Source organism: Zingiber officinale, chromosome 4B, assembly GCF_018446385.1.
Source record: "Zingiber officinale cultivar Zhangliang chromosome 4B, Zo_v1.1, whole genome shotgun sequence".
NCBI classification, from domain to species: Eukaryota; Viridiplantae; Streptophyta; class Magnoliopsida; order Zingiberales; family Zingiberaceae; genus Zingiber; species Zingiber officinale.
Window position 1 is genome coordinate 19,907,275 of NC_055993.1, and position 72,089 is coordinate 19,979,363.

The 72,089-nt window shown below is 40.4% G+C and overlaps 1 protein-coding gene across 4 annotated transcripts; it reads left to right on the forward strand.

The window, feature by feature from the left end:
• The first annotated feature begins 8,421 nt into the window (after window positions 1-8,421).
• Window positions 8,422-49,970, forward strand: LOC121974829 (nicotinate-nucleotide pyrophosphorylase [carboxylating], chloroplastic-like). 4 transcript variants are annotated; one of them, XR_006110107.1, is made up of 5 exons: window positions 45,800-47,391; window positions 47,482-47,782; window positions 48,145-48,321; window positions 49,321-49,634; window positions 49,731-49,970. XR_006110107.1 is itself a non-coding variant. In XM_042526088.1 (4 exons), the coding sequence occupies exons 1-3, from the start codon at window positions 8,705-8,707 to the stop codon at window positions 49,345-49,347; spliced, it is 402 nt and encodes a 133-aa protein (XP_042382022.1). In that variant the 5' UTR covers window positions 8,422-8,704; the 3' UTR covers window positions 49,348-49,619; window positions 49,731-49,965. The 4 variants fall into 4 exon arrangements, 3 of the variants coding, with proteins under 3 accessions (XP_042382022.1, XP_042382021.1, XP_042382020.1); XM_042526088.1 differs by lacking the exons at window positions 45,800-47,391; window positions 47,482-47,782 and adding an exon at window positions 8,422-8,902 and having other exon boundaries at window positions 49,321-49,619; window positions 49,731-49,965; XM_042526087.1 differs by lacking the exons at window positions 45,800-47,391; window positions 47,482-47,782 and adding an exon at window positions 8,422-8,902 and having other exon boundaries at window positions 49,731-49,964.
• The last annotated feature ends 22,119 nt before the right edge of the window (window positions 49,971-72,089 follow it).

Here is a 72,089-nt window from a genome sequence, read left to right on the forward strand (position 1 = left end):
AGGAAGAAGAGCAATCCAAGGAAGAGGAGATCTTGGAAGCTCAACCCTCCACCTTAACTACCAAGAAGAGCACAAAGGACCACATCAAATGCTTTGAGTGTGGTAAGATGGGGCACTACAAGAGTAAGTGTCCTTCACTCAAGAAGGTAAAGGAGGTAAACCCTAAACTCACTAAAGTTAATTTAGAAACTAATGTGAGTTGTAGGAAGAAGAAGAAGGAGGAGAAGAATCACATTAGGTGCTTTACATGTGGTGAGTGGGGTCACTAACACACAAAGTGCCCAAGGAGAGGAGAGCTCAAGAAATTGGTGCACTTGAAGAAGTGGGAGAAGAAGAGAGCTTCAAGGGTAAGGGAGGTAAACCCTAACTTGAATGCTAGTTCAAATTTAAATCGTTATAATGCTATTTATCATGAAAATAGAATGCATGATAAATCTAAGGATAAATATATCCCTCCTCATGCTAGATTTATCACACCTAAGGCTAGGAAGGTAAATAATAATTTAGGCAATAACTCTAAGGATTATAGATATATGCCTAGATATAGAAATGCTCATAGGGGTCAAGAAAAATCCAAGTCTATGGATTCAATGACGGAAAACCAAGTCTTGAGGTCAAGACTTGATAATTTAGAAAGAACCCTAGCAAGAATGGAAAATATTCTTAGGGGTCAAAATGAGCATAACCTAGGAAAAGCTAGACGAGAGCCATCCAATGGCTATATAGGTTTGGGATATAAACCTAAAGCCAAGAAGGATGTGACTTCCTTTCATAGGGTTCCATATAGTTATGGGACCAACCCTAGGTTTAGTGGTCAAGCTAAAAGTACAAGGGAAGTTGTCCCTAAGAGTACTTTTGCAAAGACCAATGTGACTAAGACTTCTAAGAAGTCTAATAATGTCACAAAGAAGGTCACAAGGGAGGTCATCCCTAGAGTTGACTTAGTAAAGGTGACTAAGGCTCCAAAAAGGCCAAACAAAGTCACAAATAATGTTACAAGGGGAGTTAGCCCTAGAAGTGACCTAGTGGAAGTGACCAAGGCTTCTAAGAAGCCTAGAAAGGTCCTTAGGAAGGTATCTATAGAAGTCATCCCTAGTGAGTATCTAGAGCATCTAAGGAGCATCAATAGGTTTTGGGTTCCTAGGAGCATATTCTCTACACCCTAGATAGGTTAGAGAGTGTCAACTCCAATTGGAAAGGTAGTTAACCCAACCTTTGTAAAGTTGACACTTGAGAGCATTTTCAAGGTTATTATTAACCTTTAAAAAAGAAAAAGGTTATTGGGTTACTCTTTGAGAGAGTAATATATGTGTCAAAATTTGAAGAGTTGAACTTAATCTAACTTGACACACTTAAGAAAAGTATAAGAAAAATCAAGTTAGAATTTTGATACTTTCTTAAGGAATTAAGAGAAAACCCATGCTTTAATCAAATATGCTTAAAGCCTTAAAGAGCAAAAATGTGTCAAAATTTGAGGAGTTAAATCTAATTTAAATTGACACATTTGGAAAAGGATAAGAAATGCCAAGTTGGGGGTTTTGGCATTTTCTTAGAAGGTTAAAGGTGAATCTAAGCCTTAATTTGATTTCATATACTCTTTGAAAGAATAAAATGTGCCATACTTTGAGGAATTTGTTTAATTTAAAAATGGCACAAATTTAGAAAAGGAAAAAGAAATGTCAGAATTGGGTTTGGCACTTTCTTGATGAAATTGGGCAATCTAGGATTTAATTTTAAGGTATAGCTAAGAATTAAGGATACTTAGATAGATTATCTAGGTACATTTTATTTATACTAACTTGTTATGATTGTTTGCCCATCATATGCCGTGACATCATATTTAGCATTCACATTTTATTATGAAAAATACAAAAATACCATGTCATGTCATGCATATATCATGTAGCTATAACATGCTTTGCTTTTGAAAATTGCTTATTTTGATGTATGTTATTAATCATCATGCAGTATGTCAATTTCCTTGTGATTAAGGACAAAAGACATTTATTATGTATGGAAGTGTTCCAACAAGAGCGATCATATCAAGTGACATCCTAGATGGATGATCATGATTTTTACAATGCCTAGATAGAGATGCATGATCCCTTAGTTTAGGGCAAGACCAAATATACATCTCACAAAAAAACTATAAGGTGACTTGTATGTGTTTTAATACACGTTAGATACAAGTGAGATGTTAAGATGGTGAACAAAACTCAAGATGTTGATCTAGTGCATCTTGTTGAGTTTTAGGTTCATCAAAACACATAGTTATGTGTCTTCCAATCATTGGGAAAACTAATGTACAAGTCATGTGCATTGAGCCTAAAGAACGTGGTTGGATATTGGTTTTAAAAATGATTTCAAAATACTTTTGAAAAACCTTGGTGAAGACTATCTTTTGATAGTAATCATCATTGAAAAGTTAGACACAAATTAGGAGAAAACATTGAAGTTTTCAAGAGTTTTCAAATTTGTGTCAATCTTTGAAAATAGGAAGTATTTTCATAGAAAACTATTTTTCCCTGATAAAGTATACCCTAAATAATGTTTACATGAGTTTTCATGATGAAAACAAGTATGGATTGGTTAAGAAAAACGAAAGTGAAGTTTCGGTTGAGGTTTAGTTTCATTATTGAATTTTGAACCTCAAAACTTTGAGTTTTGGTTTTCCTAATTATTTAGGAACCCCAAGTCATTGTTGGTGCAATGATGGAAGTTTGACCATATTTTTAGGGGGAGTTACGCTTTGGAAACATAAAAATCTTTTCCAAGACCAAAAGGAGGTCAAGTGTTAAGGTAGCACATGACATTGGTATGAGAGGTGTTACCAAGGACAAGGGAGAGTCATCCAAGGCCAATAAGAAGGAATATGCTAGGGTAGCATATAATTATAGCAAGGATGAGGTGTCCAAGATTAAGGACAAGACAAATTAATCAAAGACAAGGTGTCTAAGGTTAAGAATGTGAGTTTAGTAGGCCAAGTGTCACCCAAGGTGCATCGAAGTGACCTAGCCATAGTGGATGAGTCACCAAGAGAGGTGACTAAGGTTAAGATTCCTAAGGATAGGAAGAGCTTTTGGGACCCATGATAGATGGATTATCAAATGTGCCAAGTGGTTAAGAGACAGACTTAAGTCTCTAACCTAGTGGGTTGGCACAATTGGGATGTGTTTCATACATGAAAATATGACATTGGGGGTCATATTGCATAAAAATTAGTTTTTGATGTATAGATGTCATATAAACCCATGCTAGGGAAGTATTGTGATTTAGTATGGGCAGATACATCAAGAGGAAGTCAAAACTAGAACTTTAAGTAAATGTTCAATTGAACCATTTAGATAGTTTTTATGTCAATCTTGGGATCCATGATAAATATATTTTTAAATATATTTTTCCCAAATAGACAATGGTAAAATAGATCTTACAAAATTTGAGAATTTTTAGAGGTCTGTGGAATTTCTAGTGCACTTCTGAAATTGGATTCAGAAATTCAGAATGTATTTAGGCTGAAATAGGGTGCCAGTTGACTGGTAACAATATTCATCAAGTACAGAATGGTTCAATGAGATTATTTTGATAAGATCAGTTAACTGGGTTCTATGGCAGTCGTCTGATACGGGTTGAAATGTCGAAGGGGGCAGTCGACTGGTACCTAGTTCAGTCGACTGATACCAGCCTAAAAAAATATTTTTTTAACGTTGTTCTTGACCGTGTCAACTCGTTTAAATGTATGAGATCCATGAGGGATAAATACATGAGTTTAGGGTCAATTTGGATGACATATTTTCAACAATTGGGATATTGTTGGAGCTCTTTTTGATGTATGGCAAAGGGGGAGAAGTTTAGATTTAAGTGGGAAACCTATACACCTTTGCAAGAAATCCTAACTCGAGGGAGAGCTTAGGTGAAGGGGGAGTGATTGTTTAGGCAAAGGGGGAGAAGTTTACCTTTGCGGGAAATCCTAGCTCAAGGGGGAGCTTAGGTGAAGGGGGAACCTAGAGATTTAGGTTCCATTATTTATGCATGAGTTGATTTGCATATTTATTTGCATATGTATTGCATTTATGTTTCCCTAACTTAAACAGGTTGCCAAACATCAAAAAGGGGGAGATTGTTGGAGCAATCTAGGTGCCCTAAGTTTGATGTTTGGGCAAAAGTTTAAGTTAGGTTTATTGTTGTATTTGATATGCATTGTGAGTGTGCAGGATACAGGTACAACAAGGAAAGTCCAAGGGTGAGTCTTGGCGGTGTAAGTCCAAGCATGTAGTCTTGACAACATAAGTCCAAGTGTGATCTTGGCAAAGGAGGAAAGTCCAAGGATGAGTCTTGGCGGTGTAAGTCCAAGCATGTAGTCTTGGCAATGTAAGTCCAAGTGTGACTTGGCAATGGATGAAGTCTCGGAGGTGCGACCTCTTGGCAAAGGAAGACTCGACAACAATGACAAGGCCAATGGAAGCTCCAGAAAGCAAGACGTGAAGGATGGGGAGGCATCTGAGGGACGCAAGGCTGATGGAGGAGGCTAGAAGGCTAGGTCTAGGTTGGTCGGGCGAGAACGAGTGTTGAGTGAATGTACTCGAGGTAAAATCCTAGAATTATGGTTTACTGTAGCAGTACTGTAGCGTTACTGTAGCAGTACTGTAGCAGTCGACTGGTGCACTGTAGAGAGCCGTTGAGAGAGCCATTGGGCTGACACCAGTCGACTGGTGCAAGGACCAGTTGACTGGTAACGGGCAAATCAGCTTACTGATTTGTTCCAAGCTCTATAAGAAGGAGCTTGGGATGACCGGCCAAGGTGATGAAATTAGACTTGGTTAAAGCCTAATTAGTAGTCACCAAAGTGCTCAAGGATCTCTTGTGTCCAAGTGTTCTTGGTTGAAGTTGTGGTGAGGTTTCTTCACCCACAAGGAGCGGTTTGAGCTAGCCGGAGTTTCCGGGGACTAATCCACCGACGGATTGAGGGATCGTCCACCTTACGGACAGCCGTGGAGTAGGAGCATCATCTCCGAACCACGTTGCATCAACGTGCATTGGTTTGCTTGTTCTTTTCTTTATCTTTAGCTTTCGTATTCGTAATTTGTATTGTATTATTCCGCTTGCGCACTAACGAATACGTAGGAAGCCATCTGTTTGGGTGAGACGCTATTTACCCCCCCCTCTAGCGGCCACCAATCCTCCAACATTCATATGTTGAATTCAGGATTAAACATTAGGTATGTCAAAATTGAAATCTGTACGATGTTAAATTTTGGAAAAAATATGCGCTCTTTTTAGTAAAGAGAATAACATCGTAGCATGTGATTCATATCATATGTGTTATAGCAACAAGAAGGATTGTAGGAGAATGGATCCCTGCTTCTCTACTATTTGAGACTCTTGAGATTATAAGTTAATCTTATTTTTACCCTAAGTGACTATTTAGCTGTCTACTTGAAGTTCTGATCAGTGTCTACTACTTTAGCATGTTTCCTATTGGTTATGAATGATTCAGTCTATGGAGCATAACTAAGAAAGCGACTGATTTGAATGAATAGATTTTAGCTACAAAGAAAGATTAAGATTGATTTACATATGTGACATTTATTCACTGGTACCAGTTACATTTTTAGTTCAGTACATAAAATGTAATTGTGAATAATATGTTTGATTGGAGATGATGAACATGCTCTTGACATAATAGTTAATATGAGGGATTAGAGATGTTCATATTGATGTAAATAATTTAATTTGGGATAAAGGCAAATTTTGATGTCTCCGATTCATTCCATGGAGCAGTTAAGTAAGGTGTGACAATCTTCTTATCAATTGAATGCTCAGTATGTTTGTTGTCGCACGAACCATTTTCCCTAATGTAGGGAATGGATGTTCCTATATGGTCTTTGTGACTAATTAATTTATGCTCTTGTCTTCGTGACTTGATCATCATAAAGTCTATGTGACTTATTTGATCTTTGTGACTAATTAATTTTGATCTAGTCTTCGTGACTTGATCGTCAAATAGTCTATATGACTTAATCGATTTTTGAAACCAACTAATGTTTGGCTTTGGTATTGTGACATGATCACCTTGTAGTCTATGTGACTGACATGATTTATGTGACCAGATAACCTTTTTTGATTGATTTGGATGAGTGGGAGATGTAGGACGTTGCATCAGTTGCAACATTAGGAAGATGAAGGGTGCCCATTCACCTTCATCTTCCTCCAATGAATGTCATCAAAGCATTGGTTTATAACCGATGCTTGCTTCTTATAATATAATGAAGCGTCCAAGAGCAATCCAGCAGGGTGAGGCGACAGTGATCAGAGTGCACGCAGCGGAAGCGACGGTGGGCAAAGGAGAACATCCGAGAGGAAAGGGATTTGACTCGTGAAACTCGAAGAGCTTTCCGGTTCATCCATGATTGCGCTTCCAACGACAGCGACATCCAACGACTTCTTCGATTTCTTCTCGGGAGATCACTTTAAGTTGTTACCGCTTTTATCTTGTGTTTGATTTCATGCTGTAAAAAAGACAACAAGATTCGCTTGAAATCTCAAGTGGATCTTTAGGTAAACCACAGATAAGTTTTTTTTTTTTTTGGTTGAAAATTGTTAATCCTACTTGATAAAAAAATGTGGAACGGATTGTACATAATCTATTTAAGGATGACAATAATCATTCACATTCATGATCTACAAACAAATAATTTATTTTTTGAATTCGAAAAATGGCTTTGCTCAACTAAACAACACCTAGTAACTCAACTTAAGATTTCCAAAATATTTTGGCATAATTTTCTAACAAAATTGATATGATTTAGGTTAATAAGTACTTTTGACAATTTTTGTATAATTGGATCCCAAAGAAATGTTATCCATTAGTTAAACATTGTGTTATATCTACTTCAAGGCTAAATTTGCAAAACTAATGTCAAACTCATCTAGAAGTGTGGCACCAATGTATTTTATCATATTATATTTACTACTGTGAGCCTCTTTAGTTGAAAAAGAGAAGGATAGATATATTTTTTAAAATGCTAAAATTAAAATGCATGCTTTGAAAATCAAACACCTAAAATGAAAAAGAGATAAATGCTATTAAAGGTCAATATTTAAATGAAAATAGAAAATAACGTGCATAAAAACAAAAAGTAAATTACAAAATTGTTCTACAAAACACAAATCAAAATACCATGTCACAACTAGGATTAATTTGAGATTGTCTAAAAATATCTAATATTTAAATTAATTAGGGTATAATAAAAAAGATGCTTCTTTTATTGAAATCGTGAAAAAGCGTCTCTTCTCATTAATGCATCCCGTCCTAATATCCAACTTATTCTTCTTATCCTTTATTTGGCCGAGTTAGAAAGGTGAATGAGAAAGGTGGAAAGAAAGGAGGGGATTCTTTTGTATATGAGTCTAGTCAAGCACTGCTTGGAAGTTTTAAGATATTATAGTTAGTTTATATTATTACATATATATTGATGATGCAAGTAAATGTATGGGGGAAAATTCTCTTTCATACGTGGATGTATAGGGGGTGCAAATATAATGTCCGGATTTGTATTGAATCAACTTGACTTGTATACGACTTGTGCATATCGAATGTCAGATCAGTTGGGACAAAATTTATTCAAGTTAGTCTCAACACTCAACACTTGGCAACTCGAGACTCGGTACTCGACGGTCGGTTGAATCATCACCCTGAGTCGGACTCGCTAATCAAACTCAGTTGACTCGGACTCTACACTCAGACTTAGCAGTCAATCATACAAGATAATCCGGTCTTCCATACAATTTAATCATCTCAAGCAGCTCATCCCTTGTTAGACAATCTGAGATCTAATATCTCCGATAGATTATCAGGTCATAAAAAATAAATCACCTATACACATATTGCAACATTTGTGATACATAATTGCTACGACATTACATTACAGTGTTATTGATCAATACCTAAGCACGTGCTGTAGCGTTATAAATTATAATGCTATAAGAAAGGATAATTCATATTAAAAAAAAAAAAAAAAGAGGGGATGTTGTTGTGATGATTAATAAAAAAGACCTCTTTTTGATTAATTCAACAAAAAAAAGAGTACTCTTGAATTTTGCCTAATTAATTAACCCTTATATCTACATGATAGATATTAATGGATTGCATTTGCATAGAAGTTTTGGCCATTTTTTCTTCTTCTTTGGTTTTATTTCTGCACAACCAAACCTGTTCAATGCCTGAGCACCTCATCCATCACCTCTGCTGTTATCATTCAACCTCTCCAAATCCCATGCAGATCTTCTATTTCAAGCTTCCTGAGAATGTTTCTGCATCTGAAATAATTGTCTTCATATATATATATATATATATATAATTAATTACCTATCAAACAAGGAGTCTGGATTGGGTAGGTAGAATTGACTTATGATTCCTTCGTCAACAGGATATCCCCAAAAACCAATCTCCAATGGCATCTCTAATCTTCAAACTATCCAACACCCTCAAACAGATCAATCAAACATTCATTTCGAATCCTAAGCAATCTGAGAGTCTTCGAACAGAGCTTTCACTGATTACCAGGAACAAAATTGTCTTTCCTTTTCGTTGACTTTGAAAAAATTGAACCCCCTCGAGCTTTATTATGGACGAGCAAGTCCGGGAAAGCAATTCCCTGCCTTCTCTTCTGCGTTCTTCTTGTGGTTCCCCTGCTCGAGGAGTATTATGAAGTCGGAGAAGCGCAGTAACAGACGCTCCTGCTCGGGGCTCTTCTGCTTCGGCGGCCCTCGGGTCAACGACTCCGACGTGCAGCCGCCCGCCGCCGGCGGTCGCGAGAAGAAGAAGGTCCTGGCTCATTCTCCGGCCAGATCGAGGCCGGTCCGGGACGGCGATGAGAGCCGGCCCAAGAAGTCTTCGGCCGAGGTAACCTCCATTTCTCTCTCTCTTCTTCCATCCGTCCGTTCTCGCACTAGCACGAATCGTGAAGCCGTCTACGCGGTTATTGTTATTGTAGTAACTGTCTGATTTACAATGACGGAATATTCCTTCCACGTCGGATAGAAGCGCCTGTGGTCCCCACGCAGAAAATCGAGTAGGTTTGCCCCACACGTCGCGTCGCTAACCTATGCATGCAGGAATTTTGTTATTTTTTTAAAAGTATTATTATTAATATAATATTTTACTGAACGTGTAGGTAGGTTTTATATTACTCATTTCGGATATTAAAATTTTAAATTTTTGAAAATGCATAGTACATTCTCTTTACGCTCCCTTTTTTTATCATCACTTAACTACTAATTCACCATCAACCAACTGCTTTAGATAGTCAAATATAACCGTCGATTTCTAAATTTATTATACAAACCACTAGGTTTGTGATAAGTAATTGATGGTCACCAATTCAAGTCGATTACTAATCCTTTTGTACTTTGATATGACCATTACCCTTTTGTACTTTGATATGACCATTACACAGCTTGTTTTGTCAATTTAAAATACTCATGTCTCTCTATTTAGACTATAAAATTTATGAGTATGGTTAATAGGAGTGTAATGAATTTAATTTGAAGTGTTTTTGTTAATAATTTTAGAAATCTTAGAATCAATTCAAACCATGACTATTTTTATGCTCTTGTGAGCTTCTTAAGTATAACCATGCCCTTAAACATAAATTCCACAACCTAAATTGAGGTGTGTGGATTTTTAAAAGACTCACAACCTTAAGACAATTTGGAATAAACTGATTAAAAAGATACATACTTGTTATACTTACTCATCAACATCATTAAAGGATTCCAAAGGCTTCCATGATTCAACTATATTAAAATCTTGAAATTTCTGACACATAGTCATTAACAAGTTTTAGCCAAAACTTATTAGCGGCTTTAGAAACCTCAAAATTATTTTAAATCAAGATTATTACTCATAGAAGTCTCTAGAGCGTAATCATGTCATCGTACCTAGATTCCACATCTTAAATTGAGAGTTATGGATTTTTAAAATCTTCACTACCTTAAGAATTTTTGGCACAACCTCATTAAAGAATCTAGGTTTATCATACTTACCAACACCATCAAAAAATTTCTAAGACTCTATTTGTTCATACCATATTAAGACTTTAAAATTTTAGACATTATAAGGTCATCAATAAATTTTAGTCAAAATTTATTAACTATCTTAGGAATTTCATAATCACTTTAAATTAAAATCATTATACTCCTAAGTGTTTCCTCAGTATAACCATGCTCTCAGACATAAATTTCATAACCTAAATTGATAGATGCGAGTTTTTGAAATCTTCACAATTTTAAGACAATTTGGCACAAACTTATTAAAATATTTAGATTTGTCATACGTACTCACCAACACCACCAAAAGGTTCTTAAGACTCGTATAGTTCAGACCATGTTAAGATTTTAAAATTCCGGATATTGTAGGGTCATCAAATAAGTTTTATCTAAAATTCATTGATAACCTTGGGAACTTCACAATTACTTCAAATTATAAGGATCATTACACTCTTGGGAGCCTCCTAAGTGCAATTATGTCCTAATACCAAGATTTCATAGCATAAATTAAGATATGTGAGTTTTTAAAACCTTCATGGTTTTGATAAAATTATCAATGAGTTTTGCTGACTATATATGTTTAAAATTTTAAAATCTTAACATAATCTAAATCAGGGGAGTGGAAGTCCTTGGAACCCTTTTATAGTGTTGGTAATTAAGTATGATAGGAATAAACCCTTTAATGAGATTGTATCAAATTGTTTTAAGATTGTGAATATTTTAAAATATTATATATTTCAATGGATAGAATGTGGAATCAAAGTTTGAGGATATTATTACACTTAGGAGGCTCCCAAGAGTATAATGGTTTTAATTTGAAGTGATTTTGAAGTTCTTAAGACTATTAATGAATTTTGGTCAAAATTCGAAGATGACCCTACAATGTTCAAATTTTCAAAATCTTTATATGGTATGGACCAAAGGAATCTTATGAACCCTTAGATGGTTTTAGTGAGTAAATATGACAACTTTATACGCTTTAATAAGCTTGTATTAAATTATCTTAAGGTTGTGAAGGTTTCAAAATTTTATATCTCTAGATTCTGGAATCTATCTCTAAAGGCATAGTTATATTCAGTAGCCTTCTAGGAGTGTAATAGTCCTAGTTTGAAATAATTTTGAGGTTCCTAAAGTTATTAATGAGTTTTGGCCAAAACTCTTTGATAGCCTTAGGCACCTCAAAATACCTCAAATAACTCTTTATATCATTCTGAGTGTAACCATGAAACTAAGTAGTCAATTGATGAGTTATAGACAGTAAATTGCTAATCACAAATCTAGCACAATAAATTTATAAATCGACTGATGCACTCAATTACTTATAACAGTCAACTGATGGCAAATTAGCAATCGACTGATGATTAAAAAGGAGGCATAATGAGAATGTACTACGTATTTTTAAAATTCTGAAATCTTGATATGTGAAATGAGTAATATAGAAATCTACACAGCGGTTCAGTAAAATATTCTTATTGATATTATACCTAACTAATAGTCTGCTAATGACATTGCTAATATACACCTATGGTAGATGGCTATAAGTTGGTTCATGACTGAGCTGATTAAAGGTTTTTATAAGACTTATCATTAGAATACCTTGTCAAAGCTATCTTTTCCTAAAAATGAATCAATATTAATTTGCTTCAATTATTTAAATACCTTTTGTTTACTACAAATTTATATAAGAGATTGGGGCTAAAAGTTGATTTGCATGTGTAGTCCATTATGATAAATTTGAAGGCATCACATATAATAGTATCATATAGAATACAATTTAAATAATAAAATTTGATAGCAATATCATTTTTATCAGTAAATATAAATTTAATAATTAAATGCACATTCATATTCTATGAGATTTAATTTTTAATAGTATCTTAGATGTAACTAAACCTATCCATTTTTATACTAAAATATGAATTCAATGAATATAGCTATGTTTTATTGTGTTGCAATAGGATCGAGATGACAACAATAATGGAAACAAGAATGGTGACAAGAATGAACATCTAAATCTCTTTCAAACTCAAATAAAAGATGACATCAGCATAACACAAGCTTTGCCTACTCAAAACTCTCTTCCAATTCAAAAAAGGCCTCACAACAATGAGCCAAAGCCACACAAGATTGTGAGTCTACCGGGGAAGCTTGATCCATCTATTGGAGTTGGGATCATGACAATCACTTTGGCTATGGTGACGTTTCTAGGTCGCGGCATTGCTATAATTTGGTTATGCTCATGCTTCTGCGTATTGCAACTAGCGAGAGCTACAACACCTTGTGATGATGGAGAAAAAAATTCATCAAAAATGATCGATATGGACTCAGCTGAATATAAAAAAAGAATAGTTTTAGAAGGTTTTCTTGAGAGAAATGGGCGAAAACCATCGAATGTTGCTTAATTTGAAAAGACTAGATTTTTTTTATTTTTCTTTTTAGTATTTTTTAAATACTGTAATATTAAGAAAATAAACTTGTAAATAAACTTAACTTATTTGTCTATACTAACTTTAGCATTTCATTATCTTGTAGTTGTCATTCGACTGTTAAAGGTGTAGATAAGGGTTTATAGTCGCCACTCGATTGTTGAAGGTGTAGATGAAGATTTATAGTCGTCGCTCGACTGTTGAAGGTGTAAACAAGGATTTATAGTTGTCGCTCGACGATTGAAGGCGTAGACAAGAGTTTATAGTCGCCGCTCAACTGTTGATCCCGACTATGATTTATAGTCACCGCTCGATTGTTGACGCAGACTAGGATTTATAGTCGCTGCTCGACTGTTGGCGTAGACTAGGATTAAAGTTGCTATTCAACTGTTGAGGAAGACAGAGGTTTAAAATCGCCACTCGACTATTGAGGGAGATAGGAGTTTAACGTCACCGTTCGACTGTTGACATAGATAGGGGATTAAAGTCGCCGCTCGATTGTTGACGTAGACAGAGGTTTAAAGTTGCCACTCAACTTTTAACTTGGTCGAACATCATAAGAGTATGGAACACTTAGGATTTTTATTTATTGTCTTCCTTCATCCACAAGACATACACTTACACAAGTACATTCGGATTTAACGACGCACTTTTCACCCGACCCTATATGGCTGGAGATGGTTCACGCTCCAAGGATGCTCGAGCTTTCTCCCATCCTCGTCCTGCATGTAATAGGCTCCCAAGAGGAGCTTCTGAATGAATTTAAAAGGTCCTCCCTATGGAGCCTCCAATTTGGTGACGTTGCCGACTGACTTCACTCTTTTCTAAACCAGGTCGCCGACCTAAAATGACCTTGGAATCACCCTTCAATTGTAGTTTTTCTTCATGCGTTGTCTGTACGCCATCAGCCGGAAGGCGGCCTTATCCCATTCTTCATCCACTAGGTCGAGCTCTATGAGCCTCCGCTCGGCGTTTCCATCGTCGTAGAGCTGCACCTAATCACACTCTACTCTGACTTCCACTGGAACCACCGCCTCACCGCCATACACCAGGTGGAATGGTGTGATGCAAGTCACCTCTCTTGATGTGGTACGATGAGACCACAAGATGCTTGGGAGCTCATCGACCTAGTTGCCTCTAGCATGGTCGAGTTGAGCTCGTAAACCCCTAAGGATTCCTGGTTGGTGACTTCCACCTGGTCGTTGCTCTAAGAATAGGCCACTGAGGTGAAAGTCTGCGTAATGCCATAGTCATCATACCACTCCTTGAGTCTCCTTCCAGCGAACTGCCTCCCATTATTCAAGACGAGCCAGCAAGGATGCCAAACCGACATAGGATATTCTTCCATATGAACTTGATGACCATGTGTTCAGTTATCTTAGCTTGCGGCTTGGCCTCCATCCACTTTGAGAAATAATCTACCGTGATAAGTAGAAATTTGTGCTAACTGGTCACCATTGGAAATGGATCAACGATATCCATGCCCCATTGGTCGAATGGACAAGATACCGTGGATACCTTTGTTGGTGCAGCGGGGCCGACAAGAGGGGAGGGGTGAATTGCCTGCAAATGAAAAGTACCCTCCTCAAACTTTCAACTCTAAAATAATAGGAACAATAATAATAAGAAAATAAAATAAAGGAGAATAATGGAAAAGAAAGAAGACTCAGCGATTTTGACTTGGTTACAACCAAGAAGGTTATTAATCCAAGGCGGTTGGAAAGTGCACTAGAAAAGTCTCCTTCACTATAGACGAAGAAGCCTTTTTACATACTAAGAAAGTACAGAAGTTGCTAGGAATTGAATACTAAGTTGATTGAATAATTTCCTAACTCCAGGGGCCTTTATATAGCTCTTGGAAAACTTATCTCGAGCCTTGAGGGCACCTCCAAAGGGGTTGAGGGCGCCTCCAGCCGAGTCAGCGGATAGAACTTTATCTGAACTTGAAACAGTCATCTAGACTGGGTCGAAGGTGCCTTCAATGGCCTTGAAGGCGCCTCCAAGACTGCAAGCAGTGCAGGCGCCTTCAGCACTTCGTTGAAAGCGCCTCTAGCTAGCTTTTCCAGCTCTTTTTGACTTGTTTTCTTCTTCCGAGGTTCTGATTGCTTGGGTGATTGCGGCCAACCAAAATAGGGCTCACCCGAACTCAATTTCTGGCATTCTCCTCCAGCAGGCTTCCAACCCAGCTTCTCGTCCCTTGAACGTCGTGCACGTTCTTCTCGTCCACCGGTGTACTTTTTCACAGCTCTCTCATCCTTCGGACGCACCGAGCCCGTCGGCTTCCTTCTCGTGTAGTCCTTCTCGCTAGCTGCGTCTTCCGCTCGATTTGTTACGCTCCTAAGCTCCTGCACACTTAGACACAGGGATCAAATAACAAGCAGGACCTAACCTAATTTTGTTGATCACATCAAAACAACCACGGGGTCCAACACTTATTGCTATAATGTCATGTCGTTCGGATTGAAGAATCTCGACGCCACCTACCAGAGACTGATGAACAAGGTATTTTGCCAGCAGATCGGCCGCAACATGGAGGTATATGTCGATGATATATTAATAAAATCCCTCCAAGGCGCTGACCTTTGTGCAAACATCGAAGAAACTTGCCGAAACCTAAGGGCGTATAGGATAAAGCTAAACCCGAACAAGTGCTTGTTTGGAGCAAGAAGTGGTCGCTTCCTTGGATACATCATCACCGAATGGGGAATCGAGGTGAATCCTAGCAAGGTGAAGGCGTTACAAGACATGCCCCCACCCCGTGCTCAATGGCTGACTGGGCAGATTACTGCACTATCCAGATTCATCTTCAAATCGCTCGACCGGAGTCGACCCTCAACATTGAAGGCGCCCTCAATAGTGTTGAAAGCGCCTTTAACTGGGTCAACTCGACCGTTTGCGCACGGATAAAGTTTTATCCACTCACCTCGACTGGAGGCGCCCTCAAGGCTCGAGATAAGTTTTCCAGGAGCTATATAAAGGCCCCTGGAGCTAGGAAACTAATCAATCAACTTAGTATTCAATTCCTAGCAACTTCTATACTATCTTAGTATGTAAAAAAGCTTCTCCGCCTACAGTGAAGGAGACTTTTCTAGTGCACTTTCCAACCGCCTTATATGAACAACCTTCTTGGTTGTAACCAAGTCAAAATCGTTGAGTCTTCTTTCTTTTATGTTATTCTCCTTTATTTTATTATTATTATTGTTGTTGTTGCTATTATTTTGGAGTTGAAAGTTTGAGAAGGGTACTTTTCATTTGCAGACAATTCACCCCTCCCCTCTTCCCCGCCCCGCTGCACTAATAATTGGTATCAGAGCAAGACTGCCTTAGGAGGACTAACCGCCGACTGAAGCACAAAGATCAAGACGATGGCCGGAACAAGCATTCAACCCCCAAAATTCGACAGAGACTTCGCTACATGCAAGCGAAGAATGGAAGTATTGTTTTAAAACAGATTTTGATATTTTACTGACAATGAAATATGGTTTTTCAGTCCCAAAAGATAAAGAAGAGTACCAATGGATGAAAAAGGAGCAAGCCGATTTCGTGGCCAACGAAAAGGTAGAATTTCACCTTCTCAACGTCCTGCCGCCCCAGGAGGTAAGTCAAATCGGAAGCTACGACTCCGCCAGAGACCTCTGGAAAAAATTCCTGGAGCTCCATGAAGGTACCTCAAAAGCGAAACTAGCAAGGCGCGACATCCTCCGGACTCAGCTGACAAATCTCCGGATGAACAACGACGAAAAGGTAGAGCAACTCCAAGCAAGGATAAAGGAGCAGATAACTCAACTGACCAATCTCGGAGAATCGGTAACGAACCCAGATTCTATTCGGTATGCACTCAACGTCTTCCCAAGAACTCCAGAGTGGGCGTCCTTAGTAGATGCTTATTACATTTCTAAGGACTTTGAGGTAAGTACTGTTGGAGCAATCCCAATGGTCCGCGGGACCATGTGTTTTGGTGTTTGGGCAAAGGGTTTAAGTTAGGTTCACCCTTGTATTTGATATGTGTATTTGAGTTGTGCAGGTTTGCAGGATACACATATGACTCAGGTTGATGGCTTCGGGTCCGGTGAAGGATGGAGCATCCGAGGGACCGTGGACAAGGCAGCGAGGACAAGGGCCGAGGGAAGCGACTTCGAGGCATACGCGAAGGATGGCATTGGGTACGAGCCGCGGGCTTGAATGCATCCGAGGGACGAGAGCCAAAGGAAGTAGGCTTGAAGGCAAAAGGTCAAAGCTGCAAAGGAAGAATCAAGTGAGTCATAAGGGTGAGGTGTAGTCGACTGTGCAGTCGACTGGGAGTAAACAGAATGCTTCTGTTCGCTCGACCAGTGTGGAGCAGTCGATCGGTACTGTGACCAGTCGACTGGAATCGAGCCGTTGGGATGTAACGGTCGAATTTCACAGAGGCGATCGACTGCATGTTTTAGCAGTCGACTGGTAGGCGGGGTTTTCTAACCCGTGGCCTATAAAACCAAAGCTTGGGAGCTTGGTTTGAGTTGACGAAATAGAGGTGGTTAATCTCTATTAGTAGTCTACTTGTGCCCTAGCGTCAAAAGAGTTCTTGAGAGGGTTGTGGTGAGGTTTCTCCACCCACAAGGAGCTACGTGAGCTAGCCGGAGTTTGCCGGGGAGTAATCCACCGAAGGATCGGGATCGTCCACCTTACGGACAGCCGTGGAGTAGGAGCCCTAATCTCCGAACCACGTTAAACGATCGTGTCAATTGGTTTGCTTGTCTTTCTCATTCTTAGTCTTTAGCTTTCGTATTTGTATTTGTATTGTTTGTATTCCGCTGTGCTAACAAATACGTAGGAAGCGCTTATTTGGGGGTGCCGTCTATCCAACCCCCCTTCAAGCCGGCCGTCCGATCCCCAACAAGTGGTATCAGAGCGAGGACGCTCTCCGTTGGACTAACCGCCAAGGAAGCACAAGATGACCGGCTTGATAGAACCGCCAAAGTTTGAAGGAGGAAGCCTTGGGGACATCACATTTTGGATGATGAAGATGGAAGTCTTCTTCGACACGGATTGGGATACAATGATGGTGATCAAGTACCCGTTCGAAGTCCCAAGAGACAAGAAGGGAAAGAAGCTCCGAACACGACATTGGACGGAGGAGCAAACCTCACGGTCGGAGGCAAACTCAAAGGTAATAGCAATTTTAATTGATTTATTGCCTCCTAATGTGATAAGTGGTGTAGGTAAATATGAGAATGCCCATGAATTGTGGAGTAAAGTGAAGAAATTTCCATGGGAGGAATTTTTGCCTACACAAGAAGAAGAAGAAAAATCCGAAGAAAGTGATGAAGTGGTCCAAGAGGAGAAGAAGGACCAATCGGATGTGGAGCCCAAGGAGTTGGGTTTAGTAACTCAAGAAGAGGAGGTGGAGCAAACGGAAGTTGAGTCACACTCAATATCCGAGGAGGAGAAGGAAGATGAGGTATCATCTACATCCTCAAGAATTGAAGAAAATTCCAAGACAAGTGAAGAAGATGAAGTCTTGGAAGTAAACATAGCAAGCACCTCCATCGAAGTGAAGTCAAAGAACAACATAATTTGCTTCGGATGTAATGAGAAGGGACACTACAAGAGTAGGTGTCCAATGAGTAAGAAGAAGGTATCTCCTAAACTCAATTCAATTCCTTTAGAATCTAATTTGAGTTGTAGGAAGAAGAAGGAGAAGAAGCACATTAGATGCTTCACGTGTGGAGAACTTGGACACTACCACACAAGATGCTCAAGGAAGGGAGAGTTCAAGAAGTTGGAGCATCTAAAGAAGTGGGAGAAGAAGAAGAGGAGCTCAAGTCAAGGGGGAGCTTCAAGGGTAAGGGAGGTATACCCTAATTTGAAGTGTAATTCAAATTCAAATTCTTATCTTCCCATGCATGCTAGGAGAAATAATGATTATCATTATGTAGCAATGAAAAATTTTGGATTTAGATATCATGATAGGAGTAGGGTAATTGTAGATCAAAACCCTAGAAGACCAATGCATGATAAACAAAGAAATAGTAGACCTAAGGAGACCCAAGGCATTAATCCTAAGAAGGGGAGACATATGCCTAGAAAGGGTAGGTCTAGGAATGTCCAATTTGGACAAATTAACTCTAGGGTTAGAAACCTAGAGAAGGAGAATCAAGCTTTAAGGGGAAAGCTTGATAAGTTAGAACAATTCCTTAAGAGATTCAATGTTGGATCTAAGGAATTAAGGATGATGTTGGGTAGCCAAAGACCCAACAATGATAGATCGGGTTTGGGATACCGATCTAATCCCTCCAAGGTTAAAAGGAGACCATGTGCTAGGGTGGCACATGATAAGGGCAAGGGAGAGTCATCCAAGGCCAATAAAAAGAAATATGCTAGGGTTGCATATGATTATGGCAAGGATGATATGTCCAAGGTCAAGAAGATAAGGAGATCTTCTAAGGGACATCATTGTGGTTTGGTCATAATAGATGAGTCACCAAGGGAGGTGGCTAAGGTTAAGAGCTCTAGGGGGAGCTCAAAGAGTCAATTTGGGACCCATGGCCAATGGATCTCAGGTGGGTTCTACTTGGGGGTCTAGAGGAGCCATGGAGTGTGCCAAGTGGTTTAGAGACGGACTTGAGTCTCAAACCTGGGGAATTGGCACACATGGTTTGTATTTCATGCAAGAAATATGACAATTGGGGTCATATAGCATGATAATTGGTTTTGGATGTATAGATGCCATATAAATCAATGCTAGGGATGCATTATGGGTTAGTATGGGCAAATACATCAAGAGGAAGCCAAAACTAGGACTTTAGGTCAAGGTTCAATTGAACTTTTTAGCTAGTTTTGTGTTTTGTGTCAATCTTGGGATTGGTGATAGATATATTTTTATATATATTTTTCCCAAGTAGATATTGATATAATAGACCTCTCCACAAAATTTGGGGATTTTTGGAGGTCTGTGGAATTTCTGGCGCATTTCTGAAGTTGGCCAGAAAAGGCTGATTTTTTCATGAATAGTGTACCAGTCGACTGGTACAGTTACCAGTCGACTGGTAACACTGTTCAGGGGGCAGTCGACTGGTACTTCTTGCAGTCGACTGATACCAGTCTGAAAGTGTTTTCAGCACTAGATTTTGACCGGGTCAGCTCATATAGATGTATGGGATCCATGGGTGATACATACATGAGTTTAGGGTCATTTGGATGACAAGTTTTCAATAATTGGGATATTGTTGGAGAACTTTTTGGATGTTAGGCAAAGGGGGAGAAGTAAGGTTTAGTTAGGAAAACCTGAAAGTACCTTTGTGTAGGGGGAGCCTTGGGATAGGTTCTTAAAAAGCCCGTTGTAAAAATCCTAGCTCAATGGAGAGCTTAGGTGTAGGGGGAGCCTTGGGATAGGTTCTTAAAAAGCCCTGTGCATTGTTTCGGCGTTGTAAGTCCAAGTGTGTAGCCTTGGCATCGTAAGTCCATTCGGCAGTGTAAGTCCAAGTGTGTAGCCTTGGCAACGTAAGTCCATTCGGCGGTGTAAGTCCAAGTGTGTAGCCTTGGCAACGTAAGTCCATTTGTTTTAGCATGTTTATTTGCTATATGTTTTCCCTAACTTAAACGTATTGCCAAACACCAAAAAGGGGGAGATTGTTGGAGCAATCCCAATGGTCCGCGGGACCATGTGTTTTGGTGTTTGGGCAAAGGGTTTAAGTTAGGTTCACTTGTATTTGATATGTGTATTTGAGTTGTGCGGGTTTGCGGGATACACATATGACTCAGTTGATGGCCGGGTCCGGTGAAGGATGGAGCATCAGAGGGACAAGGCAGCGAGGACAAGGGCCGAGGAAGCGACTTCGAGGCATATGAGGATGACATTGGGTGCAAGCCGCGGGCTTGAATGCATCCAGGGACGAGAGCCAAAGGAAGTAGGCTTGAGGCAAAAGGTCAAAGCTGCAAGGAAGAATCAAGTGAGTCATAAGGGTGAGGTACGAGTGCACGAGATTGTACTCGGAGTAAAATCCTAGGTTTTTAGGGTTTCTTGTGCGATCTTGTAGCGTGATCTTGTAGCGCCCGTAGCGCGCTCATATGCGCATGCGATCGCATGTTTTGGCGATCGCGCGGTGCGATCATCGCGGCGAAATGTGTGGAATCGAGCCGTTGGGATGTAACGGTCGAATTTCCACAGAGGGCAGTCGACTGCATGTTTTAGCAGTTAACCCGTGGCCTATAAAACCAAAGCTTGGGAGCTTGGTTTGAGTTGACGAAATAGAGGTGGTTAATCTCTATTAGTAGTCTACTTGTGCCCTAGCGTCAAAAGAGTTCTTGTGAGGGTTGTGGTGAGGTTTCTCCACCCACAAGGAGCTACGTGAGCTAGCCGGAGTTTGCCGGGGAGTAATCCACCGAAGGATCGGGATCGTCCACCTTACGGACAGCCGTGGAGTAGGAGCCCTAATCTCCGAACCACGTTAAACGATCGTGTCAATTGGTTTGCTTGTCTTTCTCATTCTTAGTCTTTAGCTTTCGTATTTGTATTTGTATTGTTTGTATTCCGCTGTGCTAACAAATACGTAGGAAGCGCTTATTTGGGGGTGCCGTCTATCCAACCCCCCTTCAAGCCGGCCGTCCGATCCCCAACAAGTACCTTAGAAAACTTATTTTCTACTTTCAAACTTCACGAGTCTCAAATTATAGAGCCGAAACAAATAGAGAAGACAAACTTCAACGTTGCCCTACAAGCCAAGATGGACGATCCTGACTCCGAAGCGTCGATCGATTAAACTAAAGCAACACTATTGGTAAGGAAGTTAAATAAATTTATTAAAATTAATAAATTTAGATTACAGTCGAGGAAACATCAACACAACAAAAGGACGGTTCGATGCTACAACTGCAATGAGGAAGGACACATCAAGGATGACTGCTCGAAGATGAAGAAAAAGCACAACGAAAAGGAAAAGTAGAAAAGACTGACGTCCTCGAAGCGCAAGAGTCTGAAGGCTACATGGGATGAATCGTCATCCTAGGAATAAGAAGTCGAAGCATTCTCAGGAGTAGCACTAATGGCCAACCATCAAATCTTTGAAGAAACCAGCTCAGAGATGAGCATAGATGAAGGGGGAGAATCATTAGAAGAAGAAAGCTGCGATGAAGGGGGAGCATCAGAAATAGAGGTAAGTCAGGTACGTAAACTAACTCCCAAGCAATCTTTTCAATTCATTAAAGTACTTACTAAAGATTTAGTTAAATTAGAAAAGAAAAATAGTGAATTAAAGTTAAATTTAGAAAAAGCATGTCCTTTAGAAATGTACGATAATTTAAAGTTAGAAAATGAAAAATTGAAAATTGAAAATTAAAATTTTAAAAATGATCATGCATGCTTAAATAAATTTCTAAAATCAAAATTTAGAATATATGGAAAAGTGAATTGGTATATTAGAAAACATCAGGGACAACTTAGAAAAGTTCTCAAAGGTTATGTACCCCCTAAGTACTTTATTAATCCAGTAGGAAGGAACCTATATTGGATTCTAAAATCTATTCTAGTTTAATTTTAAAGTTAAACGCTTTCAGCAAGAAAAATTAAACAATTAATTTCTTTTGAAGATTTGTCTAAGAAAGTGGTTGTTGCTCCAATAACCAAGAAGGTCTAGTGCCTCACCATTGCTTGGAAGCCAATATATTGAAATAAAATGTTTAATTAACTTACTGATAAATCATTGAAAGTAAATAATGCTTTAAAATATTTTTCAAAATTGCCTTAGTTAGAAATGTTTTTAATTAATTAGAAAACTTTTTCTTACTTAACTTTTTTCTAATTCTCAAAAATACTTTTGGCCTAAGTTAGCAACTTTACTTAGAACATTTCTTTTTAAATTTTTTTTTGCAAAAACCTTTTCCTTTTAACTTAGAATTTATTTTGAAAATGATTTATTTTAAAACTTGAGTATTTACTTAAGAAAATTATTTTTAAACTTGAAAATTTTTGCTTGATAATTATTACCATATGTTTTTTGATGTGATTAAAGGGGGAGAGATAGGACAAGTTTAGGGGAAGTTTTAGGTTTTAACAGAATTAATATTTTTTAAATTTTCTTATTATTGCAAACTTTTTTCTTAAAATGCTAGTTTAGTAATTTTGTTAAATTACTTGTTTGTTTTTTTCCTAACTTGAACTTGGGTTGATGCACATCAAAAAGGAGGAGATTATTGGACCCTGTGGTTGTTTTGATGTGATCAACCAAGTTAGGTTAGGTCCTACTTGTTATTTAATCCCTGTGTCTATGTGTGCAGGAGCTTAGGAGCGCAGGAAGTCGAGCAGAAGACACAGCTAGCGAGAAGGATGACACGGGAAGGGAGCTGACGGGCTCGGTGCGTCTGAAGGACGAGAGAACTGTGGAAGAGTACACCGGTGGATGAGAAGAATGTACACGACGTTCGAGGGACAAGAAGTCGGGTCGGAAGCCTACTCGAGGAGAAGGTCAGAAATTGGGTTCGGGTGAGCTCTATTTCGGTTGGCCGCAATCACCCAAGCGATCAGAACTTTGGAAGCCTTCGTGGAGATGAAGAAAAGCTGAAGAAGCCATTGGAGGCGCCCTCAACAGTGTTAAAGGAACCCTAAACATTGAAGGCACCCTCAACACTGCTGGAGGTGCCCTCAACATTGAAGGTGCCCTCAATAGTGTTGGAGGCGCCTTCAACTGGGTCAACTTGATTGTTTGCGCACGGATAAAGTTTTATCCGCTCACCTCGGCTGGAGGCGCCCTCAAGGCTCGAGATAAGTTTTCCAGGAGCTATATAAAGGCCCCTGGAGCTAGGAAATTAATCAATCAACTCAGTATTCAATTCCTAGCAACTTCTGTACTTTCTTAGTGTGTAAAAAGGCTTCTCCGCCTATAGTGAAGGAGACTTTTCTAGTGCACTTTCCAACCGCCTTGGATTAACAACCTTCTTGGTTGTAACCAAGTCAAAATTGCTGAGTCATCTTTCTTTTCTATTATTCTCCTTTATTTTATTTTATTATTATTATTGTTGCTATTATTTTAGAGTTGAAAGTTTGAGGAGGGTATTTTTCATTTGTAGGCAATTCACCCCTCCCCTCTTGTCGGACCCACTGCACCAACAATAAGTTCCATCGGCAGTAATGAAACTGACCTTCTCTTGATTCTCCTGGGTGAGCAGCACTTGGTGGTAACCTTGATATGCATCGAGCATGCAAATCAGCAAACAACCTGCCGTGGAGTCCACCATTTGGTCTATCCTAGGCAGGGGAGAGAAGTCCTTCGAGCAAGCCTTATTCAGATCATGAAAGTCAATGTTGTAGGACCCTCGGCGGTCGACTAGAGGGGGTGAATAGCCCTGCAAAGAAAAACAACCTTCCTCGAACTTTATAGCTTAATAATTATCAACACTTGCATAAAATAATTAAAAGACTAAAAGAAATGAGGCACAAAGAAATTATTTGGTTACAACCCGGGAGGTTGTTAATCCAAAGAAGATGTAAAACTCACTAAAATTTTCCTCTGAGCAAAGAAGCCTCTTACAACAGTTAACTCTCACAACTAGAAAACTAAATTAAAACTGAATCAATTATAAATGTTGTTTCTCTCTTTTTCTTGTTATTTTGAACCATTGAGACTAGGATTGTATTTATAGTCCTGGTCGGGGCACTTGGAAGGATTTCAGGTGCCTAGGAGGGGATAAACTTTTATCCCCATCGTATTGGAAGGAACCACATCACATTATAGATAATTTTTTTGCTCTAGGTGCCCGGAAGGGTTTCGGGCGCATGGAGTCCAGACGCCCGAACCAGAAAGTCAACTTCCAGTTGACATTTTGGTGTGGGTCTTCCGCTTCGATCCCACTCGCATTGGTCCAGATCTTCCGCTCTGGCTCTGCTCACTTGGTGATCTCGACCATCCAGAATCAGGTTCATCCGAACCCAACTTCCGACCTTCAAGCAATCTTCCGCTCCAGCTTTTCGTCCCTCGGAAACGCTGCGCACCTCCTTCTCATCTGCACACATACTCTTCCGTAGCTTCTCTTCCCTTAGACCCCGTTGACTCTCTTCCGTGCAGTTCTTCTCACTAGTTGCGTCTTTTGCTCGATTTCTTGTGCTCCTAAGTTCCTGCACACTTAGACACAGGGGTTAAAAACCAATAGGACATAACCTGACTTGATTGATCACATTAAAACTACCTTGGGGTACTAATAGATGCAAACTTTCTATTTGTTGCCTGGTTTAGAGACTAGCACAACGTTGGTGAGCTAGTTAGGAAACTAAACCTTGCGGATGCGGCCGACTTCAAGCAATTTTTCTATCTCTGCTCGGATGATCTGGTTCTGCTCTACACTGAAGTCTCTCTTCTTCTATTTCATAGGCCAGGTCTCCGGTCAAACGTGAAGCTCATGATGAGCTACACTTGGTGAGATGCCCGGGAGCTTGTGGGTCAACCAGGCGAACATGTCGTAGTTTCGCCTAAGATAGGTGACTAACTCTTCCTTCTTCTCCTTTGTTAGGTCGACAGCGATGAAAGTGATGGCCTCCGATTGACTGGGATGAATTTAGAATTCCTCCTTTTCCTCATAGACCAGTGCGGAAGGTTCTTCCCTGATAGCGTTCACTTCCAAGCGAGGGGCGTTTTGCGCGAGTCTTGCTTCGGACTTGACTATCTCAACGTAGTATCGCCGAGCAGCCAGCTAATCGCCTTTAACTTAGCCCACTTTGTTGTCCACCAAAAACTTGAGCAATATAGCCAGCCGTGTCTGGCCGATTGGTCATACGTCATTACTGGTGAACCCATAGAGCAGGGTCATCATTGGCTACAACTCGCTTCAGTCAATTTGTAGCTAGTCGAACGCCTTCTTGAATATGATATTCACTGAGCTTCCTGTGTCAACAAACATTTGGTGAATAGTATAATTAGCTATTACCGCTCGAATAATCAGGGCTTCATCATGAGGAATCTCCACTCCTAAGTCTCGGGGGCTGAAGCTGATCTCGAGTCCTTTAGCCTTCTCCTTGCTATATCCAACACCGTGTATCTCCAGTCGCTGAGCGTGGGACTTCCTTGCTCGGTTAAAATCACTGTCGGTTAGCCCATCGGCGATTATTCCAATTTCTCCTTGAGTGGCGTTGCTTCTGTTTTCTTCCTCTCTAGCCGAGGGTCTGTTCCACTCATTAGAAGCTCTGGCAGGACTTGTGTTGTTCCTCCGCTGGGCTTGATGATGGCTTGGTTCGGCAGTCGTTCTTTCTTCATCCCTTCGCCCGACTGATCGGCCCCTGTGATGTCTATCGGGAGATGGTGATCGACGGAGATATCCTAGTGGGGCCGGTCTGCTAGCTATCGGTGTCAGGTCGTAGTAGTCGCACGTGTTGTGTGTCATCGACTAGTGGAAGGAGTAGAATAGCGGCATCCATGCCTTGCCTTTTACAGCTTTTGGACGACTGGCTGATACATGCTGTACAGCCTGTGTTCGAGGCTCTTGGTGTTGTTGCGCTCTTCCTGATCGGGACCCCTTGGGTGGTTGATGGCTGCTTAGTGGTTGCCGCTCAGGCGCTCCTGCAAATTCAGCTGGCACCTCCTTTCTTCTTGCTACTTGGGCATCTTCCATGTTTATGTACTCTGTGGCCCTCCTGAGCAAGTGGCCGAAGTCCTTCGGCATCCTCTGGATGAGTGAGCAGAAGAACTCTCCTTTGGTAAGCCCTTGGGTGAAGGCGTTCGTCAATATTTCCGAGGAGACCGATGAAATATCCATGACCACCTAGTTGAAGCACTTAATGTAGGTCCTAAGTGCCTCCTTGGGCCCTTATTTCAAGAAAAATAGGTTAATGCTCGTCTTCTAGTAGCGGCGGTTGCTAGCGAAGTGGTGTAAGAATGGCGCTCGGAAGTCTTTGAAGCTATAAATTGAGCTGATCGACATTCTTCTGAACCAACGCTGCGCTGCCCCAGAAAGTGTAGTGAGGAAGACCCAACACTTCACTCCGTCAGTGTACTGATGAAGTGTGGCTGTGTTATCAAACTGGGCCAGGTGGTCATCTGGATCGGTCGTTCCGTTATACTCACCAATTGTCAACAAGGTGTAGTGCTTCGGCAGAGGGTCGTCCAAGATTCCTTGAGAAAACTATTGATTAATTCGCTCGAGTGAATCATCATTCCTTAGTGCTTTCCATTTACGTGCATCCCGAATGGGGGCATCGTCTGAGGAGGATCCTCGTTCCTTATCCGCTCGGCCTAACTCCTCTGCCAAAGTGTGGAACAGTGCTTGATGGAAGGGCATCGGCATGGGGGGGGGGGGTGTCTCCGTATGTGCCAACCAGCTTCTTACTATGTCCCCGAATGAATACATGATCTGCTCGGTCTCTATATCTGGCTGGATGACCCGTTGCTGAGGCCTCGGGCTCTGTACATGGCAATCAACCAATGTCTGTTGTTGTTGTTGCTCCATTATTTTTGCCTCTCAGGCTTGTATCATCATATCCAACTCCCCCTTTGTTAAAGCAACGTTGGCGAGTCATCCAATGTCCTCTATCTTCATGTTTCAAATTAAGGCTATGTTTCCACAGACGGTGCTAATATGATCCTGTCCGAAAATCATAGAGATGGAAAGTTGGAGATGTGGCTGCTGCATTGACTAGATGTAGACCATGCTCCAATCTGCAAGCACAAGAAATGTCAGAGTCGAGCTAGGGAAGGGGTCCCCAGCATTAGCCCTCTAACGCTCAAGTCAGTCACCGGAAAGAGGAAAAAAGTGAAGCAATAGTAGATACAGGCGTGAATCATGAATAACACGTACCTCCGTCTGTGTACGAACCTCCTTTATATAATGCCCTGATGGGCGACATACATGCTTTTCGATGTGTGGGAACATTCTCCCATTGGTCACGAACACATTCTCCAATTGGTCTTGGACACGTGGTCATGGACACGTTCTTCCATTAATCACGAATACGTTCTCCAATAGGTCCTGGACACGTGGTCATGGACACATTCTCCAATCAATCCTGGACATGTGGTCATGGACACGTTCTCCAATTGGTTGTGGGCACGTCCTCCGATTTGTCATCGTACCATCTGCCTGCTGACCATGCCCATGTCGGCAACACTATCTTACAAAAGGACATTGAGAGATATGATGATGATCCCGCTACTAGGCCGAGCGAGGTAGCTGCTCGACTGGGGACTCCTCTGCTCGGTCGGCCTCGGCTGGTCTTCTTTGCAGAGCTTGGGTATAGGAGACTGCTGCCTCCCAATCGGACAAGCACTCCGATCTCTTGGTGTTCTGCTACTCCATACTGAGCGTTTGGTGATCTTACCATATTGTTCCGAGCTAGACAGGCAGTCAGCTCAGCCAAGCTTGTTGCCAATTGGACATTGTTTACCCGACCGCTGGCCGACCAGCCCTTGAAGTCGACCTCCACTCGACCACTGTAGGTGAGCCCTTTGACACCCGGGCATTGACCACCTTGACTTTGACCTCCACCTTAACAGTTGACTCGTACCTAGCAGACCCCCCCCTTTATCACCACATCAATTATAGTTATAGCATCTTATCTTCCTTGCTCTTCTTTTCTTTGCCTGTACTTGATTAAAATTATTAGTTCTAAAAATTTTCTTAAATTTTCTTACCATATATGTTGTTTCATCATCATCGAAGGAGGTGTCAATGTCTAATTCATCCTTCTTGGCTTTTAGAGCAATATTGTTTGATTTTCCTGAGAATCTATACAGCAAGATTCGTGAAGTTCAAAGTTAAAAATAAGTTCAAGAGTACATTCCTCGAGGTCCTTAGATATGTAGTAAGCATCTACTAAGGCTGACCATTCTTGAGTTCTCAAAAAAGAGTTAAGTGCGTACCTTAAGGAGTCACAGTTTGTTACCTTTTCTCCAGGTTATTGAGCTGGGTGATCAGGTCTTTGATTCTTGCATGGAGTTTGGATACCTTCTCTCCCTTGTTCATCCGGAGGTTTGTCAGTTGACTTTGGAGGATGTTCCGCTTTTCCAGTTTAGCTTCTAAAGTACCTTCGTGAAGCTCTAGGAATTTCTCCCAGATAACTTTGGCAGAGTTGAAGCTTCCGAACCGGTTGACCTCTTGGGGGCAGAAGAACGCTAAGCAGATGGAACTCTACTTTTCCATTAACCACATAGTTGGTTTACTCCTTCATCCATGTGTACTCTTCTTTCTCAACTCCGTGTTGATCGATAGGTACTACAAAATCATATTTTATAATTAATAGAATTTTGAAGTCGGTTTTGAAAAATACCTCCATGCACTTCTTCCACATTGTGAAATGTTCCTCAAATTTTGGCGGGTAGATACTAGATCCGATCATTTCTTTTACTTTGAATGGAGGTTAATCCTTCTGAAGTGAGTTTGGCTTTGATATCACTTGTTAGGTCCCGTGCGGCTGACAAGAGGGAATGAATTGCCCTTCAAAAAGAAAATGAAACCTTTCTCGATCTTTAAAAATATTAATGCACTTGTATAAAAAGAATTGATAAACTAATTAAAAGACATAGGCTACCAATTTTACTTGGTTACAACCGGGAAGGTTGTTAATATAAGACTTTGAAGCACTAATCAAATTCTCCTTTCGTCATAGGCAGAGAAACCACTTACAAGCATTGGAAGCACACAATCAAAGTAGTAGAATAGTAAAGAAACTCGTGTATAAGTGATCTGAACTACTAGAATCAGGGTTGTATTTATAACCCTGATCCAGGCGCCTGGAAGGGTTCCAGGCACTTTGGTATAGATAAACTTTTATCTATGACATAACGAATCATGATAGCATGGAAAGTGATAAGTTTTGTGGTCTGGGCGCCTGGATTAGGTCTAGGAACTCAGATTGGGCTGAACTAGATCGTGACCAGGGCTCGCACCCGGGGTGCCCTAGTTTCCCTAGGTGATCAGGCGCCCAGACCTGGTCCGGGCGCCTGGAGTCCAGGCTCTTGGAATAGCTCCGAGCGCCCGAACCAGAGTCAACTCCCAGTTGGCTTTTTGTCCGGGTCTTCTGATCTGGTTCCGCTCTCTTGGGTGATTTCAGCCATCTGAAATAGGGCTCGCTCAAACTCATTTTTCGACCTTCTAGAGTAGTCTTCCGCTCCAGCTTTTCATCCCTAAAAAACACCACACACCTCCTTCTCATCCACGAACATACTTTTTCGCAACATCTCGTCCCTCGGACACACCAAGTCCATCGACTCTCTCCTGTGTCATCCTACTCGCTAGCTGCATCTTTCGCTCGACTTCCTGTGCTTCTAAGTTCCTGCACACTTAGACACAAGACATCAAATAAACATAGGACCTAACTTAACTTGATTGACCATATCAAAACTATCTCAAGGTACTAATAGTTACTCCACAACTTCTTGTGGTATAACAAATTCATAATCCACAACACTTTATGGTGCATGTTCAATTTCCACCAAGGCCTCAGTTCTAGTTTGTGTATCTTGAAGTTCTTCAGGATCAACTTTACTCTCATTAGCTCTTCTAGAAATAAAATTTCTTTCAAGAAAAATGCTATTTTTGGCAACAAACACTTTGCTTTGTGTGGGATTATAAAAGTAATATCCCTTCGTTTCCTTGGGATATCCTACAAAATAACACTTATCAGATTTGGGTCATAGTTTATGTGAAACTTGATGTCAAACGTAAGTCTCACAACCTCAAATATTTATTAAAGATATCTTGGGACTCTTCCTAGTCTATATCATATATAGTGTCTTTATGACTGCCTTAAATGGAACACAGTTAAGTGTAAAATCAGCTGTCACTAGCGTATATCCATAAAAGGAAGTAGTAAGATCTATATGACTCATCATTGATCATACCATATCTAATAAAGTATGATTTCTCTTTTCTGATATACCATTCCACTGTGGTGTTCCAGGTGGAATGAGTTGAGATATGATCCTAACTCAACGAGATGGTCACAAAACTCTTAGCTATGGTGTTCTCCATCTTGATCTGATCGAAGCATTTTAATACACTTACCAAGTTGGTTTTATATTTCATTCTTAAATTCTTTAAACTTTTCAAAGAATTCAGACTTGTGTTTTATGAGATACACATAGTCATATCTACTGAAATCATTAGTAAATGTAATGAAGTATTGATAGCCTCCTTTAGATTCTATATTAAAAGGGCCTAAAACATCAGTATGAGTCCTAACAAATCATTATCTCTTTCGCTATGTCCACTAAAAGGAGTCTTAGTCATCTTGCCTTGAAGACAAGATTCACATGCCTTATATAATTTAAAATCAAATAAGCCCAAGAGTTCATCCTTATGGAGTTGTGATATGTGACTCTCATTTATGTGACCCAAGCGACAATGCCAGAGATATGTTTGGTTCAAATCATTAGACTTGAACTACTTGGTATTTATGTTATAAATTGGATTTTTAAAGTATAGAACATAGAGTTCATTCATAAGAGGTGCACTATAATAGAACATATCACTTAAATAAACTGAACAATATTTGCCTTTTATTATAACTGAAAAGCCTTTCTTGTCCAATCAAGAAGTAGAGATAATGTTCTTAGTTAAAGCAAGCACAAAGAAACACTCTTTAAGTTATAAAATAAGCTCAGTGGGCAAAGATAAGGAATATGTTCCTACAGCGATAGCAGCAACCCTTGTGCCATTGCCTACTCATAGGTCCACTTCACCCTTCGTCAATGATCTACTATTTCGTAGCCCCTGCACATTCATATAAATGTGAGATACCCATGAAGAAGAAATAGATAGATTAACTTCTATAACACATATACCTGAGGCAGAAGTCTCACTTCTCTTCTCTTTTACTTCCTTGAGGTACAACTTGCAGTTCCTCTACTAGTGTTCGGTCTCACCATAATAGAAGTAGGTTCCTTTCCTAGCCACCTCACCTTTCAGTTTCAATACATGAGACTTGCCCTTGCCTTTGGCTTGGGTCTTACACTTACCTTTGGGCTTCCATTTGCCTTTTCCCTTTTGCATCATCAAAATGTTACTAGGTTTTGCCTTCTTAAGGTTAAGTTCAGTAGTTCTCAACATACTTAACATCTTAAGCAATGGTTTGTCAATTTCTTTCATGTTATAGTTCATAACAAATTGACTGTAGCCTTTTGGCAATGATTGCAGAACAAGCTCAGTAGCCAATTCTTGGCCCAATGAAATCCAAGTCTTTTAAGGTTCTCAACATACTCAATCATTTTGAGTACATGAGCTCCTATGGGGCTTCCTTCTTTCATCTTGCATTAAAACAAGGCTTTGAATACCTCAAACCTCTCGCGCCTTGCATGTACTTGATATAGTTGTTTAAGATATGTAACCATATCATAAGCATCCAGTTGGTGTAGGAAGCACCAGACGATTAAACCTGTGTTTTGATAATGGCAAAGAATTCAAAAGTTAAGATGTCTTGTTGTCTGATAAGGTTGATTGAGCATGCAGGAAAGTCCTAAGTTGTCTTAGGCAAAAGTCCTAGTGGATTCTAGGTAGGTGGAAAATCCTAGGGGGTGGTGACCCTAGGTGATGAAAAGTCCCAGCTGCGGTTAGATAGGTGGAAAATCCTAGGGGGTAGTAACCCTAGGTCCTAGGGGGTGGTAACCCTAGGCGGAAAGTATTGGTGGGTCGAGCGCTTCAGGTAAAATCCTAGAGTCAGGGACTCTAGGTTGAAATCCTAGTGGTCACGAACCGGGTGGAACTCTGGACGGGTCATGGAGCAAACGTCCAGCATGAAGACTGGAAGCCTCGGGCACTAAGCAAAAGTCCAGTCGATCTGGAGGACTGGTCTGGCAACAAGTAACTTCTCCTGAGAGGAGTATGTAAGGACGCGCTCCTCGAAGAGGGAATAGTAGGCGTCGGTTCGACCTAGAGTTTCAACGAAAATCAAAGTCAGAATCGGACAGTCAGAGGCTGTCAAATCTCATATTATATATATTATTTTATGCCTAGATTAAATTTATTTTGGGAAAATAAAAGGGTTGGAAAAAGTTGGTCCAACTGCTCGGAGCTGGTCTAGACACCTGGAGTTGGTCCAAGCACCCGAAACTCAAAAGTTATCTACAAGCTGATGTAGCACGCGTTGATTGGTTGAACCACCTATTCCAAGCGCCCGAAATAGCCTATAAAAGCATGTTTCAACCAGGAGCATCTTAGGAGCTTCACAACAAGATCACAAACAACTTTTGCTTCTTTGAGCTACTCAGAAAACGCTTCTATGATGCCCAAAAGATCTGACGACGATTCTGCTAAAGGTTTCCTTATACAAAGTTGTCGGTATTCTTTAATTTTTAAATTGCTTGTAAAACTATATTTGTACTCTTTTTGACTGATTAGTGATTGCCCATCGAAAGCACTCTCACGTGCGAGCCTTGGAGTAGGAGTCGCCACTGGCTCCGAACCAAGTAAATTCTTGTTGTTTGTATTGTTTATCTTTATTTTTCGCTATGTATTTACTCAAAACGAATGAATTAGCCATGAGCAATATTCAACCCCCTCTTAGCACTTTACGATCCTACAATTGGTATCAAAGTTAGGCCGCTCTGATTTGGTGAAACCACCAATCGAGCAGGGGGATTCTTTTTTCAAAACACAAAATTACATATCATTTTCTTTTAAATTAGTGAATTGCTATTTTTATTTCTTTTCCACACTACTAATCTAAGACCAAGTCTTGGAACATTTGTTATTAGTTTTTTTTTTGTGCAAGATTCCTCTTTAATGGCCCATCAAGAAGGGTATAGCACTGCACGCCCTCCCCTCTTCTCCGGCGAAGACTTCGACTACTGGAAGAGATGAATGGAGTACCACCTCAAGATGCAAGTCGAGATATGGATAATCATCTAAACTGGTCTCGAACTCCCACTCGACGGCATTGGAAAGCCAGTATCATGCCAGAACTGGGACACAACCTAGATGAAAAAAAATTGAGGTTGATGCCAAAGCAACATGCACTCTCCAATGCGGCCTAACCAAAGAAGAATTGAACCGGGTCGACCCCTTTAAAAGCGTGAAAGAACTATAGGAGAAGCTGATCGAGTTGCACGAGGGAACTTCAAACACCAAGGTAAGCAAACGTGATTTGATATTAAATAAACTTTACAATATAAAAATGCAGGAGGATGATCTGTAAGCCAACTTCATGCGCTGATAATCAACAAGCCAACTTCATGCGCGGATTCAAGACCTCCTTAATGTCCTTCACGTAATTGGACAGAAGGTGGAGAATCGTGACATCATCAGGTATGCACTCAATGCATTTCCGAGGAATACCTTGTTGGCATCAATGGTAGATGCTTACAAAGTATTCAAGGACCTTTCTTTAATTAGACTAGATGAGCTTTTTCTGAATTTGAACTTCCTGAACAAACTAATACTACTCGGATCGAGAAAGGTATTACTTTGATTGTAGGAACAAGTAGAATGCGGGAATCAAAAGCAAAGTGCAGAACCAAATTAAATCTGAGTCTGAAGATGAATCAGACTCAGAAGATGATGATGACAAAATTACAGATGAGCTTATAAAACTGGTATGAAAAATGTGCAAAAAGAAGAAGGTGATTCAATTGAACATAAAGGCCAAGTCTGGAGTTACTTGCTACGGCTACAACCAAAAGAGACACTATAAGCCAGAGTGTCCGAACCAGAAGCAATGAAAAAGGAAGTCCTTGAAAGCAATGTGGTCCGAGTCCTCTAAAGATTCCGATGAAGAACATGAGCAAGCAAGCTTCCTTGCTCTACTAGTATAAGCATACGTTGGCGAAACTGAGTCTGAATAAAAAATCAGAGCCGAATCAGAAATCGAGTCCAAAAGAAGCCACGGATCCATATCCATTTTCAAAGGGACAAACAATAGTGTATGTTCCCTAATTTCTGGTACTCAAATTGATGAATTACAAAATTTAGTTTCATATTTGTTAAGAAAGTTGGCAAAATCCAACCTCTGAGTCAAGTCACTCCAAAAGGAGGTAGCAATCCTTAAGTAGGAGACTAACCTAAGTCCTTTGATTGAGCCAGTTCAATATGGAAGTTCAACCCAAGTCCAACAACTTGAGGAAGAAAATTTTAATTTGAAAATTCAAGTTAAAGGACTTAAGGACACGTTGGAACAGTTCACCGTGGGTTCCAAGAATCTTGATTTGATTCTTGGAAAATAAAGAGTTGTTTACAATCGATCCGGACTTGGATTTAAGACTAAACAAAAATACAGATCTTACTTATCACTTGTAAATAGAACAAATAGAAAATTAGTCCAATCATGGGTCCCTAAGTCAAACTTGATTAATCAAGTTGGACTTGGTCAATATTGGGTCCCCAAGGATCAAATCCACTACCTTGATAGACCCTATCGAGACTATGATCCAGGGGGAGCCGATAAAAAGACCATTTTTATCGATACATAGATTTGTTTAATGCTTTCTTTACTGCTTTCACTATACATGCTTAGACTAGGGTAGATAAGGACCTAGGCTTGATTCACATTTGACTAGTTGGACTGAGGAGTTTTAGAAAGGAAATTAAATATTCAATTTCTTTGTAAGGCTTTGTCTAGAAGTGGTGGATGATCTCATACCTAAGAAGGCCTAGCGTCTCGCCATAGCTTGGAAGTCAATCATTGAAATAAATATTTAATTGACTAACTATAAAACCTTAGTTTAACTCAATTGTAAATCGGTCCTTAGATTGTAATCTAAATTGAAGATAACATTAACCATCTCACAAATACTATAAGGTTCCCTGATTGATAATTTAGAAAAAGGGTGAGATAGATCTAGGTTTAAAATATAAAGTAGTTAACTAATCCCAAATTAATTAAAATTAATTCAATTAAGTTAACTTAATTAATTTTGAAATTTTAATTTCAAATTCTATTTAATTTCAAAATCTTAATTAATCTTAATTTCAAAATATTATTTATAAAATTATAATTAATTTCAAAATCTTACTTAATTTCATAATTAATTTCAAAATAATAATTAATCTCAAAATTCATTTTAAAATCCATAATCAAAGTAAATTATTTTCAAATGATTTAATTTTCAAAATCTTAATCATAATTATTTTAAATATTGTTTAAAAAGTTTTAAAATTTAAAATTTAATTACTCAAACGCATATGTTTTCAAATTCAAACTTAATTATTTAGAAACTTAAATTTAAAATACTTTTGTCTTCAACATTTTGAAATATTCAAATTTAAACTTATATTTTTTAAAAAAATCTCAAATTCAGTATTTTTAAAACTCAAATTTAACTTAAATTATTTTTGAAATATATTTCAATATCATAAATATTTTTCAAAGTTAAAGATCAAATCAACCTAACTTATCCGTCTCACACACACTCATAAGTTGAACATGTTTGATAACATAGAATGAGTGAGATGGAAAATTAGGAAAATAAATAATAACTTTTATACTTTTGATTTACATGCTTGGACACTAGGACCCTCAAACATTTTTGGCATTAATTATGGGGGAGTGAAAGGAAGGTTAAGACATTAATTTTTATTTTGTTAAACATTTGTTTTAAAAGTTAAACTTTTCAAAAGTTCAAAATATTTTTGAAAGAGGAAGTTAATTTTTTAAACTATTTTTGAAAAGAAAATAAATTATTTTTGAAAAGACAAAAACTAAGTATTTGATAAACTATTTTTTAAGTATTTTTCAAAGAAATCTTTTTATCTAAGTTTTTAAAATACTTTTAAAGCTAAGGTTTATCAAAATATTTTTAAAATCTAAGCTTTTATGAAATATTTTTTTAAGTACTTAACTAAGCGTGTATCAAATTTTTTTTAAGCTAAGTACTTAACTTTTATCAAAATATTTTTAAAGTTAAGTTTGTTTTCAAAATCTTTTTAAAGCTAAATTTTTATCAAAATCTTTTTAAAGTCATTTTTATCCAAAGTTTTTCAAAAACCTAAGTACTTGACAAATTTTTTAAAAAAGCTAAGTATTTTGAAAGTATTTCTAATTTAGCTAAATGTTTTTCAAAGCAATTATTTTGAAAGATACTAGTTTAGCTAAGTCTTTTTTTTTAAAGCTGACTCACTTTCAAATACTTAAAAATTTGCTAAGTTTTTTTTTAAGTGCTACCCTTCAAGGGGAGTTTAAGTTAAATAGAGTAAAAACCTTTTTGTCAAACAACCTTTCCTCCCTAAATTATTTTTGATATATGACAAAGGGGGAAGAGTGTCGCACCTCGGGGGAGTCCCTACCGATGAAATTTCTGACAGCATATCCCATGTATGGGTGACAATCTGATACTTGACTATATAGCCCTCAGGGCCTCTCAATCCTCGGCCAACACGACCGGAACATATACAATAATTAAACAAACAATCCATGCAGTTTATAATAAATCAGCCTCCGGCTGACTATACAACAAATCACAACACGCAGTTTATTATAAAACCTACTCCACTACTCGAGGAAAACACAACCCACAACGGAAAAACCATCACAGCGGAAAATAAGGGTAGTAGACCAAAACTCGATATAAAATCCACGAGTACAAGATCTATGTTGGTGCAACCTTAGGTCAAGGTTGACCTGGTTGACCAGACTTGAGTTGACTTGACTCGAGTTGTGTTTTGATGTTTGACGAGTTATGTTTGACAATGTTTGACGTGAACAGAAAAGTTGTATCTTGATGTTTTACAAGGATACAAGCTTGGGAGATTGTGGGTGCAACCCGTGGTCAAGGTTGACCCGAGGTGAGTTGACCTGAATCGGAAAAGTCTAAGCAGGGAGCTTGGCACGGGAAAAGTCCAAGCAGGGAGCTTGGCATGGGAAAAGTCCAAGCAGGGAGTTTGGCATGGTGAAAAGTCCAAGCAGGGAGCTTGGCATGGGAAAAGTCCAAGTATGGAGACTTGGCACGGAGAACTCCAAGTATGGAAGCTTGGCACATGGGAAGTCGGAGAGGGCTCGGTAGCTCGTTCTCCGAACTGTGGTCAGAGAGGGCTCGGTAGCTCGTTCTCTGGACCGGATGTGGAAAGTCCTGGTGAGTGAAGCCAGGCAGACGGATAAGTCCTGGTGAGTGAAGCCAGGCAGTGGGAAAGTCCTGGTGAGTGAAGCCAGGCAGTGGAAAAGTCCTGGTGAGTGAAGCCAGGCAGTTGTGAAAACCCTAGTGAGTGAAGCTAGGTGAAAGTCCTGGTGAGTGAAGCCAGGCAGTGGGAAAGTCCTGGTGAGTGAAGCCAGGCAGTTGGAAAGTCCTGGTGAGTGAAGCCGGGCAGATTGGAAATCCTGGTGAGTGAAGCCAGGTGAAAACCCTAGTGAGTGAAGCTAGGTGAAAGTCCTGGTGAGTGAAGCCGGGCAAGGGAAAATCCAGATGGATCAAGGGTGATCGGACATCTGGTGTTGAGAAGGTCAAGTAGGTCAAGGGAGTGACCGGATACTTGACACGAAGAGAAAAGTCCAAGTGGGTCAAAGGGATTGACCGGACACTTGGTGGGGAGTCTTAGCAGGTCAAGGGAGTGACCGGATGCTAAGCATGATGTACCAACAGGTCAAGGTTGACCGGATATGGGTTGGACTTGGTTTGGGCAAAACCAAGACCGATCGATCCGAGACCGATCGAAAGCGATCGATGTGCCTCAGTGAGCTTCGATCGGCCTGCGGGACCGATCGAGCCGATCGGTCCCCGGACCGATCAGAGTACTGCAGAGAGTTGGGCAACTCTGCGTGAAGCATTCTGATCGGTCCGGGGACCGATCAGGCATAAACGATCGGTCCCCACGACCGTCAGATCAGCCCTGCATCGACCGTCGGTGATGCACGATCGGTGCCTAGCTGAGAGACAACGGCTAGATTCTTCTGCTGTCTTTGGCCTTTGTTCTTCTCGCAGGTGGATGCAGGCTATAAAAGGGCTGAGGGCTTCTACAGTGGAGTCTCTCTCTAACTTCTTCTTCTTCTCTGAACCTTCTGCTTCTTCTTGTTCCTGCTTCTTCTTCTTGCTGCTGCAAGTTCTTCTGCGAGCTTTGCTGAGCTCTTCGTTCCTGAAGCTTTTTGTGAGCTTCCACTCGGCTGGGACCAACTGATCAGTTGCTGTTGCTGTTGTGGTTGGATCCGAGAAGCTGCTGCTTCATCCAGTCGAAGAGAAGGCAAGTAAGCGAAGGTGTTTCATACATTTGTATTGTATTTTGCTTCTTGCTGCTTTCTACTCCTGTATTGCTTTTGCAAAACATTGTGGCGAGGTTTCTCCACCCAGAAGGAGTGTTACATTAGCCGGTTCTCCGGGGTCTCATCCACCGACGGATTGATCGGATTCGTCCACCTTACGGACGCGCCGAGGAGTAGGAGTTTCATCTCCGAACCTCGTTACATCGACGAGTTTGAGGTTTGATCTTTCCTTTTTGCGTTTCTATTTAGTTATTTCCGCTGCGCTAACCCTAATCGTAGGAAGAAACGAGCAATTTGGGGTCGGCTATTCACACCCCCCTCTCTAGCCGCGATCATCGGTCCTAACAAGTGGTATCAGAGCGAGGTCGCTCTTCGTTGGATTGACACCCGGGGGAGCACGAGCTAGAGAATGGAACGATTTGGAGAGGACATCACGATTCCACCATTCTACGATCGCGACGACTTCGCGTATTGGAAGGTAAGAATGAAATATTTTCTTATGACTAATCTTGAGAATTGGAGGTGTGTGCAAGTAGGTTTCACTCCTCCGGAGGATGAAGAAGGAAAACCTCTCAAGAAGAAGAAGTGGACGAAGGAACAAATCCACCAATTCACAATCAACGATGAGGTAACGAAAGTTTTGGAATTTTATTTACCTAATGATATTTTGTGTAGGATAGATAGATACAACAATGCCAAGGAGATGTGGAACAACTTGGCTAAGTTCCATGAGGAGAGCTCCAATTCAAGCCATAAAGAGGAGTCAAGTGAGCTGAGTAGCTCACATCATGGAGGCATGGATTTAGAAGTTGAGGGCTACTCAACATCTAAAGAAGAAGAGGAGGAGAGTTCCTCTTCAAGTTCGGAGCAAGGAGAAGAAGCTTCTACCTCCGGAAGGGATGAAGGAGAGAGCTTACATCCCACCTCAACCCTAGGTAACTCAAGCAATTTAAGTTCTAGTAAATTGCATATATTATGCTTTGAGTGTAGGGAATTTGGACATTACAAGAGTAAATGTCCAAAGAGGGTTAGGAAGACTCCACCGGCGCCAAAGATCAAGGAAGCCGGAGTCCCGATACGCAAGAGCAAGGAGCACGTGGTGTGCTTCCAATGCAAGCGAAGGGGACATTATCGGAGCCAATGTCCGAGGGGGAGGCAACCTCACAAGGACAAGAAGACGAGCACATCGATAGGGGGAGATAAGGCAAACCCTAAGGTAATCTCTAAGGCACATTATTGCAATAATAATAAGACACATGCTAGTAGCCTTATTGCTATTGTTAATAATGGTAAGCATGATAACATTAGAAATCGATACACATGCTTAGGTGCCAAACATGTGAGCCTAGATAAGGATAACACTAGGAAAGCCAACCCTAGAATTAACCCATCTAAGGCTAAGGAAAACCTAGGTAGGAATCCCAAATCAACTAGACACATGCCTAGGAATGCCTCAAAGAAAAATGACAAATCAACTCTTGAGGTATTAAAGAAGGAAAATCAAGTCTTAAGGTCAAGACTTGACATATTAGAAAAGACCCTTAAAATTTTGGAAAAGTCAAATATAGGGTCTAAGGGGCAAAAACCAAAGCCCAAGGACATGAAAGGTTTGGGTCACAAACCTAAGTCCCAAGTGGTCAAACCCACTTATCACAATGTTCCATTAGATTATGGAACAAAATCTAGGGCAAGGAAGACCATCACCAAGGTCACAAGGGGAGTCACCCCTAGAGTTGATCTTGATGAGTCCCAAATGACCAAGGCTTCAAAGCCTAGGAGGGTCATTAGAAGGGTTGCTAGGGAAGTCATCCCTAGTGAATACTTAGTGAACCCAATGAGCTCCAATAGGTATTGGGTTCCTAGGAGCGTGATACCATCACGCTAGATGGTTTAGGGTGTGTCAACCTTGCTTGAATAGGTAGTTAACCTAATCATGGCAAAAGGTGGCACTTTAGGAATTTTCAAGGTGTGATCAAGCCTTGAAAATGAAATTAAGAATTATTACTAAGGTGATTAGAATGTGCCAACTAGATTTGAGGAGTTCTCTTAGGTCAGTTTAATTAGCACATAGTGATCTAAACATCCTTGGTATATGATTTTAGGTCTATTACTCTTAGGAATATAGAACCTATGGCAAAATGATCAAAATTATCAAAAATGGCAACTAAGGCTAGAATTAGGTATTTTCTATACCTTGACGTGTTATTTGCCATATATTGTTTGCCATATGCCATGTCATGACATCATATTTAATCTATGATCATTTGAAATGTCATGATAATGCTTAGGTTATTTATATGTCATGCTTTATTTAAGTTTCATACTTTATGCCATGACATCATGACATCATGACATTGGCACATGTTATTATGTATGATATCATTTTATGCCATGTCATCATTTCTTGCATTTATAATCAATGAAATTGATTTAAGGTTAAAAACACAATTTGATATGGAGATCAAATTGATGTTTAGAAAATGCATGAGACCTTAGCCTAAGATAACCTAAACCCATATCTCACATCAAAATTGACTTGGATGTGTTTGATACACCTTAGATGTGTGTGAGATATTAGGATGATGAGTTAGGAACAAGGTGCATAGTTCTTGTACCTAGATGAGCCTAATTCAAAATTGGGGATCATAGGGAAAGCTTATGTATAAGTCATGTACATTTAGCCCAAAGATTGTGGTCCTAAATTAAATGGTTTAAAATCATTTCAAAATTGATTTGAAAAGCCTTGATGAAGCTTTTCTAGTGATAGCATTCATCATTGAGCAAAGTGATACAAAGATGAGTTAACTTTGAGCTATTTCAAAGACTTTTGAACTTTGTATCAAGTTTTGAAAATGGAAGTTATTTTCATAGAAAACTATTTTTCCTTGATAGTATATGTTATGAGGAATGTATCCTCAAAGTTTTATAATTTCTGGAATTTTCTGAAATTTTGTAGGGGTTTCTGAATTTCGGAAGGAAATTCAGAAACTGATATCAGAGGTTGTGGACCAATCAGAAGGGAGTCTGATCGGTCCAGGCAATTGTGGATCGGTCACTGTGACCGATCCAGGGAAGACCTGATCGGTCTGGTGACCGATCAGGGCGTGCCAGTTTCAACTGTGCTGTTTGAAATTTCTGAAATTTCAGCAATGAAGTTGGTGTTTTAGACTTCTAAAGGGTTGAAACTCTCCAAGACATTGTTGGTGCAATGGTCAAGGGAGAGTTGACCTTTATGGGGAGTTTTACCTATTAGTCAAGGGGGAGTTGACTTTTAGGGGGAGTTTTTACTCCTAAAGACTTGAGTGATATGGGATTATCACTAAGTTAATTGTTGACCTTAGTATCAAGGGGGAAATTAAGGGTTTCAATGAAAGGTATGGGACCTTCATTAGAAAGAAACTCTTGACCTTGATTCACTCTTTTTGATGTGTGTCAAAAAGGGGGAGAGTGTAGGTTTGAGGAGAATGGAGAATGTCTAGAGAATGTTCAGGGAAGAACATTGGAGAACCTAAGTTAGGTTATCGGGTTAACCTAACTTGATTATGAGTTTTGTCAAACATCAAAAAGGGGGAGATTGTTGGTGCAACCTTAGGTCAAGGTTGACCTGGTTGACTAGACTTGAGTTGACTTGACTCGAGTTGTGTTTTGATATTTGACGAGTTATGTTTGACAATGTTTGACGTGAACAGAAAAGTTGTATCTTGATGTTTTACAAGGATACAAGCTTGGGAGATTGTGGGTGCAACCCGTGGTCAAGGTTGACCTGGTTGACCCGAGGTGAGTTGACCTGACTCGGAAAAGTCCAAGCAGGGAGCTTGGCACAGGAAAAGTCCAAGCAGGGAGCTTGGCATGGGAAAAGTCCAAGCAGGGAGTTTGGTATGGTGAAAAGTCCAAGCAGGGAGCTTGGCATGGGAAAAGTCCAAGCAGGGAGTTTGGTATGGTGAAAAGTCCAAGCAGGGACCTTGGCACGGGAAAAGTCCAAGTATGGAGACTTGGCACGGAGAAGTCCAAGTATGGAAGCTTGGCACATGGGAAGTTGGAGAGGGCTCGGTAGCTCGTTCTTCGAACTGTGGTCAGAGAGGGCTCGGTAGCTCGTTCTCTGGACCAGATGTGGAAAGTCCTGGTGAGTGAAGCCAGGCAGACGGATAAGTCCTGGTGAGTGAAGCCAGGCAGTGGGAAAGCCCTGGTGAGTGAAGCCAGGCAGTGGGAAAGTCCTGGTGAGTGAAGCCAGGTAGTTGTGAAAACCCTAGTGAGTGAAGCTAGGTGAAAGTCCTGGTGAGTGAAGCCAGGCAGTGGGAAAGTCCTGGTGAGTGAAGCCAGGCAGTTGGAAAGTCCTGGTGAGTGAAGCCGGACAGATTGGAAATCCTAGTGAGTGAAGCCAGGTGAAAACCCTAGTGAATGAAGCTAGGTGAAAGTCCTGGTGAGTGAAACCGGGCAAGGGAAAATCCAGATGGATCAAGGGTGATCGGACATCTGGTGTTGAGAAGGTCAAGTAGGTCAAGGGAGTGACCGGATACTTGACACGAAGAGAAAAGTCCAAGTGGGTCAAAGGGATTGACCGGACACTTGGTGGGGAGTCTTAGCAGGTCAAGGGAGTGACCGGATGCTAAGCATGATGTACCAAGAGGTCAAGGTTGACCGGATATTGGTTTGGACTTGGTTTGGGCAAAAACCAAGACCTGGATCGGTCTGGTGACCGATCCACTGATACTGTGGTTTCCTGATCGGTCTGGAGACCGATCAGAAAGCGATCAGTGTGCCTCTGTGAGCTTACTGATCGGTCTGGGGACCGATCAGCATAGAGCCTGATCGGTCTGGGGACCGATCAGCATAGAGCCTGATCGGTCCCCACGACCGATCAGATCAGCCCCAGACCGATCAGGGTGATGCCTGATCGGTCTGGCCCTAGCCGTTGAGAGACAACGGCTAGATTCTTCTGCTGTCTTTGGCCTCTGTTCTTCTCGCAGGTGGATGCAGGCTATAAAAGGGCTGAGGGCTTCTACAGTGGAGTCTCTCTCTTACTCTTCTTCTTCTCCGAAGCTTCTGCTTCTTCTTGTTCCCGCTTCTTCTTCTTGCTGCTGCAAGTTCTTCTGCGAGCTTTGCTGAGCTCTTCGTTCCTGAAGCTTTTTGTGAGCTTCCACTCGGCTGGGACCAACTGATCAGTTGCTGTTGCTATTGTGGTTGGATCCGAGAAGCTGCTGCTTCATCCAGTCGAAGAGAAGGCAAGTAAGCGAAGGTGTTTCAATCATTTGTATTGTATTTTGCTTCTTGCTGCTTTCTACTCCTGTATTGCTTTTGCAAAATATTGTGGCGAGGTTTCTCCACCCAGAAGGAGTGTTACATTAGCCGGTTCTCCGGGGTCTCATCCACCGACGGATTGATCGGATTCGTCCACCTTACGGACACGCCGAGGAGTAGGAGTTTCATCTCCGAACCTCGTTACATCGACGAGTTTGAGGTTTGATCTTTCCTTTTTGCGTTTCTATTTAGTTATTTCCGCTCCGCTAACCCTAATCGTAGGAAGAAACGAGCAATTTAGGGTTGGCTATTCACACCCCCCCTCTCTAGCCGCGATCATCGGTCCTAACAATCTACACATCACACACATGTAGATCACAAAACAAGGAAACAAAGTCTGAAAGTAGAAAACCATATCTACACGAGGTGGGGGACTAGCAACTAGAACCTCCTGACAACTTCAACCTGAAATAGAAATAAAGCAACGGGGTGAGTTCAACAACTCAGCGGGTATCAAGCTGACCTGCATAGTAAGATATATTTAATAGTAATAATCATGGAGTACAGTCTCCTGATCAAAAATAGGAAATGTGAAAACTGAACAATCAAAGAAGTTGTACTCATTAGGACCTCCTATCCGGATATAAGAGTCGTCAGACCAAACACATCATGTCTCCTGTATGCATGTCAATCATATGCGATATGGGTTATAAGGAGTGGATCCCGTACAATAATGTGAAAGGGGATATAAGGAGAAGAGAGAAAAAGTAGGGAGACCCTGGGCGGGATAAATGTGCTCAGTAGGCAAATCCCGATCGGTAATATAGGATCGGCCAGGATAAAACTAATGAAGCACACAATGTGAGTAAATATATTCGGCAGATAAAGCTCAGCCAAACATATAGTGTTGAATGAACCCAAATGGGTGAAGTATTAGCAAGCGCGTTGGCGCCCAGTGAGGGAGCCTCGATCGAGCATGAAATATCAATTGAGAATATAAGACCGGTCGAGAATATAAGCCTGACTGAATTATAACAAACAAGGAGTATCGCGTTTAGATATGCTCGACAGTAGAGGATCGACCGTGCATAAAATACCGGCCAAGTTAAAATAACAGAGAGTCAATAAACCTAGGAACGCTTGGCAAGCAAAGCCCTGCTGAGCTTAAAAGCGTACATCCCTAAGCAGTCTTTGTAGTCAGTTTAGTGAAGATCGATTTCCTGTCATAAGGCCCAACATGACTCAATAGGCAAAGCCCGAGAGAGCATCAACACAATATAAGCATATTTCGTCCGGTAGTAGAATCCCGGGTGAGCATACACATGACTCATTCGGTAATGTAATCTCAGGCGATTGAGCCAACATATGTTGTCAGAAGGGACTCAGCTTGGAAGTATACGGTCGGACATAGGCACAATACGCTCGATAGTAGAATCCTGATCGAGCATGCACATGACTCATTCGGTAATATAATCTCAGGCGATCGAGCCAACATACATTGTTAGAAGGGACTCGGCTTGGAAGTATTCGGTTGGATATAGGTACAATACGCTCGGTAATACAATCCCAGGCGGATATACCAACACACACCTTTATGAGGCTATTAGTGTAAGATCGGCCTAACAAAATTTGGCCGTCCATAAAGACACCCACATTTATTAAATCTCACACTACAAGAAAAACCCTCATAGACATCGGTGGAACAACAACAGTTTTAAGCAAAAACTGATGTCTTTGAGTATTTTACACCGATTTTTCCAAAAACCGGTGTCTATGAGCGCAGATTTTCGCTCATAGACATCGGTTTTTTAGCCAATGTCTATGAGCGCCTTTTTTTTTGTTAATAGACACCAGTTTTAACAGCGGTTTTTAAAACCCGGTGTTAATGAACCAAAAAATAATAATTTAATATTTCCACCAGCCAAAATTTACAATACTTCACAAAGTTCCCTCCAAACCTAAACCAATATCGCGCCCCTTCTCTCAGCCTAAACCTAAACCTAAACCTTGACCATCTCTCTCAGCCTCATCTCCCTCTTCCCCTTCTTGGATCTCTTCCCCTTCCTGGATCTCTCTCAGCCTCATCTCCTCCTCCTTCCTCTCTTCGCTCTTCCCGGCTAAGGTAGGGGCCGATGAGATCCGAACAGCGAGAGGACGCCCACGACCACCATGGCACGGTTGGTTGGCAACGTGAGGGAATCCGAAGGAAGAGAGAACAACACCGAGATCTCTGATCTTGTGTAAAGGGGTCTCCTTCTTCTGAAGCAGAGAGATCGAGTGCAGTACGAGAATAACGAAGTATGTCTGCCTGCTAAAACCCTAAAATTACAGGCATAAAGGGCTCTCCGTGCTTCATTTTCTCCTTCTCGACCTCTTCGCTCGCTGGGTACACGGTCATCTTCAAAACCTCTCGTTTCCTCTTTTCATTCTTCTTAATCGTCTGATTGCTAAAGGTTGAGGATGGGGCGGGGGAGGGTTGAGGTGAGGAGAATAGAGAACAAGATCAATAGGTAGGTGACCTTCTCCAAGAGGAAGGCCGGGCTGCTGAAGAAGGCCGGGCTGCTGGAGGGATCGCCCTCCCCTCCCGAATAAGAGATTTTTATCTCATGCCTTCTTGTCCATTATTGGATTTTCATCTGACTTTGGTTGTCGATAAGTTTCTACATGCCTAACCTAATTAGCGTTTTTCTTAGACAGCGCTCCGTTCGTGCAAAATGTTAATATTATGTCTATTTCTTGAGATTTTTCAGTTATGGAATCAGTGACATATCATGCATGTACTAGTGCAAAATCTTGGCTAAGAATGAATGAATTAGTTTTTGTCTGTCTCCATCTGCTTAACTTGATTATGCGTGTTTACTTCATTGGAAATAAGATAGATAAAAAAGAAAATCAAAATGATGAATTCGTCAATTTCTCTATTTGACATGAAGAGAAGAAAGGAATTTACTTTCATCAATTTTTTTTTTTAAATTTTGTTTCATCCAATTCTTTCATCTAATTAGGCCAAATGGCCAATGCAAATAGATCTCCTGTTTGAATTTTTTATTCTATTTTTTTTAAGTGTCTTTATAATTATGTTTGCTAAACGTGCTTCACAATCATCTTCTTGTTTTAACTGTCCATTCACAGTTTTACTTGAATTCACATCTCTCAAAACAATGATTGAACTTTATTGTTATGTCCAAGTCTCTTCCTCAATGTTCTACTTGCTTATTTGGAAGCTTAATTGTTTTACAATGTCACTTGGAAGTTGCAAAAGTGACCTTGCATGTGAGCTATAAAAAAAAATCTACTTGTCAATACATTTGAAGCAACAGTAAGGCTGCTTTTTAGGCAAACAGATCGATGCAACTTGTCCAGGTATTTAGTTCCTGATCTCAAGTAATCATTTGAACAGATGGAGCTCTTGTTGCTTCAGTCACATTGCTTCTAGTTTTTTAGTAAAAGTGTGGTGGGATTGAAGGTTTCCAGGCAACAATGCCATCAATTTTCAAACACCCTGCACATGTACCAATGTGGAGGGGAGCCAAGGTCGCCTATCTTCTAATAGCAATGTGTTTATTCCCTATTGCCATTGGAGGCTTTTGGGCTTATGGTAACCTAGTAAGTATGTCAGTCGATAATGAATATTGCATCTTGTTAAAAGATTTTTTGAATTATGATTTGCCTCTTACACCTTTATATGTTTTCCAGATGACTCAAGGAGGAATACTAAATGCCCTTTATATATATCACAGCCATGATATCCCAAGAGGGCTTCTAGCAACAACATTCCTCTTGGTTGTGTTTAACTGCCTCAGCAGTTTTCAGATATACTCCATGCCTATTTTTGACAGCTTTGAAGCAGGTTATACAAGCCGAACAAATCGACCCTACTCGATTTGGGTTCGATCTGGCTTCCGAGTATTTTATTCTTATTAGGATATGAAGCAGAAGCAGTACTAGTTTCTTTGGAGCTAGTAGGGTAGAACTACCTAGTCAAGGGGATGACAATGTAATTGGCACTTTTTCTAGTCAATGCAACTAAATTCTTAGCCTTTGTTTTTCAAATTTCCTTTTACAGAACAATATTTGCTTAGTAGTAAACTTTCATGAAATACTTTTTCCAATGATTCCATCTAAGATTTCTGGTTTCCAAGATCCATCATGTTAAAACCCTTTGCTTCTTGTGATAGTTATGTCAAATGCAGTGCCATGATGCAAATATAGTGCAAACATTCAAATATATCCTACGAGGAAAAAAAATTGAAGATGTGCTAAATCTGTTTTGCTCTTTTACCCTGTCATCTGTATGCAATATATATGCCTCACAGTATCATGCCAATCCTTCTACCATAATAGTGGATGTTGAAACAGGTGGAGACAAGGACTTTGGAAGAGTTGGAAGAGTTATTGGAATTTTCTAGTCAGAATAGGACATCCTTGACTCGAATTATGCTGGATAATATGGTGGTTCCTCTTCCAAACGGAGATGTGGATGTCTCAATGCTGAAGGATGCAGTTCAGTTGGTTAATGGTAGATTTGAGACTAAGGTAATTGGTGTTTTTATGAGAATGGCGCATGCCCATCTAATCAGTATCTCTTTTGCTTGAATTTTCATAATTTCTCTTTCAACATCTTCTTACTTGGTTCATGGTAGATTTGAGACTGAGGTAATTGATGTTTTATGAGAATGGTGCATGCCCATCTAATCAGTATCTCTTTTGCCTGAATTTTCATAATTTCTCTCTTTCAACATCTTCTTACTCGGTTCATGTTAAGGCGACTTGTGTGATCCCTGACATTGAGAATGCTCTTGAAAGCTCATGTACCAGATTGATGGTTCAGAAAGCATCCAAATTGAGCTATTACTAAGACATTTTTGACTTTTTGTGTGAATTCGCTTGCTCCACAAGCAATTATTGTTTTATGCAATTAACTTGGCAAATACAGCAAACCATTTTCTCTATTTGTATTTAGTTTAGTTTGACCTACATTTAACTCATTTGAAGTTAACAATAATTTATTGATGGCAGTCAACACTCTAATCATGTACCCATAGAATTTGCAGTTCCTTTCTCACTGTATGTACAAGTGTTGTGCATTTGCAAATTTAATGAGGCTAGTGTGTTTGCAAACTTGAACAAATATTCTGATAATTTATAAGCTTTATGTGTTTTTTAGAAATGCCTTAAGGTACTTCTTAATGAATTTTCCCATGTTGTCCAGGTACTTCTATAGATTCTTCCTCATGATATTTTTGTTTAGTAGTTCGTAAATCTTAAAATCTTGCTATACCTTGATTCATCAGAGCATGGGAATGAAATTTGAGGTTTACAATCTTCGACTACCTGTTATCAATATGGCCTCACTCAAAGTATTTTATTAAGATTTTTGAACTTACGCATCACCTTCAGATTTAAGTTAGTTACTTGATTTTCATTGTCTTTGAAGGACTATTGTTATTATATATTTTCCTGGTTTCTTGTCAAAATAGTATTGTATTTTGATTTAAGTTAGTTACTATTTTGATGTTAAATTTCTTCTTACAGTTCTTCTGCTGCGCTGTATCTCTTTAAAGGCTTTTAAGCCCCCACACTATATGCAGTGAAGTTAACAACATGCGTGAAAAAGAAAAATGCTCGACTTAAGAATTTTGTTTCCACATTTGTTACGTAGAGCAGAGATAAGTTTGTGGATTATAGAGACTCCTTGAGCAACTTTGAGAAACAAATGCAGTAGTAGATTGCTGGTGCAAGCCACGCAAATCAATAAACTTACATGGCCAAGCCGCAGTTCTTTCTTTTCCTCTCGCTGGAAATCATATCAGCAACAGCTCTGGTTGTTCTTGGTCAGTCTTCATCTGGTATATATCAGAAAGAAATCTTAATTATTCCATAATTAAACTATAACAATGACAGGATCTATCATTAGACTGCTCATAGCCTAACCTTTTGTGCAGGAGATTCAATGACGCCGAACAGCTCACTTATCGATGGCCAGACCTTGATATCAGCGGGAGGCGTATTCCAGCTTGGCTTCTTCAGTCCTGATCAAGATTCGGAGAATGGATCAGGACTGAAGAATCGCCCGCCGGGACAAAGCATAGTATTGATGAATGTTTCTCTTTTTAAGTATTCCAATTAGTCATCTTGTTACCTGGTGCTCTTACTGCTTTTTCAACTATAATTTTTAGTCTTGGTTTACTAATATATTATTTATGTGTTTTTACAATTTACAAATCTCAAGTACTCTAGAGTTGAAATTGATGAAGTGGGGTTCGAGTGGGCTGAATGTATGCTAGATTACATTTGAAGTGCGGTTCTAACTTGATGTGTTGTTAAAAGAATGTTCTACCTTGATTCTGATATCTATTAGCTTTTGATGTAAAAAGAATATTTATGTATTTTATGGATACTATTGTAAGAAGAATATTTATGTACTTTGTGAATATTTGTGTATTTTATATATACTGTTGAATGAAGAATATTTGTGTAATTTGTGAATATTTGTGTATTTTTTTGGTTACTGTTTCGGAAATTAAATTTGTACTGTTAAAAAATACTGATATTACATCGATTTTCCACCGCTGTAAAATCGGTGTTATTAACTACTATTACATCGGTCGTATACCGCTGCCAAAACTGGTGTTATTAACATATAATATTACATCGGTTTTACACCGTTGATGAAATGGTGTCGTTAAGTGATACTACACCGATTTTAAACCGATGTCTAAAATGACAGACTTTTTACATCGCCTTCATAGACATCGGTCGAAAATGTAATAGACACCGGTGGAAAATCGATGTCTATGAGGGTTTTTGTTGTAGTGTCATAAACATAGCCAGTAAGGAGTATTATAACTAAATATAGGTGATGTATAAATAATATACAATCATATGGCAATTTAGCGGGAAACGACTTCTAGAAACTTCCGTAAGTGTTCTAGACGACAAAGAAGGTACATCTAGGGTACGAAAAATATTCTTAAACTATTATTGTAGGTACTTACATCATCTCATAATAAATTCTAACAAACCAGGGTCCACCTCATGACCGCGGAGGTTATATGAGGTGGTATAAAAAGGGGAATCCTCTCCGCCAGCCAGGTACGCGCAACACCATCACTAGAACCCTAGTTCCACTTCAGTTTTTACTATACTTCTTCTTCTTCTTCCCACTTGGAGCAAAGGAGACTGACATGAGCGTCAGAGGGCCTAGCCAGGGATTCTCGCCCTGGTCCTAGGTCACTAACACTTTGTTGGTTGATTTCATTGTACACAGGAGGGGATAACGTTCGCCGGGATATCGATCCGTGATTTTCTTCATCACGGTGCTCTAATTGGCCGGAGTCTTCCCTTGATCTGCTTTGGGTTTCTCAGATCTAGCTTCAACCTGCTATTCTCGTCACTAGAAGGCATTCTTGACTGGACTTCATCGGGATATGTTATGCTTTTCTTAGATCCATTATAATTCGCCTTCCCTGAGGCCATCGCCTACCTTCTCTCTGAAGTCTTCGCTCACCGTCCCCAGCTCTTCATAGTGTCAACCTTTCAGACGGGATCAATATGCAACCACAAAAATGTAGCATCCAAAATGCAATAATTATAAGCAATAAATGCAATCCATGAATATGATGGAAATGTCTTGCTCACCCCTGACGCCAGTCAGCCACCTCACACACAATGGTGAGGTCGAGTGGGTAGGGTTGTGAAAACTGTGCACTCTGCCATCACTACTCCTGAGTGACCGAGTGGACAGAATGCTGTCGGAGTACACCTATCCTCCTACCCCAAACAAAGTGGGGGAGCCAAAGCTCTCATCTCCTTGTGTCATAGTCAAGAGGAGCGATCTCTGCCCGCTACCACGCTGCAGTCACACTACCCATGAGTGTCCCAGCAGAGCCTGATAAAGTAAAATTGCCACACACCCTGTCTGATAAACCACTAACCCATGAGTGATTGTGTGTGTAGATCATGTAACTAGCGATGTGCTCAACAACAATGGAGCTGGTAATCGCTCAACATGCATTCATGCAAAATAGTGCATGACACTAAGCATGTAAATCCTGAAAATACCAACCTCCTCATAATGTGTACGAAAAAGGAAACCAAGTCCATAACAATGATCTAGGTGTTGGGATATATACTATAAGCCTAGCTTTTGTATGAACATCTATTTTGAAATATTTTAAAATGAGAATTACTTTGATCAAATGTTTATATTTTATATTTATATGTCAATGCAGTTGTCCATTTAATTTATATTGTAGATAACATGGTGTGTGGTGCCACACAGAAGATCATGTTATCAGTTCCTTATAAATTATAAATAGTAACTCACAACCAAGATGGATTGGGACAAACCATTGGAACGATTGTAGTGTAATTTGATATTAGACTGTCTTGATTATAAAATTACACTAGTACATTATGTGTGTATTGAGCAGGACCGTTTAAGGTTGTTCGATTTGTACTGACTACATAAAAGAACAGAACCTCTATTATTATAGATGTGCGTCCTCTTAATCTCTATATAATAATGAGCACGTATACTTAGTATTTATTTCTTTAACTAATCAATGGGTGAGATTTATTCATTAAATCAATAGGCGAGATGAGTTGGGGAATAGTACTGTTTATATGGTATGTTATTAATTATAGAAGGAATATGTGTCCTAATTATTTAGGCTGATGATGTCTCCTTGAGGAGCTTATAAGGATTATCATGTAAACCCTGTAGGTAGACTTAGTCTGGCATGATAATAAAGTTGGGTGGTACTATTCTTGGAATCAGATGTTAATTAATTGAGTTGTCAATAACTCATTTAATTAATGGACATACGATATCTTAAACGCGAAGAGATTAATGCACTCATGATAAGAAAGAGCCCATATTGTAATATGGGATTTGTGTAGTAGTTCAATAATAACCCTTTAGTGGTATGTGTTATTATTGATGAACTTAAGTTGGGTGTTCGGGCTGAACACAGGAAGCCCAAGCCCATCAAGAGACTTAAACCAATTCCTCCTCTAGGTCCCTGTTGTAGCCTCTATATAAAGCATCGCATCCACCCCAACAAAATTCGGTTATAAAAAGGGAGATTTTTTCTAAATAGAATTCTATTATTTTTCTTCCTTTGTAACCGACGACAAGGGTTATAAAAAGGGGAGGTGGCACCCCCTAAACATAAGTTTTCCACAACTCTCTTGCTTAGGGCCGACGACACAAGGTTCTCCTTCTCTCTTGCTTAGGGCCGGCAGCACAAGGTTCTCCTTCTCCACCTTAAGGCAGGTGGTACAAGGTTCTCCTTCTCTCTTGCTTAGGGTTGGCGGCACAAGATTCTCCTTCTCCACCTTAAGGACGGCAGCAAAAATCTCTTCCAACTCCACCTTAGGGCCAGTGGCTTGGAGGAGAGGAAGAAAAGGAGAGGGTGCCCATCCTAGAGCCTCCTTTTGGTGGTCAGCGATTTGGAAACAAAGAAGAAGAAGAGTGGTTTTTGTCTTGGTAGATCATCGCCCACACAACGTCCAAGAAGAGGAGAGGAATACAACAGAAGATTAAGAGGTCTTTAGCTACAAAGGAAAGGTACAACTAGGTCTTTGATTCCGCTACGTAATTACTTTAGTTTTCTTTGCATTGATTTTGAATACCAACACAAGAGGCCAACGATCTTGTACTTCGATCAAGGTGTGCTTTGATCCGTCAAGAACATGCTTGATTGATCAAATGCATGTCTGATCGAACATGCGGATTGCTAGAAAAAGTTCTGTACTTATACAATTTTTGTACATGGAAATTGAATAGAACAGAATTTCAGCGCTTTCAAGTGGTATCAAAGCATGTTTTCTGGTTCTGTATGATTGGTTTTCAGTTAAATTATGCACCGCTCGTATATAAGTTTAGGAAGGATAATAGTAGGATGTGCTAGAAAGATTAACTCTATGGTTGCAAGCATCCTAGGTCCAACTATTATGGATTTTTGTGTTTGTGTATGATTTGAACCCTCGGGCATGTCGAGGTTGTTTTGTATGCATGATTGTAATAATTAAATACAGCTGGTTGCTGTATTATTTTTTTACATTATGTTCGATCTAGATTACATGTAAATTCCTTTGTGGAATATAGGATTGATAAATATAAATTTTTATTTTTTTATGGCAGCTTGTATCCTTGCTATGCGTGGTGCTATTTTGAGGGCCGAAGGCGTGGTGAAGAAGGAAGCAAGATAGACGCGATAGCTTGATCCATTGGTGACATATTGGATGATAGTGTTGGATGAGGCCATAATAGTTGGAAATTTTATTTCCATATTTATTGCCTTTATATGCTATTTTTATGTGTTGTAATGCTGTTTTTATGTGCTGTGATGTTGTTTTTATGTATTGTTATGTGTGTGCATGTTAAAATTCCTCAATTTAAATAACTAAGTAGGAGAGAAATTATTTAAATAAATTCCATGGTCTCCATTACTGGTTTGTAAGTGATGCATTCAAACTTGCGCGTTGACTTTAAGTGCCTTCCTCCATATCGAATGAGTTTGTTTGCGGATCACTAGATTAAACTTCCTCTATGGATGATTATAAGAAATTATTTAGGTATGTGTGATCTTCTCCATCTGAAGGGTCACAATCCTAATTAATGAACTAAATATCAAGTAATGGTATATATTTAGACACATTTAATAGTATCCTCCCCATCGGAGTCACTGCTATTATTTGTGTGACCGAAGATGAACCAACAATTAATTTTATTTGTCATAAAGTTAGGTTGATAAAATAATAAAATTAATGGGTAAAACCTCCTCTTACAAATGTTTAAATTAGTATACGTCCACACTATCATGACATACGAAATTCACGGTGTTTTGAGGTGCTGGTGAATTTAAATTATATTATTTGAGGAATTAATATTATTTTAAATTCTAAAGTTTTGACTAAATATTTTATTTTGTGATTCTCAGGATTTCAAAATGGCTTTCAATCCTCTTGCTATTATTTTAAAAGAAAACAAACTTACTGGTCCAAATTACATTGATTGGAAATGGAACTTGGACATTGTCTTAACGGCTGAAGAATACAAGTTTGTACTTCTTGAGGTCTATCCTAGCGTGCCTGATAAGGATTCTACTGAAGAGCTGATAGAGAGACATAAGAAGTGGGTTAAGGCAGATGAGATGGTGTGGTGTTACATTTTGGCTTCTATGTCAAATGTGCTGCAACATCAGCATCATGCCCTACCCGCTGCCTATGACATGATGCTCAATCTCAAGGAACTCTTCGGACACTAGAATCGGGCTATCAGGCAGGAGGTCATGAGAAACTTAATGACGACCACCATGACTGAGGGAACACCCGTAAGGGATCATATCCTCAAGATGATGGCTCATTTGAATGAGATATAAGTCCTTGGAGCTGAAATCGATGGGGAACCCTAGGTCGATATCATTCTCTAAATACTGCCCAAGAGTTTTGAGCAGTTCCACCTGAACTACAACATGAACAAAAGGGTTTATTCATTGGTGGAACTTTTGACAGAACTCCAAGCGGTAGAAGGGCTATTTCGTCAAAGTTCTCAAGTTCACATTGCTGAAAACGTTTTTGTAGGACCGTTGCGGCCGGCTAGAAGGGGGGGGGTTGAATAGCCCTGTAAAAATAAAACACAACCCTTCCTGACTTTTCAAACTAACACTTGCATATAAAATAGAAAAGCAATAAATTAAAATAGAAAAAGACGAGGCATCAGATGTTTACTTGGTTACAATCGGGGAGGTTGTAATCCAAGGAAAATGATCGCACTACTATCTCCTTCAAGCAGAGAAGCCTCTTTTACAGCAATGTAGGCACAGAAAGAAGCTAATCTAAACAATGGAAGCGCACAAGCGTTGTTATAATTTCTGAACTGATTGAAAAGCTTCTAGATCAAGGCTATATTTATGCCTTAGTCGGGGCGCCTGGAAGGGGTTCTGGGTGCCCGGGGGGGATAAAACTTTATCCCCCCAACGTTCAGATTGTGTTTGACGTGATCTAGTCAACAAACCAGGTCCGGGTACTCGGAAGGGTTCCGGGCGCCCCGGGCTGCTCCGGGCGCCCCGGAGCCTAAAGTCAACAGATGTTGACTTTTTCATCCGGGGACCACTGCTCCGGTTCAGTTCACCTCCGCCCGGGTCTTCAACTCCGAATCCACTTGCTTGGGTGATCTCTGTCATCCAGAAAAGGGCTCACCCGAACCCAACTTCCGGTCTTCTCGAGCGGGCTTCCCTCCGGCTTCTCGTCCCTCAGAATCGCCGCGTGTTTCCTTCTCGTCCGTCGGCGTACTCATCCGTATTCTTCATCCCTCGGATGCACTGCGTGACGTCCTTCTCGCTAGTTGCATCTCTTTCTCCTTGAGTAGTCTTCTGCTCCGGCTTTCGTCCCTCGGAACCACCGCACGCTTCTTTCTCGTCCGCCAGTGTACTCTTCCGCAGCGCCTCGTCCCTCGGATGCACCGCGTGTCATCCTTCTCGCTAGCTGCGTCTTCCATTCGACTACCTGTGCTTCTAAGCTCCTGCACACTTAGACACAAGGTTAGAAACACACAAGACCTAACTTAACTTGTTGATCACACTAAAACAATCTTGGGGTTCCAACAGTTTTTACCTCTAAGCTGAAAGGCGGAAAGAAGAAGAAAGAAACAAGTTGGTTCAGCAAAAAAAGTGATTCGACCTCAAGGGACTGAGCCGCAGGCATGTGTGAAGAAGCTGAAAGGCAAGTGCTTCACATGCGATCAGTCTGGACATTGGAAGGTGGACTATCCTCGCAGAAAGGAGAATAATAAAGGTATATCTTATTCATTAGTTGTTGAAACATGTTTAGCGGTGTTATCTACCGGTACCTGCTATATAGATACGGGAGCCACTGATCATGTCTACAATTCATTACAGGGGTTCCAGGAAACTAGATGACTACATGAAGGGGAGATCACCGTCTACATGGGCAATGCTACGAGAGTGGCGGCTATTGCAGTTGGAGATGTTTATTTATCTTTTGATAGGAATAAAACTTTGATTTTGAAAAATTATCTTTACATACCATATTTTAAAAAGAACTTGATTTAAGTTTCTAAATTATTTATGGATAGATATTCTGTTTCTTTTGATAACAAAGTGGTTATCAAGAAAAATAGGGTGGTTATCTCTTTTGGTGTGTTGGTTGGCAATTATATACTCTTAATCCAATAACTCCCACGATGCAACAAATCAAAATTAATAACACATCTTCTAATTCTAATAAGAGAAAGCAACCTTCAGAAATGAACCAAATATATTTTTGGCATCTAAGGTTGGGTCATAGCTGATAGACCTTTGAGTTCAATGGTAGTGGAAAACTTTCCGACCTGTGAGTCTTGCGTAGAAGGAAAAATTACCAAGAGACCTTTTAAGGCAAAGGGGTATAGAGTCAAAGAAGTGTTGGAATTGGTTCATTCTGATTTTTGTGGGCCTATGACTATCCAGGTGATGTGCGTAGATTATATATATATACTTTTATGCATGTTTTAACGCACATTCACATACTTTGAGCATGCTTTATCTATGCATTTTCATACTTCCAGCTTTCCTTTTAGCATATTTACTCTTTTTGTTCGGAGATTTGCTTTTGGCCATTTTTTGTACATAGGAGTCGAATATGGTGAAGGATGCATGTTCGAGGCCAAAACTGCAAGCAAAGCGAGGGAGGAAGGCATTGCACCTGAACTTCACATGGCCCTGCCATGGGGGGTTGCCCAGGCCGTGTGGAGATTCATGGTCGTGTAGCTGCAGCAGGAAAGGAAGATGGCTCGACCATGTAAACCTCACACGACCGTGCCAAGATTTGAAGCCAAATGGAGCCAAGTCGTGTACACTACACGACCATGTAAGATTTCTAGAGACCAGGGAAGCCCTGGCCGTGTACACCACACGGCCGTGCAGGGTTTCCAGTGAGCAAGAGGGTTCTGGCCATGTACACACCACACGGTCGTGCCAGGTTTCCAGAGGCAGAAGCAGTCCATGTCGTGTAGATCTACACGGCCATACAAGGAGGGCCATGGAAGATGCATGTCACGGCCGTGTGCCACACATGGCCGTGTAAGGTTGGCAGAGAAGGGAATGGCTTTGGCCGTGTAAACCTCACACGACCGTGCCTCGGGGTCGTGTGGCGTCCAAACCTCACCTCTATATAAAGCCTTCTTCAAGATTTGGAAGTGGATCTTCTCCCTTTTAGGGGAGGAAACAAGATTTGGGGTGTTCCTTACCATTCTTGGAGGGATTTCCCGCGAGCTAAGGGCGGATCTTCACCGAATTGACTCCGGGAAAGCAAGGATTGGATCTGAAGACGTTCTTCTTTGTAGATAAGTTTTCTTTCTCTCTTTTCTTGGATTTGAGGGGATTAAGAATGCTTGTAATCTTCTTTTCTTCGGGATTCTTTCCTTGTTTTATGGAGTAGATTTCTTGTTCTAGGATGGAGGGAGTAATTGTAAGGATGGTTTGATGTAAAACTCTTGTGGATGTGCCAATTTCCTATTTCTATGATTTTGCCCTGTTTGTATTCATTCTATCTTGTATGGATTGTTGTGATTAGGGCTTAATTACTATGCTTGATTGGATGTTTGGATATCTTATGGATCTTGTAGAGATTGTATCTCATTCGATTATCTGAGGGGCGTTCGTGATAGGAACATGCCCGTGTAAGGACGTTTGAGGGATGATTTTGAGGGTGAAATAGGATAATTCAAGGAGGTAGGATAGATTGTGTGCATTAATCTTTATATCTTGATGCGGTTGATGAGTGATGAATTCGTATGTTGATTATCTAAGGGACGCACGTGACAGGCAAACCTGTGTAAGGACAACATAGGTTCATTCCTAATTGATCACATTTAGGTATAGATTTCAATCCTAGGTCGGTTGTCTATTGCAAGAGAGAACCGGCAACCTTCTACAAATGATGGACAATTGAGGAATAAGATTTGGTAGATCATTTACATGGAACAATCCTTACAAAGAAACCAAAACTCCTAGAACATTCCCTTTATCGTCGCCCTTATTCTTGTTTCTTATTCTTTCATTTCTTTATTTACATTTCATAGTCATACTTAGCTTTTGAAAACCAATTGATTAGTTGTTTAGCTAATTCGCATTGAGACATCTTTAGTGCTTATTCCAGTCCCTGTGGATACAATATCTTTTATTATTACTTACGACATTTCTGTACACTTGCGAAGGTTAACACCAGGCAAGAGGCGGTTTCGAATATTTTATCTCTTTTATAGACAACTATTCGATATATGGGTACATTTACTTGATGCACCGCAAGTCTGAGTGCTTTGATAAGTTTAAAGAGTACAAGGCTGATGTGGAGAAACGTCATGGTAAAAGTATCAAGACACTATAGTCTGATCGTGGTGGAGAGTACATCTTAGGAGAGTTTAGGAGTTACTTATCAGAGGTCGAGATTCAATCCCATTTGTCTGCACCTGGTACACCCCAACAGAATGGTGTGACGGGATGAAGAAATAGGACTCTTATGGAAGTGGCTAGATTAATGATGATTTATTTAGAATTACCAAATTCATTTTGAGATATGTTCTGGAAACGACGGTGTACATTCTGAACTTGGTACCTTCTAAGTCAGTACCCTCTACTCCTACAGAATTGTGGAATGGGCATAAGCCTAGTTTGAAACACATTCGAATTTGGGGTAGTTCGGCACATGTGCTGAAGGGAAACGTTGATAAGTTGGAATCACATACAAAAGTTCGCTTATTCGTGTGATATCCTAGAAGAACGAAAGGTGGTTTGTTTTATAGTCCTATAGATTATAAGGTCATTGTTAGCACCAATGCCCGATTTTTAGAAGAGGACTATGTAATGAACCACAAGCCCATGAGTAAAATTGTTCTTGAGGAAATAAGAGAGGACACTTCTACTTTAGTACCAATGGTACAAGATGAGATACCACAAGTAACTGCAACACATGTCACAAATGATGCACAATTACAGGTAGTGTCTCGTCATAGTAGGAGGGTTGTTAGGCAACTTGATAGATTCATATTTTTGGGAGAGTCTTTGGACTTGATCCTTGGTGAACATGAAGTTGATCCTTGGATATATGATGAAGTACTCCAAGATAAAGATGCAGCATCTTGGCAAAGTACAATGAACTCTGAAATAGAATCTATGCATTCTAATCAAGTTTGGGAGCTTGTAGAACCACCAAATGGTGTAAAAGCCATTGGATGTAAATGGGTCTACAAAAGAAAAAGAGGAACAGACAAAAAGGTGGAAACCTTTAAAGCGAGGCTTACTGTGAAGGGGTATACTCAGAAAGAGGGAATCAATTATGAGGAAACTTTTTCGCCGGTAGCCATGCTTCAGTCTATCCAGATTCTTATATCTGTTGTTGTTCATATGGATTATGAGATTTGGCAAATGGATGTCAAGACAACTTTCCTTAACAGAAGTCTTGAAGAAAACATCTATATGAAGCAACCAGAGGGATTCATTGCGAAGGGTAAAGAGCATCTTGTATATAAGCTCAATTGGTCCATTTATGGATTGAAGCAAGCTTCGAGATCTTGGAACATCCAGTTTGATGAAGTGATCCCGTCTTATGGATTCATTCAGTGTCCGGATGAGTCTTGTGTATACAAGAAAAGTGACGAAAATGTGATGGTATTTCTTGTACTATACGTAGATGACATTTTGCTCATTGGCAACAATGTTAAAGTGTTATCAGACGTAAGGGTACGGATGTCCAAGCAGTTTGATATAAAGGACTTGGGAGAATGTGGACATATTCTTGGGATCAAAGTAATAAGGAATCGCAAGAAAAGGATGTTGTGCTTATCTCAAGCTTCATATATCGATATTATCCTAGCTCATTTTAACATGAAAAGCTCCAAGAAAGGTTTTCTACCTTTTCAGCATGGAGTACCTTTATCTAAAGAAATGTGTCCTAAGACACCAAAAGAGACAGAGGAGATGAAGGCAGTTCCTTATGTTTCAGCTGTAGGAAGCCTAATGTATGCCATGCTATGTACGAGACCGGATATCTATTTTGCCATGGGCATGGTTAGCAGATATCAAAGTAGCCCAGAACTGAGATATTGGACTACCGTAAAGCATATATTAAAGTACTTGAAAAGGACTAGAGATTATATGCTGGTTTACCAGGCAGATGATTTGCTCCCTGTGGGTTACATGGATTCGGATTTCCAATCAGATTGGGACAGTAGTAAATCAACCTCAGGGTATGTGTTTACTTTGGGAGGTAGAGCCATAGCATGGAGGAGTGTTAAGAAGAAATGCGTTTCAGACTCCACTATGGAAGCTGAGTATATGGCAGTCTCTGAGGCAGCTAAAGAAGCTGTATAGCTCAGAAACTTCTTGATGGAATTAGATGTGATTTCTAGTTTGCCCAAAGTTATCACAATTTATTGTGACAATAGTGGTGTAGTAGCAAACTCGAAGGAACCATGAGCCCATAAGACAAGTAAACACATTGAGCGCAAGTACCACCTTTTACAAGACATCGTAAAACAAGTAGAGATTGTTGTCACCAAGATTACATCAGCAGATAATGTAACGCCCGAAAATTCTCAAAACTATTTTAGAAATATTCTATGATTTTTCTGGAATTTTAGGATATTTTTACAGAATTTTTAGAGTAGCGGAGGTAGCAAAAACAAATAGAAAACGAAAACGGCCTAAGCGGGAATTGAACCCGAGACCTACGGTTTACGGATAATGTTAGTAACCAGTTGAACCCAGCAGGGCCGTGATGAAAGGAAAGGGAGTCAATTATATTTATATTTAAGTTGGGTCGAGTTACCCACTTAATATAAATAGAAAATTTAAGTGGGGTTTGGTTTATTTTTAATTGGTTCGGCAATTTCTCCTCCTCACCCTAACCTCACGCCGCACCTCTCCCTCTCCTTCTCTCGGCGCCAACCACAAGAAGAAACCTAGGGTTCCTTCCCTAGGGCCCCAAGGTCATCTTCCGGTGACAACTCCGGCACGAGGACGCTCTTCTTCGCGAGAGGAACGCTTAGACGCGAGAAGATCGTCGAAAGGATCGTCTCCTCCGGAAATCTAGCGATTAGAATCGTAAGAAAATCCGAACAGGAGGTAAGAAACCCCTCACCTGCAGTATAAGTAGCTTTTCGTATGATTGAATGTTTTTAAATTAGCCATATGTAGACTTTTCGACGCATAAGGTGTATTTAACCCTCCTTTTCAGGTTTAGGGATCTAGTTGAGCACCTCTAGATGGGCCAGACACGTTTTCTCCTTTCAGTTGGAGATTCTAGACGTTGTCGGGTGCCTAGAGGTGGTCTCCCTAATAAAGAGGAGAGTTGGAGCACACCAAGTGTTCGATAAAATGCTTAGCTCAGTAAAATGCTACAGTAGACATTTCTAATAGCTCAGTAAATGCAATAGAAGCATTTAAATAGTTTAGTTAGTCTTGCTACAGCTTATATGGGGCTACGGTCCAATGGGTGGGCACCCACAGTCGCCTCTAGGTTCAGATAACCTAGTAAAAGCAAGATAAATTAATTAGCTATGATTCAGTATTTTTTTTTCAGTAGGGGCACTATACAGGATTAGATATCCATTGGGCTGGGCTCCCATAGTCGGTCCCTAGGTTTAGATAACCTAGTAAACCCTACTAAATGCGGGACTTACAAACCCGGATCTAGCTAGGGATGCGCGCATAGCAAGTATAGTTGCCGGGCCCAAACAACAGCATGATTACTATTTTCACTTATTATGATAATAGCTTTCAAACTCGTAATCTAGTTATGTGAATATAGTGTTAGCTCAGTTTTAGTTTCAGTTTCAGTTTAGTTCTCCTAGTTGATACCATGAAATAGCTCCATGCTTAGATTTGATTATGCATGCCATGTTTCAGTATTTATGCCATGTAACTTCAGTATGTCATGCTTTAACAAATTCAGTGCATGTTTTTAAATAGCATTCTTTAAAAACATGTTTGCATCGTTGCATGTTTTAGTGAGGTAGTTGGTTTCTTACTAAGCTTAAAGCTTACAGATACTATTTTCCCTTACACTGCAGATAAAGGTAAAGGGAAGATGGACTAGCAGAGGAAGCTGGAGGTCAATGCAGAGATGGTGTGTGTGGCAGGAACTTGGAACGAAGATCCTTAGGGAGTTTAGCAAATTAAGAACTTAGTTTCTTTTTTTAAGATACCTTTATGCATTTCTAGTGGCTTAAATGCTATAAATTAATAAACCTCGCACTATATCATGTTAGAATGCTAGTTGATAGATATTAGAACGTTTTCCATGCATTATATAATTGTTGTGTGAGATTTTGGCACGAACAAGTGCTGAAATCAGGGGTTCTGATTCGAAATCAGAAACCAGATCAATCTACAGATCGATCAAAATTGGGTTGTGCCAATGGATCGATCAGCTGACCGATCCAGTCGCGAACAGAGAGTTAGCAGAGAGTATAGAAGCTCACTGATCGGTCAGCCGACCGATCAGTGAGCCACTGGATCGGTCAGCCGACCGATCAGTGAGCCACTGGATCGGTCTACCGACCGATCAGTGTACTCCTGGATCCGATCCAGCCGCCGACCGATCCAGAGTTTTTCTCCGTGCCGGTATCAAGCTGGATCGATCCGACAGCCCAATCGATTCATGGATCGATTGAAATGCCTGATTACAGCTAGCAGGACATCCGAGAGGCATATATTATCTTCCCTAGCATGTGTACAACTCCTAGGTACACCTAGAATATTAAGTTCAGATTTTACAGAAATCAGTTTAGTAAAATTTTAATCAATCCAGATTTCCGCAATAGTAATTTAGCACAGTATAATGTAGCGATCGGCCTCACAGCCTAGTCAGTAGAAGGCGGGTCGTTACAGATAATCTGGCAGATCCTTTCACTAAGCCCCTTCCTGCGAGAGCTTTTGATAGGTATGTTGAGGGGATGATAATTAGATGTATGGCAGCATTTATGGCAGCATAGTCTTTTAGTATAAGTGGGAGATTGCTGGGATATATACTATAAGCCTAGCTTTTGTATGAACATCTGTTTTGAAATATTTTGAAATGAGAATCACTTTGGTCAAATGTTTGTATTTTATATTTATATGTCAATGTAGTTGTCCATTTAATTTATATTGTAGATAACATGGTGTGGGGTGCCACATAGAAGATCATGTTATCAGTCCTTATAAATTATACATAGTAGCTACAACCAAGATGGATTGGGACAAACCATTGGCACCGTTGTAGTATAATTTGGTATTAGTCTATCTTGACTATAAAATTACACTAGTACACTATGTGTGTATTGAGCATGACCGTTTGAGGTTGTTCGATTTGTACTGACTACATAAAAGAACAAAACCTCTGTTATTATAGATGTGCGTCTTCTTAATCCCTATATAATAACAAGCACGTATACTTAGTATTTATTTCATTAACTTATCAATGGGTGAGATTTATTCGTTAAATCAATAAGCCCGATGAGTTGGTAAATAGTACTATTTATATGGTGTGTTGTTGATTATAGAAGGAATCTGTGTCCTAATTATTTAGGCTGATGATGTCCCCTTGAGGAGCTCATAAGGATTACCATATAAACCCTGTAGGTGGAGTTAGTCCGGCATGATAATAAAGTTGAGTGGTACTACTTTTGGAATAAGATGTTAATTAATTGAGTTATCAGTAACTCATTTAATTAACGGACATACGATATCTTAGACACGGGGAGAATAACGCACTCATGATAAGAAGAAGCCCATATTGTAATATGGGATTGGTGCGATAGTTCAATAATAACCCTTTAGTGGTATGGGTTATTATTGATGGACTTGAGTTGGGTGTTCGGGCCGAACACAGGAAGCCCAAGCCCATCAAGAGGCCAAACCAATTCCTCCTCTAGGTCCCTGTTGTAGCCTCTATATAAAGCCTTACATCCACCCCAATAGAATTTGGTTATAAAAAGGAAGATTTTTTCTAAACAGAATTTTGTTATTTTTCTTTTTTTGTAATTGACGGCAAGGGTTATAAAAAGGGGAGGTGGCGCCCCCTAAACATAAGTTTTCCATAACTCTCTTGCTTAGGGACGGCGACACAAGGTTCTCCTTCTCTCTTGCTTAGAGCCAACGACACAAGGTTCTCCTTCTCCACATTAAGGCCGGTGGTACAAGGTTCTCCTTCTCTCTTACTTAGGGTCGGCAACACAAGGTTCTCCTTCTCCACCTTAGGGCCAGTGGCACAAATCTCTTCCAACTCCACCTTAGGGCCGATGGCTTAGAGGAGAGGAAGAAGAGGAGAGGGCGCCCATCCTAGAGCCTCCTTTTGGTGGTCGGTGGTTTGGAAACAAAGAAGAGAAGAAGGGTGGTTTTTGTCTTGGTAGATCGTCGCCCATACGACGTCCAAGAAGAGGAGAGAAATACAGTAGAAGATCAAGAGATCTTTAGCTACAAAGGAAAGGTACAACTAGTTCTTTGATTTCGCTGCGTAATTAGTATAGTTTTCTTTGTATAGATTTTGAATACCAACACAAGAGGTCAGCGATATTGTACTTCGATCAAGGTGTGCTTTGATCCGTCAAGAACTTGCTTGATTGATCAAACGCATGTCTGATCGAACATGTGGGTTGTTAGGAAAAGTTCCGTACTTGTACAATTTTTGTACAGGGAAATTAAAACAGAATGGAATTCCACTGCCTTCACTAGGTACACATGCCAGATAATAAACCTAGATACACATGCCAAATAATAAACCTAGGTACACATACTAAGAATATCTAGTAGCTATTCTTGTATCGTAATCCGTTGTATGTCACTACATATGTACACATGGCAGAATCAAGAGGACATACACATAAATGCACAACAAATAACAAAATAGTCATACTACGGGTATCAAGTAGTGGCATACCAAGCGGATATAAACATAACTATTACTATTAGTTATAACCCACTAAGCATATCAGAATGACAATATCAAAAAGATAAGTCAAAGGTACCCGCCTCAAAATGGAGATCGTATCCGAAATAGATTCCACATCGAGACACCGTCTCGAATCAAAGTCCTGTAATACATGATATACAGATTTAACTAATTATATATAAATTAATTAGCTAAATCAAATCCCCAACTAAATATAATCCAACGATTAACTAGGGTTAGCTCCATTAACTCTAACCATTCCATTACCATCACAGATTCTAATCCAAGTCCAACTGACCAATCATACTAATTAATTGACCAAAATCAGAGTTCCAAACAAGCTATAGATCCAAACCGAATTCATGAAATCAAATACATACTCTATAGCCAAGCTTCTTCAACAATTCCCACCATATAGCAAGCACCCATCGATCAACATTTCTTGATCAGTTTGGCTAGAAATCTGATAGAACACTTGGTCTCCACAGCCATGGATCTATAACCAAACATGGTGGTCGGATGCTATCATCCATCAACAGTAGAACAAAAGAATGGGCAGAGATAAAGAACTCTCTGTACCCCTTATGATCAAGGAACACACCTAGTGGCTGCGATTTTAGGGGACTCTGGCCAGATGCTTCACATCAAAACAAGAGGAAAGATCCGGCAGGAGCAGTGTAGTTCGATGGTCGGAGACGCTCTGCGCAGTTGTGCAGCAACAGGGACGTCAAGGCTAGGGCTAGGATCTCCCTTCGTGGATGAAGATCTGCTCACACGGGGCAGCGACCTAAAGAGGGCAATGTATCGACAATGGATCTAGGGCACGACAGCGACAAAAATGCGACCACAGTGAGAAAGGAGATCCAATCAAGAGCATCCACTCACCGTTAGGGCACGTATCAACGGTGGCTACAGGCACGATCGGGATCTCCGCGACGAGGAGGCAACGATAGAGGAGGGGAAAGTGATGACACAAGGGAGAGGGCTCGGGTGGAAACTAGGGCAGAGAGAAAGAAGGGGAAAACACGATGCAAAGGAGGAGAAGAGCTTGGTTAGCGGTTTTGTACCCGCAGGAGAAGAAACATCGCGAGAGGGGAAGACGATCGGGCTCGGGGAAGAGGAGAAGGCTTCGGCGCATTGGGAGGTTTAGGGCACGGGTAAGGAAGAGGAAGAAAGAAAAATAAAAGATAAAATGAAATGTTTAACTTAGGTATTTTTAATTAAACCTAAGGTTAGTTTCTCAATCAAGTCCCTCTTTATTGGTATTTCAAACAGGCTTTTCCCAATCCCATAAATGCATCCCCACCAAATACACCATACGAGCTCCGATTAAATTCTAAAAAATTCCTAAAAATTCCCTTATGGTTATACATCTTTTTTTTTTGATATTTTACATTCTCCCCCACTAATAAAAAAATTTGGTCTCCAAATTTTCGTTAATTACCATCAACAAGTACTAACAATAGATAGATAGTATAAATGCTGAACGGAAATTAACCCACATATCTCGAGTAGAAAAGTGGGAGTATCGAGCTCGGATCGTATACGTGAGCTCCCAGGTAGCCTCCTCATCAGAATGATATTGTCATACGACTTTAACTAGCCAGATAGTCTTGTTCCACAGCTGACGCTCTTTGTGGTCTAGAATCTATCTCAGAACCTCCTCGTATGTAACGTCAGGCTGGATGGGAACTAATATATCTGACAGAACATGTGATGGGTCGGGTAGGTATCTCCTCAGCATGGACACATGAAATACATCGTGAATGCCTGCCAGAGCCGGTGGTAGCGCTAGACGGTAAGCTACCGCTCCAATCCTCTCCAAGATCTGGAAAGGCCCAATGTAACATGGAGCTAGTTTACCTCGGAGACCAAATTTCTTCACCCCTTACGCGGGTGAGACTCTCAAAAATACATGGTCGTCGGTAGAGAACTCTAGGGGTCTACGTCTCCGATCTGTATAACTCTTTTGACCGTCCTGTGCCTCGGACATCCTCTATCTGATAGTATGGATCAACTCTGCCTCCTACTAAGCTCTCTGAGTTCCTAGCAGCTGGGCCTCCCCAACCTCCTCCCAGAGGGTGGGTGTCCGAAAAGGTCTACCATACAATGCTTCAAACGATGTCATCTGGATAGCCGAATAATAGTTGTTGTTGTAGGCGAACTCTACTAATGGCAGGTGGTACTCCCAACTGCCTCTGAAATCCATAACGCAAGACCTCAGCAAGTCCTCTAAAGTCTGGATGGTTCGCTCTGACTGTTAATCTGTCTGCGGATGGAATGCTGTATTGAAATGGAGTTGTGTGCCCAAGGCCTGCTGCAAACTCTACCAGAACCGGGACGTGAACCGTGGGTCTTTATCCGATATAATGCTCAAGGGAACACCATGTAATCTGATGATCTCCCGACAATACAGCTCCGCCAATTGATCCAGAGAATCAGTCTTCCGAATCGCTAAGAAGTGTACGGATATGGTTAATCGATCAACGATTACCCAAATCACGTCATGGCCTCGTCGTGTCCTAGGCAATCCCACCATGAAATCCATGGTGATATGCTCCCATTTCCACTCCGGAATAGGAATCCTCTGAAGTAAACCGGTAGGTCTCTGGTGCTCAGCCTTCACCTGCTGACAGACTAGATATGTAGCTACAAACTCCGCGATGTCTTTCTTTATGCCATTCCACCAATAGGAACGCCTCAAATCTTGATACATGCGAGTTCCACCTGGGTGGATAGTAAAATGGGAATGATGAGCCTCCTAAAATAACTCCCCCATAATCGGGTGAGATTGAGGTACGCATAACCTGCCTCAGAAATAAATAATACCCTCGTCATCTCAGGTGAACTTTGTCAGCTACCCAGAAACTATCTGGCTACCAATGGACTGTAAGCGCTGATCACCGGCCTGGGCCTCTTAGATCCTCATCCTGATCGATGACTGAGCAACCATGGTAACATGAATATCCTGCTCTGTCTATCCCTGCTCATCCAGGCCCAACTCAGAGAAACCCTAAATCAAGTCTGTGACCAAAACTCGGTGACATGCTAAAGTCCCTCTTGACTTCCAGCTAAGTGCATCGGCAACTACATTAGCTTTCCCTGGGTGGTAGCTAATAGTACAGTCATAGTCCTTCAAGAACTCCATCCATCTCCTCTGTCGGAGATTGAGTTCCTTCCGAGTGAAAAGATATTTGAGACTCTTATGATCCATGAGAATATCAAATGTAATACCATAAATATGATGCCGCCAAATCTTCAAAGCAAAGATAATGGAGGCCAGCTCCAGATCATGTATTGGGTAGTTCTTCTCATGCTCCTTTAACTGATGAGAAGTATAGTAAACTACCCTGTCATGCTGCATCAAAACAACACCCAAACCCTGTAGAGAAGTGTCGGTGTAGAGTATGAATCCGTCCTCTCTAGAAGGCAAAATCAGAATAGGTGTAGGACCATTGGCGGCCAGCTAGAAGGGGGGGTTGGAAAGCCTGCAAACACAAAAACAAAACCAACCCTTCTCGAACTCTTAAACTAATACTTGCATAAAGAATAAACATAAAATAAATAGAACATTAAAAGAAGAGGAACAAGTATTTACTTGGTTACAACTGATGTGGTTGTTAATCCAAGGAAGTTGAAGCACTAAATACTCTTTCAGGTGGAGAAGCCTCTTACAATGTTCAAGCGCAGAAAACAGAAGCTTAACTCTAAATTACAACACACAAGTGTTGGAAGTGAATTTCTAAGCTTGTTGAAAAGCTTCTGGACCAAGGCTATATTTATAGCCTTGGTCGGGGCGCCCCGAAGGGTTCCGGGTGCCCTAGGGGGGATAAAACTTTATCCCCCAACGTCCAAATAGTGAAAGACTCATTCTGGTAAAACTTCAAGGTTTGGGCACCCGGAGCCATTCCGGGCGCCCCGGGCTGTTCCGGACGCTCGGAATGGTTCCGGGTGCCCCGAAGCCTAAAGTCAACTAGTGTTGACTTTTTCATCTGGGGGCCACTGCTCTGGTTCAGTTCGCCTCGGTCTGGGTCTTCAACTCCAGATCCCTTACTTAGGTGATCTCTGCCATCCGAAAAAGGGCTCATTTGAACCCAAGTTTCGGTCTTCTCGAGCAGGCTTCCGCTCCGGCTCCTCGTCCCTCAGAATCGCCGCATGATTCCTTCTCGTCCGCCAGCGTACTCATCCGTAGTCTTCGTCCCTCGGTCGCATTGAGCCCATCGACTCTCTCCCGTGCCGACCTTCTCGCTAGATGCGTCTCTTGTTCCCCGAGCAATCTTCCGCTCTGGCTTCTCGCCCCTCGGAACCAGCGCACGCTTCCTTCTCATCCGTCGGGTACTCTTCCACGGCACCTCGTCCCTCGGACGCACCGAGCCCGTCGGCTCTCACCCCGTGCCGTCATTCTCTCTAGCCGCGTCTTCTGCTCGACTACCTGTGCTCCTAAGCTCCTACACACTTAGACACAAGGTTAGAAACACACAGGACCTAACTTAACTTGTTGATCACACCAAAACATCCTTGGGGTTCCAACAATCTCTCACTTTTTGATGTGATCAACCTAAGTTAAGCTAGGGTTAAAATAGACATAAAAATAAACAATTGCAATAACATGCAACAAGATAGAAAAATTGAATTTTAAAAAAATAATTTTTAATTTCTACCACCCCTAGAATTATACTTTTACTTCTCCCCCTTTGATCACATAAAAAAATTGGGGTTGCAAGAAAAATCTAAGGGTTGACACTTAGAAAAATTATAAAAATATATTTCAATGATTTCCTGGAAAAATTTTCCAAGTCAAGGAAAAATTTCTAAGTCAAACATAACTTTTGAAAAATTTCTAAGTTTTCGTCATCAAAATTAAGAACTTTCTAAGCAAAAAACTTTATGCAAGAAAATTTTAAAAAAAACTTTTGAGAACATTTAGAAAAATTAAAAAAACTTTCTATGTATTTATTTATTATTAATTTTTTTAATTCTAATGCTTTTATCAGAAAGTTTTAAATTTTCATTTTAATTTATCATAATTTCTTAAATCATAATTTTTCAGATTTAAAGCGACCAATATTAAACATGCAAAAAATTGTATCATATTAATTTCTATTTTTAGTTTGTCAAAATTCTTTAATTAACAAGCTATTTCTTTTAACTTAATATATTTTGTTATATTTTGAATTTTTAATTCATAAAAATCTTGCGACAATATTCCTAATTTGTAAAAATCTTGCGGCAACGTATTGATAGAATAAATCAACTGGTTAGGAGGTGGAAACCATACCTGACTTACCTTGACAGCCGTTGATTCTCCCCCTATTGAATTGCTTTCTTCTGAAGACTCTCCCCCTTTCTTGATGCTCATCTCGGATGAGCTTTCTTCATCTGTAGGTGGGTCTTCCGCTATGATTGTTGTTTTGGCAATTTCCTCGATCTCGGATTCGGCTTCTTCTGATTCTTCATGAATCTTCAAGAACTTTTCCCAAAGTTCTTTTGCATTTTTGTATTCTCCGATTCTGTCGAGATCTTCATATGGTATTACGCTTAGAAGGTGAAATTCTGCCCGAGCATTTGCCATAGACCTGTCACGTTGCTCATTGGACTAGTGATGATACTCGAGTTCTTCTCCATTCGTTGCCTTTGGTGCTTCATAACCAGATTTCATTATTAAAGAAATACCAAAATCAGTGTTTAGATATACCTTCATTTGTTTCTTCCATAAAGAAAACTCCCACTCGAATGTTGGTGGGTATTCGCTAGCTCCGACCATCATTTTGTTGCTTCAGACGGCGGTTAGTCCTTCTGAGGCGTGTCTTCTCTGATACCACTTCTAGGACCGTTGGCGGCTGGCTAGAAGGGGGGTTGGATAGCCTACAAACACAAAAACAAAACCAACCCTTCTCGAACTCTTAAACTAATACTTGCATAAAGAATAAGCAGAAAATAAATAGAATATTAAAAGAAGAGGCACAAGTATTTACTTGGTTACAACCGATGTGGTTATTAATCCAAGGAAGTTGAAGCACTAAATACTCCTTCAGGCGGAGAAGCCTCTTACAACGTTGAAGCACAGAAAACAGAACCTTAACTCTAAATTACAGCACACAAGTGTTGGAAGTGAATTTCTGAGTTCGTTGAAAAACTTCTGGACCAAGGCTATATTTATAGTCTTGGTTGGGGCGCCCCGAAGGGTTCCGGGTGCCCTGGGGGGATAAAACTTTATCCCCCAACATCCAAATAGCGAAAGACTCGTTCTGGTCAAACTTCAAGGTCCGGGCGCCCGGAGCCATTCAGGATGCCCCGGGCTATCCCGGGCACTCGGAATGGTTCCGGGCGCCCTGGAGCCTAAAGTCAACCAGTGTTAACTTTTT

Bases quoted from the DNA above. Each gene is read 5' to 3' on its own strand.
- LOC121974829 (XM_042526086.1), top strand. From the start codon at position 8,705: ATGAAGTCGGAGAAGCGCAGTAACAGACGCTCCTGCTCGGGGCTCTTC. The intron at 8,903-12,005 runs GTAACCTCCATT...GTGTTGCAATAG, and splicing joins CCAAGAAGTCTTCGGCCGAG to GATCGAGATGACAACAATAA.